The 69,645-nt window shown below is 54.0% G+C and overlaps 1 protein-coding gene and 1 long non-coding RNA gene across 14 annotated transcripts; both read left to right on the forward strand.

The window, feature by feature from the left end:
- The first annotated feature begins 7,513 nt into the window (after nucleotides 1-7,513).
- Nucleotides 7,514-14,234, forward strand: LOC134728582 (uncharacterized). Its single transcript, XR_010109155.1, has 2 exons — nucleotides 7,514-7,597; nucleotides 10,739-14,234. It is a non-coding gene; the product is annotated as an uncharacterized LOC134728582 (long non-coding RNA).
- A 3,827-nt stretch (nucleotides 14,235-18,061) lies between these two features.
- Nucleotides 18,062-56,973, forward strand: CNTFR (ciliary neurotrophic factor receptor). 13 transcript variants are annotated; one of them, XM_055117282.1, is made up of 10 exons: nucleotides 18,114-18,201; nucleotides 27,223-27,333; nucleotides 39,532-39,616; nucleotides 43,658-43,891; nucleotides 50,544-50,661; nucleotides 50,836-51,002; nucleotides 52,109-52,272; nucleotides 55,633-55,813; nucleotides 56,159-56,327; nucleotides 56,417-56,973. In XM_055117282.1, coding segments are annotated over exons 3-10 (1,119 nt in total). In that variant the 5' UTR covers nucleotides 18,114-18,201; nucleotides 27,223-27,333; the 3' UTR covers nucleotides 56,418-56,973. The 13 variants fall into 13 exon arrangements, 12 of the variants coding, with proteins under 12 accessions (XP_034823231.1, XP_054973257.1, XP_034823232.1 ...); XM_057303158.2 differs by lacking the exon at nucleotides 18,114-18,201 and adding an exon at nucleotides 18,273-18,351; XM_003829802.4 differs by lacking the exon at nucleotides 18,114-18,201 and adding an exon at nucleotides 18,700-18,878.
- Nucleotides 56,974-69,645: the final 12,672 nt, after the last annotated feature.

Raw genomic sequence — 69,645 nt, forward strand, 5'->3', positions numbered from 1 at the left:
CAGAGCTTGCAGTGAGCCGAGATTGCGCCACTGCACTCCAGCCTGGGCGACAGAGCGAGACTCCATCTCAAAAAAAAAAAAAAACACCTCAATCCCACATCTCTCTCCAGGTCTCATCCTTGCCTTTTACTTTATTTATTTATTTTTATTTATATTTTTTTTGGAGATGGAGTTTTGCTCTTGTTGCCCAGGCTGGAGTGCAATGGCATACTCTCAGCTCACTGCAACCTCCGCCTCCTGGGTTCAAGCGATTCTCCTGCCTCAGCCTCCGGAGTAGCTGGGACTACAGGCATGCGCCACCATGCCCGGCTAATTTTGCATTTTCAGTAGAGACGGGGTTTCTCCATGTAGGCCAGGCTGGTCTCGAACTCCCGACCTCAGGTGATCCACCCGCTTTGGCCTCCTAAAGTGCTGGGATTACAAGCGTGAGCCACCGCGCCCGGCCACATCCTTGCCTTTTTTTCCCTTTGCTGCTCCTTTTCTGCTTTGCCTTGGCCTTAAACTCTCAGGGTTGGGGGCATGAGAAGAGAAATGAAGGTTGCATCAGTAGCAGGGGGTGCTGCGGGAACTAGAGCAGGATTATGGGCAGTAGTGAACTCTGAAGAATTGAATCAGTTGGATCTCCCATGGATCTTGAGATTTTCTCCAATGTGTCCAGCAGCCTGGGTGTCCAGTCATGAGGAAAGCGGAATGTTGGGGTTCTTCTGGGCTCACATTGTAGTAGAATGGGCCCAGCGATGTAAGGATGTTGCAGTGATACTTAACTGAGACCAGGCAGGAGGGATTGAGAAGGAGAGGGAATTGGAGGACTGAAGCCCTTGATAAGGGCTTAGAGGAGGGGTGAGGTGACCACAGGGCCAGCAGGCAGTTTTCAAAACTGTAAATACTGCATCCTTTGCTTTCAAAGATAGGTTAGCTCTGAGTGATGTGGAGGACCCTGGGGGAGGGGTAGGTGATGGGGATTCAGAGATTAGGAGAGAAAACCTCAGTGGCTGCCGAGCAGGTCTCTCAAATGCACAGGGTCGTGAAGCATCTAAAACACTCCTAAAGGCAATTATGGCTGCAGTGGCAGTGACTCAGGTGTCTTGCTGCCAGCAACTGACTGACTTCCCCCATTCTCCTCGCAGCTAATTCAGGAATTTTGTTCCCTCTCAGCTTCTGCATACCGCTTTTTCTCTGAACATCTTCACTTGTGTGTCTTCTGCCATCAGCAGTTCTCTGAGTATCATTGGATCTCCAGAGCTTTGAGGCCAGGCTACCTTGCAGACTATTGACCTTTGGCTGATGATCTCATCCCATCTGCTGATGGCCAGGGTGGAGGGATCACATATAATAATTATGGTGATCTGTGCTGAAGGTGGCATTGCGAGCTCTGGAGTCCCAGGAGGGTCATTTTCTCTCCATCTTTGGTCTCTACGGGGCCTAGCTGGGGCCTACAGGAGGAATGGCAGGGAGGGGACCAGAGACATGAGCCCTTTGGAGTCAGAAAGGCTGACCAGCTTTACAAGAGAGCACAAGAGTTGTGTCTAGTTCTGTCCACTTTCTCCTTAATTCACTGCAATGTGGCTTCTGCCACCATAAGGTCATGTCTTGGCACAAAAGGTAAGGAAGTAGAGACAGCTCTTTCAAGAAATTGGATTGTGAATGGGTAGAAAGGGGTGATAGATAGCAGGAGAGGAATGTGGAGTACAGAGAGTGTTGGATTTTGTTTTTGTTGTTGTTGTTGTTGTAGTTTTTAATATACTAGCAGAGACTTGAGCATGTTTATAGGCTGACAGACGAAGAAGCCAGTAGGGAAAGAGATGAAGGATGCAGGAGATTGTGGATAACTCAAAGCATGAGGTTCCTGAGCAGGTAAAAGCAAATGGGATCCAGAAGCATGGAGGTAAGGGCCTCCCCAGGGAAGAGGAGGGATGACTTCCTGTAACAGGAGGGATGGAGTTGAGGACAGATATGTATGCAGATAGGTCTGGAGGTGAAGATGGGACATGAGGGAGTTCAGAAGGCCTCTATCTCCTCAAAGCAGTAGTCCAGCTCCATAGCTGAGAGTGGGGCAAGGAAGCTAGAGGGAAGGATGTGTGAGATAGTTGTTGCAGTTGGGAGAGGTGACTAGGGAGAGGTGACTAGGAGAGGTACAGGATGATGACCAGGCAGGGCTAAAAGCCCAGTGTAGGCTGGTGACCATGAACTTGTAGGGTCATTGGTCAGGATGTGTGAGCTCTAGCAGCACCCACAGGATAGGTGAGGACTCAGAAAAAGCACAGTTGCATTCTTCCAGACTGACTTTAAGACAGGTAGGAATGAGGGAAGATGCGTGAGGAGACTAGCAAGAGAGTACATGTAGTGAACGACCAAGGCATCCAAACTGGGCCAGGAGGGAAGTGAGGGAAAAGGGACAGGAGTCAGTGGCCTGGAGATCCCCATGAAGATGGGGTGGAGTGAGATGGACTATCCTAGGACAGGAACGTTGTAGCTATATGGTTTCCTAGGCAGCTGTAACAAAGTGCCACAAACTGGGGGGCTTAGAACAACAGAATTTATTGTCTCACCATTCTGGAGCTGGAAGTCTGAAATCAAGGTGTTGGCAGGGCCACACTCCCTCTGAAATCTGTGGGGGAATCCTTTCTTGCCTCATCCTGGTGATTTGCCAGCATCCTTTGGCATGCTTGACTTATAGGTGCATCATGCCACTCTTCACGTGGCATTTTCCCTGTGTCTCCACCCCATCTTCCCTTTTTGTGTGTCTTTGTATCCAAATTTCTTCTTTTTGTAAGGACACCACTTATATTGGATAAGGGCCCACCCTAATGAACTCATTTTAATTTGACTATCTCTATAAAGGCTGTATTTCTAAATAAAGTCACATTCTGAGGTACTGGGGATGAAGATATCTATAAATGGTTTTGGTTGGGGGGCAATGGGAGTGGAGGGCACAATTTAACCCATAACCACAGCTAAAGGATGGGAAGGTATTAATAGGGTTGAGGGTTTTTGGAGCTGATAGGATTTGTGGGCATGAGAGTGGATGGCTGGAGGGTCTGGAGACAGAGACACGGAAGATGAGCTGGTGAATTGAGGCTGGGAAAGGTGAGGTGGGGAGCATTCTCGTCGGCAATGGAGTCATCCAGGATGGAATGTGTTGAGCATTGTCACTACCTGTCTTAGAGGAGGCATGTCTAGCCACCTTGTGTTTGTTCCCTTGAAATGGGGACATCAGAACACAATATGCCTGGAGGAGTTATGTGCCTCCCATATCCAAGCAGGCACCAAGTTCTGCCCATTTTGCCTTCTAGGTCTCCATCCCCAAAGCCTCTGTTGGTTTGTGCCACTCATTATCGCTCAGCAGTTTCCATACTCATCTCTGTGCTTCACTCCCCTCGGAGCTCTCCCCCAAACCAAGCCACTGGCTATTCCCTTTGTTTAGAATGCTCTTCCCCCCATACTTGCATGGTTATCTCCCTCCCTCCTTTAAGTCTTTGCTAAAATGTCACCTTCATGAGGCCTACTCTGTCCACTTCATTTAAAATTGCAGTCCAGCACTTTCGATCTTCCTTATCCTGCCTTTCCCCCACTCCAGTTTTTCTTAACCTCTATGATATTTACGTTTTTAAAATAATACTTTTGTTTATTGTCTCCTCCTGATGAGAATGTAAGCTCCAAAAGGGAAAGAATATTTGTTTCATTCCCTTATGTAACCTAAGGATCTTGAACATCACTTGGCACATAGTAGATACTCAATAAATATTTAGTGAGTAAATGAATGAATATTGAGCCCCCCCCCCAATATGGGGCCATACTCAGATCTGACCTTGTCATTCTTCTATTCCCTTAGCCTCCATGCCAAGATTAGAGGACAGGATCCAAGTTCATTCACTACATTCACTAGATGTTTGGTTTTTGTTTCTTTTCCTTTTTCTTTCTTTCTTTCTTTTTTTTTTTTTTTGAGATGGAGTTTTGCGCTTGTCACCCAGGCTGGAGTGCGACGGTGGAATCTCAGCTCACTGCAACCTCTGCCTTCCAGGTTCAAGCGATTCTCCTGCCTCAGCCTCTGAGTAGCTGGGATTACAGGCATGTGCCACCACGCCCGGCTAATTTTGTATTTTTAGTAGAGACAGGGTTTCTCCATGTTGGTCAGGCTGGTCTCGAACTCCTGACCTCAGGTGATCTGCCCGCCTCAGCCTCCCAAAGTGCTAGGATTACAGGCCTGAGCCACCGTGCCCAGCCCACTGGGTGGTTTTAAAGGACCCCTTTGCTTGGCCCCTGCCCATGGCTTAGTCCGTCTTTGGCCTGGTCCTCTTGGACCCTAGGCTCTGACCACAGTCACACTTCCCAAGTGCCATAAGATTTTCTGCCTCTGAGTCTTTGTTCTTGTCATTCTGTCTGCTTGGAACTCATCAAGAATGTTTAAAGGACACAGGTGCTGGCCTCTGAGCACTCCCTTGGGACCTAATACCTCCCCACTCCTTACTGTAATACTTGTCTGGTCCAGCTCTCACATTGATAGGTGATGTTCTGGCTACACTCACTTCTGGCTGTGGCCACAAGGTGGCAGCATTTGCAAAGGGATAGCCCATTCCTTTCCAGGGTCTGTGCAGAGGGCCTCAGGAGTCCCAAGACACAGAGACTTGAAATTTGATCCTTAATGGGCTCAGTGACCCCTCAGTTATTCAACAAACAGCTGATGATCATCCACAATGTGACAAATATAGTCACTGGGCTTGGAAACTCCAACCCCAAGAGGGCTATAGCCACATATATAATTTCCCTATGGAGGCTGGGCGCGGTGGCTCACGCCTGTGGTCCCAGCACTTTGGGAGGCCGAGGCGGGCAGATCATTTGTGGTCAGGAGTTTGAGACCAGCCTGGCCAACATGGTGAAACCCTGTCTCTACTAAAAATACAAAAATTAGCCGGTGCTGATGGTGCACGCCTGTAATCCCAGCTACTTGGGAGGCTGAGGCAGGAGAATGGCTTGAACAGAGGAGGTGGAGGTTGCAGTGAGCCAAGATCCAGCCACTGCACTCCAGCCTGAGCAACAGAGTGAGACTCCATTTAAAAAAAAAAAAAAGTTTCCCTATGGTGTGACAAGTACACAGATTAGGCAGGTTTACTGCTGCATGAGTTCAGACAGAGCCCGTATTCCAACTTTTAGAGACACACAAAGATTTAAAGAAGAGAAGGTGATACCTCTGTGGAATCTTGAATAGCTTAGGAGAGAAGTGGGCATGACATTCCAGGTGAAGGGAAGGGATAAGCCAAGGCATAGAAGCAGCATAGAGATGATCACTGGAGCATGAAGTTCAAGGCAGAGAGTAAGGGATGAGGTTCAGAAGTGAGTGGGGGTCAGACAGAGAGGCCTGCAAGCCTGGCCAAAGGTGCTTGGACTCTATCTTGAGGGAGATGGAACGTCACTAAAGGCTTCAAGGTGGGAGTTCTGTGGAATATCAGATTGTGTTTAGAAAGAGAACTCTGGCTACAATGTGGAGAGTGGATTGGGGTACAGGGCAGGAAGAGCAGTGAGAAAGCTGCTGTAGGGATCCAAGGGGTAGTCAGTGAGGCCAAAATTATAAGCAGAGCAGGCCCGGAAGAAGCTCCTCCCAGCCCACAAGGCCATTCAATGCCTGGCACTTTGAAAGGGTTCTTGGCCCTAGGAACTTTCTCCCCCACCATCTGAGCCACCTCAGCCCCTCTGTTCCTGAGATTCCTTTTGGTGCTATCTCAGCTCCTCTGATTATTCTAGCTGGAACCAAGGGCTTTGTCAGTTTCCATATGGAGGCCACTGTGTCCTAGGTAGCTCTATGTTGGTAGATTTGTTAGACTGCAGCTCAGCCTACACCCCAGCCTCTCTCAGTGTGACCCTTTCAAGCACCCCCAGTTAGGAATGTGACTGAAGGATCGCCTCCACCAGGGGGCCAAGATGAGCCCTGCTCACCCCTGTCATCTCCTGCTACTCCTTACCAGAGGCCACTGGCAGGACTGACGTTGAGGGAAAGGCATCCCCTGCAGGCAGAGGAGCATAACCTGAAGAAAGGCCTAGAGGTAGGAAAATGCAAAAGATGTTTGGGGAGGAGGGGCTGGCATCGTTAGCAGGGTCTGGCAGGGAGAGGTCAAGGCCTACAAAACCAGGCTCAGAGCCATACCATACACTACAAAGCAGGGGATACCATAGCCAGGTTTTGAGCAGGGATTGAGAGTCACCTTCATTCATTATCTCATGAATATGCACAGAAACCTGTTGAATTATTCAAATAGAAAGGATGTAAATGTGTATGCAAATTTGGCGCTGCCCTCCCTGTTGCTATGGAAACCAGAGAATAGCAAAGTAAGGGTCCAACACCCTGGGGAGACCAGGCTAGAGAGACTGAGGCCAGGAAACTCCTTTGTCCCTCGCCCACTTTTCCCACTCCTAATGTTTTGATCTCTTTCTTTGCCTAGCCCTGTCTTTGCTTCCTTCTGCCTTGTCCTCTGTCCATCTCTCTGCCTCTCTTGATCTTGCTATCGCTGTCCTCCTCTCTCTCTTCTCCATCTCTCTATCTCTCAATTTTTTTTCTCCCTGTCTCTGTGTTTCTCTGTCTGAGTCTGTCTCCACATTGTCGCTCTGTGACTGAGACAGTTTCTCTCTGATTTCATATCGATTGTCGCTCTGTGACTGAGACAGTTTCTCTCTGATTTCATATCCCTCCCTATCTTGGTCTCTGTGTCTTTAATTCAATGGCTCTCTCATCTGCATTTCCCTGTCTGTGTCCCTGACTCACATCTCTTTCTCTGCATCTTTGTTTTTGTGCCTGACTGTGTCTCTGAGAGTTTCTATTTCTCGGTCTGTCTCCCAGGCTCTCTCTTCTCTCTTTTGCTCTGATTCTATCTCTCTGAACCTTTTGTCTCAATGCTTGTCTTTATCTAACAAGAAGGACAAGAAGCTGCACATCTGTCCTTACCTGATGGGACGTTCCACCCCTTGCCCAGCTGCCCACATGTTCAAGGATTCCTGGCTTCTCTCCCCACATAAAATCCTGTTTCGGGTCTGGCCCCCATCACTGTACTGGCATAGGATCCTCATGACAGGCCCAGGCTGGCTACCAGGACACCAGACTCCTGTCTCAGCCTCTGCCTGCCATGTGCCCCTGCCCAGAGTTTCTCCCTCTCTGGCTCTGTATTCCCAGCACTCTGCTTGAAGCTGGTGGGCACCTTGAGGCAATGGTGTGTTGGGAGTAGGGAAGTGATGGGGAAGTCTTAGTGGCTCACCCATCTGGCTGTCTGCCCAAGAGCTGACGTGAAGGGGCTGGCCAGGGCCCAGGTGTGGCAGCATCTAGGGCTAGTTGAGACCAATCCTGACCCCCAAAGAAGACTCCTTGTTGAGTCACAAAGTTGAGCAGCAGCCTTTCCATAGTCTCTCCATGTTCCTGCCTGCTACAGCCTCAGCCATTCAGTTCCTTGTTTGGAGTCCTCTGTTTGCCCCTCCTTCATTTGGTTTATATTTGATGAGCACCTATTCTATGCCATGCCCCTTGCCTTCACAGGTCCACAATGACATGGAAATGACATCTGGATTTCTTGTGTTCGCCCCACCACCACCACCAAGAAGGAGCTTTTTGGACCAGGTGAAGAACACAGACTCTTCAACCCCTGCAGTTTCTTATCCCTGGTGGTCTTAGCTTAGGGTGCAAGGCTTATGCAGTTGCCAAAGTCATAGATCGAGATGGAGAAGACAGAGACACAGAGATAGAGACAGAGATAGGAAGAGCCAGAGACAAGAGAAACTAGATCTATGGAGGCAATGTGCTTCCATACAGGGTTTGGGATGGGGTATGGGAGGCTCAGAGCAGAACTTGGATGAGGGTGGGCCAGAATGTTTTGAGGTCAGGTAAGCAACTCTGTGTGGAGGTAGAGGGCTACCCCTTTCAGTTCTGGCCTTTGGGCAGGTTGCCTCACCTCCAGGCAGGCACTAGCTATGGGGATCTGGCCTGGGTCCAGGTGTGGGGGCGGCCCAGAACAGTCAGGACAAGTCCCCCCTCCTCCAAGAGGACTGCCAGAGTGAGCCCCCAGCTCTTCTGCCCAGTCAGAAAGGGCCATAGACAGAAGTACTCACCCCAACGATTGTGGTTCACCTATGTTCAGGCTCAGGCATGACCCTGCTGCCATGAATGCCATATTTAAATTTACCTTCCTGGACACCCCTACCCTACCTCACCTAGGCCAATTGTGCCAGAGGGTTGGAGCAGGGTCATGCAGGCAGGGCCAGATACAAGGAGAGCCAAAGAGATCAAGAGAAAGACAATAAAAGACAGAGACAGAGGATAATGTTGATAGAGAAAATGGGGAGAAAGGCCGTGACAGAGGAGACATAGACATCAACTGGGAGGAAGCCAAAGCCAGCAGACAAAGGGGGCTTTAGCACCTGCCAGGGCTAGCACTAAGCACTTGACTGGATTATCTCATTTAACTTAATCTTCACCACAGTCCTAGGAAATAGGCACTGTTATGATCCCATTTTACTTCTGAGGTAATTGAGACCTTAAGTCACTTTTTGAGGCCACAAAGCCAGTAGGTAGTAGAGTAGGTATTTGAACCCCTCTGTCTCTAACCAAAAAGCCAGGGAGAGAGACAGACAGAGACAGAGAGGCAGGCCCAAATCTCCACACCAGCACTTGGGGAATCTAGGAATCCTGAAATCTCTGGACAGATGTGCAGGGGGAGGGCCTTCCCATCAGTCTTACAAAAGTGCAGCTTCTGGTCCTTTTGCAGACAAGGACTGCAACGTAGAGAAAGAGAGACATCCAAGCAAGGAGAGAGCTTCCAGGCCACAGAATTCCTTATCTGACCTTGTCACTTCCTGCTACCCTGGTGTGTAGCCTGTACTGCCCCTGTTACAGATCTGGCCAGCCAACACCTCCCTCTGGTGGGGTCCAGGCTTTGAGATCTATTTTTCTCCACATATTTATTGAGCACCTGCTAGCTGACGGGCACTCCTGCCCTACATCTACCTCCTCCCTTTCTTTTTCACTATTGCAAAATTGTTCCCATTGTCTAACTTCAACTCCCTAGGTTCTGCAAAAAGGGATTATTAAGACTAGAATTTGGGATGCCTCAATATGAAGAGGTTAGCCTGGTATACACTAAGCTTTTCTGAGAGCAGAGAAAAGGTCCCTGAGGGCTGGCTTTGGGTGCCTTCTGGTTGGAGGCCCCTTCTAGTTGGTTTGAGGAGGAGGGTCAGCAGCCCAGCTGCTGGGGGCCTGGGAGAGCTGAGCTGTCAACAGCAGGGAGGATCGGGGTGAGAAGAAAACCAGGAGCTATCCTGGGGGAGCCGCAGAGTCAGCATTATGGTTTCTAATGTCTTAGCCCTGGTTTCAATTACCCCCAGGGTCCCCAGGGTTCCCCAACCACTGCATGCTCCTGAGCTTGAGGAAGGCTCAGAACTCTCCTGGGGAGACCAAAAACCAGGGCTCAGGGATGGAAGTCTAGGGGCCTGGGAGGAGCTTTTTGATTCTTCTGCCTGGCTGAGAGAGGCCCCCAACCCAAGCAGGGCTCCAGGGAACAGCATGGAGGCTGGGGAAGGAGGGGTCTACACTCTACTCACAGGCCCCTGTGGAGGAGTCTACACCAGCCTGTTCCATACCCCTAGCTTTGTCCCCTTGGCCCCACCCCTCTCCTGGCTGCTGAAGACCTGGGCTCTTCCTTGGTCCTACCAGGCTATTTCTGGCCTCATGCAACCCTGATTCTTCCATCCCTAGGACCACTACACCTTCCCTGTCTTCTGGAAGTCCCTCATCTTTCCTCTGTTTTACTTTTATTTTATTTATTTATTTATTTTAGTTTTTTTGAGACAGAGTCTTACTCTGTCACTCAGGCTGGAGTGCAGTGGTGTGATCTTGGCTCACTGCAACCTCTGCCTCCCGGGTTCAAGCGATTCACCCGCCTTAGCTTCCCAAGTAGCTGGGATTACAGGTACCCACCATCACGCCTGGTTAATTTTTGTATTTTTAGTAGAGATGGGGTTTCACCATGTTGGCCAGGCTGGTCTCCAACTCCCAACCTCAGGTGATCTATCTGCCTCAGCCTCCCAAAGTGCTGGGATTATAGGAGTGAGCCATCGCGCCCAGCCCTTTATTTTTATTTTTATTGATTTATTTTTGTTTTATTTATTTATTTATTTTTACTACTCCCCCCGCCCCCAATTTTGTTGTTGTTGTTGAGACACAGTCTCAGTCTGTTGCCCAGGCTGGAGTGCAATAGCGCAATCATGGCTTGTTGCAGCCTCTACTTCCTGGGCTCAAGTGATCCTGCCACCTCAACCTCCTGAGTATCTGGGACTACAGTTGTGTGCTACCACACCCAGCTAATTTTTATATTTTTTGTAGAGACAGGGTCTCAGTATGTTGCCCTGGCTGGTCTCAGACTCCCAGGCTCAAGGTGATCCGCCAGGCTTGGCCTCTCAAAGTGCTGGGATTACAGGTGTGCATCACCATCCCTTTCCTCTCTTTTAATCATGGGTTCCCAGAGTTTTAGTTTCAATCCTCCTCTCCTCTTCCTTTCTTATCACACCCCCTCCCTGTTCTCTGATCTATCTCATCATCCCCTAGCACCATCATAATGCCCAGGTTAGTCTGAGACTCTAAATGCCCAAGCCTCCAGCACATGCTGAGCATAAAGGATGCTGGGAACTGTTGAACAGGGGTTACATACCTAGTTGTCACACCATAGACCCTTCAACTTAATATGTCAAGTCCCTTCTCTCTCCCTAGCTCGGTGAATGGTACCATCATCTCCCAGTCTCTCAAGCCAAAAACATGGGAGTCATCTGTAGTTTTGTACACAATGTTCCCTCTAGGCCTGGCACACAGTAGGCACCAATAAACGTCTGTTGAACTGAATTTAATTCAGTTTTTTCTCTTGGAGTCTCCCTCTGCCTCTGTCTATTTCCCTCAGACATGGTAACGCTGGCATTACGTTTCCAAATCTCTGACTTTTATCTGCCTTTCCAATCACCACAGTTGAGTTTCTGGGGGAAAGTTGGGGCGTTTTATCTTCCCTCTCCCCTACTTCAGAGAATCACAGGCTGGCAGGAAATAGAGCCATGGGAGGCGAAGGGAGGGATCCAATCTTAGGGACACATGGTCCTCAGGCCTTCCTGGAAATCCCAGCTGTTATCCAGGAGCCAGCTCTATAGCAGCAGAGAGCAATGTCAGACTCTGGGTTGGTACTAGGGGGGACAATCCTTTGAGGATAGTTTTCTCCTCCATGAGGAATGGTGGGTAGGTGGGATCAGTGCCCACTGGGGTGGGGAAGCATGAAGGGACTTTGTGCTTCTGAGCAGGGAATTTGTTCATGCAAATTTTTGCAAAATGAAAAATTGTATCTGTGATTTTGCAAACGTATGCCCCTGCTCCCACCTTTGATGCACAGTCCCCTGACTCCTAGTTTCTCCATCTTCCCTATCCCTGCCCCCACCTCCCACTCCCTCTCCCTGTCCCTCTTCTGGATACTCTGCTCCCTTTCTCCCCACCTGCTTCTCTTTCCACACTTAGCCCAAACTTTGGGATCACCCAGCAGGAGGGTGCTTGGGAGAGCAGACACAGGACTAAGTGTCCAGCGAGCCCGTTCTCTGTATATAAAGTGACATGGGAGATCCTCCGGGGGTCATGGGAGCAGATGAAGCAGATGAATCTGATGTCCTGCCCCTTTCCCAAACACTGTCCTCTCTCTGCTTGCCCCAGGTCAGGCTGGAGATCTCTTTCTTACGGGTCACCGCAAATACCTCTCTGTGGCTGCCCCACCTCCAGCCTCCGCCATCCTCACCACCCTCTACCCAGCAGCCTCAATGGTCTTGCTAAAACTCCAATGTGTTTATATTCCTGACTTCTTTATGCCCTTCTATGCCTCAACAGCCTTGGCCCCAAAGGCATTTCAGGATGTGGTGTCTGAGCCACTCAGGTTGCCTCAGCCTGCCTTCCGGTCTCTGCCACCTCACTAGTCACTAAACCTCTTTCCCATCCCTCAAGGCTGCGACCCATTCGTCTAGGCTCCCACCCCTGTGCTCTGGAGCTTCGGTTTACTTCTCACAGGTCAAGGTTGTCCTACTTAATTGCTTGCATCATTAATTCCATCAACATTTATTTAAATCTATTTCAAACGTTGAGCACACCTGTTCTATGCCAGACCCAACTCTACGTGACTGGAGATGGAGGCCACAGGGCTGCCCTCATTGGAGCTCACATGCATCACAGAAGTAACTAGATAATTAGACATCAAACTAACTACTATAAGGAAAAAGAGGATGGCACTGTGAGAGAGGACAAAAGGGCTTAGTATAGGCCTCTCTTAGGTGTCATTTAGGCTGCCACCTCTTGCCTGACGGGGCTGGGGAACCAGACTTGGGACTTTTGCATGAACAAATATATACAGTGCACAGTTTTGTTTGTTTGTTTGTTTGAGACGGAATCTCGCTCTGTCACCCAGGCTGGAGTGCAGTGGCACAATCTTGGCTCACTGCAAGCTCTGCCTCCCGGGTTCACGCCATTCTCTTGCCTCAGCCTCCTGAGTAGCTGGGACTATAGGCACCCACCACTACGCCCAGCTATTTTTTTTTTTTTATTTTTTTTATTTTTAGTAGAGATAGGGTTTCACCGTGTTAGCCAGGATGGTCTCGATCTCCTGACCTCGTGATCCACCCACCTCAGCCTCCCAAAGTGCTGGGATTACAGGCATGAGCCACTGCACCCGGCCTACAGTGTACAATTTTAATGCATGTGTACAGTTGGCCCTCTATATCTGTGAGTTCTGCATCCTCTGATTCAACCAACCACATTAGGAAAAAAAAAAGCAATAAAAATAGAAATACAACAATAAAAAACAATACAAATAAAAACCAAAACAGTATAACAACTATTTACATAACACTTACATTGTATTAGATATTACAAGCAATCTAGAGCTGATTTAAAGTAGATGTGGGGATGTGCTTAGATCATACACAAATATTATGCCATTTATTATATAAGGGACTTAAGCATCCTCAGAGTTGGTATCCTCAGGGGGTCCTGGAACCAATCCCCCACAGATATCAAGGGACAACTGTATACTTGTACCACTCTCCCCCAACAGCGGTAACTACAATTCTGATTTCTGTCACCATACGTTAGTTTTGCCTATTCTTGAGCTTCATATAAATGAAATCATTCATTATGTACTCTTTTTGTGTCTTTTTTCCCCTTTGCTCAACATTTTGTCTGTGAGATTTATTCACATTGTTGTATGTAGCTGGTTGTTTTCCATTGCTGTACTTACATCACGATCTGTTTATCTATTTGTGTTGTTTCCAGTTTGGGGCTATCATTAGTAAAGCTGCTACGAACATTCTTGGTAAACATATTTGATCATTCCTCCTGGGTATATATCTAGGAACGGACTTGCTAGGCCATAGAATAAATATATGCACAGCTTTTGTAGATACTGCCACACAGTGTTTCAAAGTGGTCGTACCAACTTAACATGCACTAGCATTCTATGGAGTTCTAGTTGCTCTATGTCCTTGCAAGGGCAGAGATTTTTGTCTGATTCACTACTTAGATCAATGCCTGGCATACTGTAGGTGCTCAATATATATTTATTGACTGACTTAGGAAGCGGGGAGCCATCAGCATTCTTGAGGTACTGCTCTGGCCAAGGCACTAACTTGCTGTGTGACTCTGAGCAAGTGACTCCCTTTCTCTGGGCTGTTTCTCTGTCTGCAGCATAAGGGTACCAGCACTAGGGGCTTTATTTTTCAGTGCCAGCTGGGTGCTATGAAAGCTAGACACCTGTTCATTCATTTACTTCACTTGTATTGATTAAGGATGCCACCTACTATGTGCTAGGATGGTGAGGATATGATCTGTGACATGCCACTGACAGTGTCCTTCAGGTCAGCCAGGGCCAGGGGTCACTGCCCATCTTGTCCCCAAGTCATCTTCCCGGAGCCCGCTCCTCCTCCCTCTGTCCAGCCCTGACCCTGGGGGGAGGGGGTCTGGTCTGAGACTGAGGATGGAAAATGTGATTAATAATCAAAAAACATCCAAGAGGAAGAGACCAGGAAAACAACTTGAGGAAGGCTCCTCGCCCGGGGGAGGGGGGCCATGTCCTGGGCCTCGGGACAGCTCCGGCCGCCCTCCCGCCGCCCTTTCTGGGAAGCTGCCACAGGAGTGGATAATTTTAGCCAAAAGTGAAAAAAAAAAGTCACCCTAATTATTTATTTTTTAAAAAGATGCCCCCTAGTGTAAATTATGCTTCCCCTGTGGGCTTCCCTCTTCTCTGTTACCCCCCTCCTAATGGTGCCCCTGCTTGGTCAGGCTGGAGGGCCCTGGAGACACTGGGCTGGGGGCAGAGGAGGAATTTCAACATGAAATGTTTTGTTCATTAACAGAGAACATAGGGGGAAATTCCCTTTCTGCCTGGGCCCAGGCGGCCCAAGCAGACACTCAAAAGCTATCGTGAAAAATGGAGTCTAGGCTGCAGAATGGGGTGGGGGTTATGTTGGGGGGCGCACAACAGACATTGTCTCCCCTCTTCTCAGACTCCTGACTTCCAGGGGTTTCCTGAGCCTTAATCTTTCTGCCTTTTGGTGATTTTGTTCCCGATTCCTCAGGTTACTCTCAAAATTTCTTTTTAGCAAACCAGAGGAACTGGGATTAGACTGGAGTTAGAACTTCCACTGGAGGAGGAAGAAAGGATATCAAAGGGCGGGAGGGGAGACCTTGGACCTGAATAATTTAGAATTCTGACAGAATATATTGGAATCAATAGGCAGCAAATCTGAGGGGGACCTGGACAGGAATGAAAGCCCCTCTCTATCAGAGTGAATTTAGAGGGCCCTGGTGAGAAGGGAAGAGGAGATAGTTCCAGGAACTGGGGGTAATTCAAGGTTGGATACTTAGTTTCCCCCATTCTCTACCTTTAGGGGATCTTTGCCCTTTCTGGTGCCAGAGGTTGGAAGGGTCAGGGCACACAGGCAGCCGTCCAGATGATAGGATTCCAGAAGGGGGTGTGCAGGATGAGGATGTTGTGAGTGGGCCCCAGGTACTATCTCAGGATGGTGCTGGGAGCTGTCTCTGGATGCAGGGGTAAGTCGTCCCTAGGGGTCTGGGCTAGACTCTGAGTGGGGGGGTTTTGGGCCCCCCTCCCTGGCTCGGCCCGGCCCGGGGCTCTGTCGGATCGGGTTTCTCGGCGCCTGGAGCCTCCGCGAGGCCGAGCTGTTCCCGGGCCCCGGCCAAGCCGCCCCGGGCGCTGGCACTGTGTGAGGAAGCAGGCGGGGTGAGGGGGAGTGAGGGCGGGGGCTTGAGGGCGTTTACGTAACTGCCTCCTGGAGCCCGCCCCAACCCGCCAAACCCCAGTGTGATTGAGAGCGTGTGTGACTCTGTGTGTGCCTGTGTGACACTCAGTGTGACCGAGTTCATGGCTGTGTGTGTAACTGTGTCTATGTGTGGGTATGGTGTGTGTGACTCAGGGACTCTCCTACTCTTTTGGGACCTCTAGTTCCTAGCCCAAGCTGGGGACCCTGACTCTCAGTGTACCATAGTGAAGTTGAATATACACCTTTTACTGTTTGAGATTGGGTGTGTGACTTTATGTGACCATGTGTTTGGCATTTGTAATACAGAGAGCCTGTGTGTGAGAGTGTGTGTGTTTGTAACTTTGGAGAGCCAGGTGTGTGCTGCAGGGAGAAACTTTCTGATGGTATTGCAAGTTAGAAACCAGCACCGTTTCCTAAAGGAGCACTGGAAAGGTAGACCATAGGGGATGGGGAGGGAGCTCTCCTTCCTCGGAGACATGTCAGTAAGAATAAGGAAGGGTCTTTGCTTGCCCAAAGGCTTGGAATGGCACAATTGATCCCTTGGTGTGTGTGTGGGGTGGTCCAAGTTTAGGTCACCTGCCAGGGTGGAGGGTGGTGTCAGAAATCCTGGCCATAGAGCCCCTTTCATGGTAGAGAACTCCAGGAACTGAAAGTCAATGAGGAACTTCCCCTATTTCCCCAGGCCCAAATGTGAGATCCCCATCACGTGCAGGGCACAAGGGATCTGGCCTGGGGGTGTTACTTCCAGCCACTCCATCATGGGCAAGGTAGATGGTGAAGATTGGAAAGGCAGTGAATTCTTGGAGATGGAGTTGGGGAGAGGATGTCAGTGAAGTGGGGTTTGGCTTAAGGATAAGTGACATGACACAGAAGGGGGCTGGCGCAGAGCTGGGGAGGCCGGGAATAGGGGCGCTTAATAAAGGTGGAGAGGAGGCAGGGCCAGATCCTGCAGGGCTTTGAAGCCCCACCTAAGAAACTCAACTTTGTCCCCAAGGCGGTGGGGAGGGCTCAGCACTGAGGCTTACAAGCTCAAAGGCTACTGTGTAGGTAGGGCATCAGAGGCGGCAGGAGCGGAAACCACTACTAGTCTGTTGACCCAGCTCTGGGGGGAGGAAAATTGGTTGTGAGCCGGGTGGAGGCTGTGTGGAGAGGTGGCAGCACCCGGTGTTCAGTAGGTGGCCGAGGCCTCAGCGCGGAGCAGGAGCAGCAGCCAGAAGGGAACGCACGTCCCGCACCGTCCGCCAGGTGTCGCTTCGGCCCCGGGGAAGCGCTCGAGGCCGCTGGGTCCCGCGCCGGGAGGAGCTGCTGACCTACTGACGCCTGGACAGAGGTCCGACGTGCGCCTCTTCCCTTCCTTTATCCTCTGACATCCACACATCCACTTCCAGGACCCCGGACTCCCAGTGCGGATCTTGTCCCCGCAGCCGTGGACTGCTGCTCTGCCGACAGCAGCCTCTGCGTCCCCGGGGGCCGAGGGGGACGTTGGACCGGGACAGAATTCCCGACTGCTCCCAACCTGGCAGAAAGAGGCTGAGCCAGGGACACCAGGGCACCTGGAGGTCAAGTCCGTTCCCCAAACCACTCGCCAATTTTCACCCCGTCCGCCCCTCCCCGGCCGGATTAGAGCGCCGAGGCCGGTCAGCCCCCTGGGGAGGAGCGGCCCCCGGTGTACCGAACCTTGCCAGGGCCTAGAGCTTCGCCGCAGGGGCAGGGGCAAGTCCTGCTCCCCTCAAGATCCCGTCGCAACGCCCCCTTCCTTCCCCGCGTCCACAGTCTAATCCCGGTCTGCGGCACGGGAAGCAGGAGGCCGGCGGCCCAGAGAGCCCGGGGAGAGGACACCTTGTGTGGGCGGCTGTGCGCTGGCCCTCAGCGGGGCGCAGCTAGTTTGCTGTGTGTCCTGAAGTCCTAGCTGGCCGTCTCTGAGCTCCAGCCCATGCCGACCCCTGCCAGTTGTAGGAAGGGGATTCTGTGGCCACGGAAGTGAAAGTGAAAAGCCCAGGCCGTGGCGGGAAGAAGGATTTTCCTCTGCAGTGGGAGTCCCTGAGGCATTTGTTGGGAAAGGGCCCGGGCGCTCTAGGCAGCCTATTGGGGAAGGATGTGAGGAAACAGCGAGACATTTCCCTCCCTTCTCCTCGCCCTCAGCCCTAGAGCAGCTCCCCGGAGGGGCAGGGCCCAGGATTATGGGCCAAGGGTCAGGTGAAAAATCCAAGGGGTGGAGACGGGGGTGGCTTTCTCGGTCTCTGCCTCTGCCATTGCCACTCCATTGCGCTTTCACGTGGCCTCAGAAGTTGGTCAGGTTGTCTAACCTTACTCTCCTATGTTGCAGCCAGACCGGAGGCCCAGGGACGAGTGCAGTGAACACCCCGGCCCCTCAGAGGCCCAGGCTGCGAAGGGAGTGAGCCTCCTATCGAGGGGTGCGCCTGTGCCCGGCATTGAGAGTGCACCCTCCCTACCCCTTCATTCCAGTGGAGGCTTCTCCCCCGGCTGTGTGTCCTCGGGGCGCGAGGAACATGCGAGTAGTGGTGTTGGTGTCATCGGAGACACTGGAGGCATGGGCCTGGGCTCCCGGCAGGGTCCATCCCCGGTCAAGGAAGCCCCTTTCCCCCGCGCGAGGGGGTGACCGGGAGGGGAGTCGTTGCGGGGGGCAGTAGCAATAGGGGAGAGGCGGAGCCGGCTGGCTTCTTCTGCCCAAAGTGGGGGTTGGGGGTTCTGGCTCGCGTTCCTCTCACGGCGACGCCGGAGGGAGGACCCCGAGAGTTGGCCCGGGGTGTGCCAGGGAGTCGGTGCGAGGCCGTCAGGGCCTGAACGTGCGGGAGTGTGCGCAGGAGAGACCTGGCTAAGGCCGAGAGGGAGAGTGAGTGTGAAGGAGCGATCCCGGGGGTGAGTGCGCGCCCAGCCGCCCTAGGGGAGCGGGCGGAGTGGGTGTGTGTGTGTGTGTGTGCGCGCGCGCGCGCGTTTGCGAGACCCGCGGCCGGGGCTGCGCGTGAAGCACGGGGACCACAGCCGTCTTGAGGGCGCGCCCGAGAAAGGGTGAACGCGAGGGAGCCACGCATGCCAGTGCGGACGAGTGTGCCAGCGGGGGGGCAGAGCGCGTGCCAGTGCTGGGCGAGTGGGAGTGGGGGCTCACAGGCCCGCGCAGGGCGAGCGGACCGCGTGTGCCAGGAGCGAGAGCGTGCCACGGCGGGGGCGCGCGGGGCCCGTGGCGGGGAGGGGTCGTGGCGCGCGGCCGCGGAGGCGCGGGGAGACAAGGCAAGAGGGGGAGGGGAGCGAGGGCGCGCGCGGCCGAGCGGGCGCCCGCGGTCACATGGGCGAGAGAAGGAGGGAGGGAGCGCGCGAGGGAGGGAGGAGGATGGGGGGGTTAAAGCCGCCGAGCGCCGAAGAGCCGGTGCAGAGCGGGCGGCGGCGGCAGCGGCAGCGGAGGCGGCGGCTCCAGCCGGCGCGGCGCGAGGCTCGGCGGTGGGATCCGGCGGGCGGTGCTAGCTCCGCGCTCCCTGCCTCGCTCGCTGCCGGGGGCGGTCGGAAGGCGCAGCGCGAAGCCCGGGTGGCCAGAGGGCGCGGTGAGTACCCTGCGGCGGAGTGCGCGCGGCCGGAACCTCAGACCCGGGCTGACCAGCAGACCGGCGGCCCTCATGCGCGCGGGAAGAGTGAGGGGACACCCGTGGGCCCACGGACGGGGGCGACAGGAAAGTTCACGAGAAACTTTGCCTGCAAACTCGGGGGCGGGGGCGCTGGAGAAGCGGCCCCCTACGTCCGGGCGCTCCGGGGGTTGGGCGTGGTGGTGGTGGTGGGGCCGACTGTGGACTAGAGGGAGGTGGCTCCGGCGGTTTGTCCTAGTGTCCCTGTTCTCCCCACCCCTCAGCTGCACGCGCGGGGTCTGGAAAAATTCCTGGGTTTGGGGGGGTTCGTAGTGGCCTTTGCGCGCCCAAAGGTGGCTTCTTTCTCGGGCAGAAATCTGGACTTCAAAGCGCCCGGGGATGCGAACCGACGGTTGCGCGTCTGCCAGTGCATGTGTGTCCGTGTGAATCCGCGCGCCCGCGCGCGCGTGTGTGTGTGCATGTGTGTGTGTCGGTCGGCGTCCCCATGGTTTTCTCTTCAGTCCGCGTGGATGTATCTCCATGTAGTGGGTCTCCTCCAGTGTGTCTCTTTGTAAGTCTTCCTGGCTTGTGCGAGTCTGCCTATGGTGTATCCCCAAGTGTCTCTTTGTGAGTCTGCTCGTGTGTGTCTCCTCCAGTGCGGCTCAGTGTGAGCCAGTCTGGGTGTCCCTGTGTTGCTCCGAGTAGTGTATCTCCGCGTGCGTGGGGGCTGGGCCGTGGGGAGGTCACCAGACGGACAGCTCTCCCTCTCGGCTCCTCTCCTCTCCCGAGCCTCTCCTCCAGCGTTAGCTCGCTCGCTTGCTCGCTCCCTTGTCCCCCTCCCGCCTCCAGTAGCTTCAGGCGGGCAGGACTATTTCACGCGTTGTTGAAAATTCAGGATTTTCTTTCTTTCCGTCTAGTCTCTCTTTTTGAGAAGCGTCTGTGTGTGTCTGTGTGCCTGGCAGCTTGTCTGCAACATTGGGTGTGTGTCTGCATGCCGCTGTAGGACTGTGTCTCTAACACTAGTTGTTCTGCCTGTAATACTTGGTGAATTTGTGTCTGTGTCACTGGGAGTGTTTGTGTGGCTGTGGTCACTGAGGTGGTGCGAGTGTGAAATGCTGGGTGTGTCTGTGCATCTGTAATTGCTGTGTGTCCGAGGGGCCTGAAACACCAGGTGTATTTTTGTGTATCTAACTCTGGGTGTGATGGTGTGTCATTACACGTGTGGGAATGGGGCTTGAACCATTGCAGATTCCCAGGGATGTAGGGCTAGCAATGACTTGGGGGCTAGAAGGGCCTAGGTGTCTCAAACTATGCCTCTCTGTCTCCACTGTCACAACCCACACAAATCCTCTCAGCTGGTGCCAGGGGCTCCTGGTCAGCATTGGTGAGATGGAGCTAAGGTTCACACTGTCAGGGCTGATACTCCAACTGAGACCCTGAGCCTACACAAAGACTAGGAGTTTAAAGTTCATGCACAGGACTTCTGGGGGCTCTGGAATCCATACTCAGATGCACACTGGGACACTTCAACTCCTTCTAGGGTCTAGGGGCTTACATTCATATGGACTGACACTTACGTTGTGGGGCTCATATCCAGGGATACACTTCAGTCCTGGAGTTTCCACATAGACTCACATTGGAACTCTGCTCACACTGGGACCCACACTGGGACTGTAGGCTCATGCTTAGATTCACGGTCTTACCCTTTAGCTTAGATCTACATTGAGACCTAGAGCTCACACCCAGAATCTCACTGGGGTCCTAGGGCTCACACTGGGGCTCACACAAAGACCCTCGTGCTCACTCCGATTCACACTTATATTCTGGGACTCCGAGTTAGTCAGACTCGCATGGGGAACATGGGGCTCACATTTGAACTCAAGGACTCGCTGAGGACACTGGGGTTCATAGTCAGATTCACATTTCCAAGCTGGGGATCACATTGACTCACACGGGGACCCTGGAGCTCACTCAGATTCACACTAGGACCTTTGGGTTCACACTTAGATTCATATGGGGACTTTGGGGGTCAGACCTCCATGGGTAACCTAGAGCTCACACATAGACTCATACCAGGATCTTGGTAGGACTCACTTGAAGTCCTGTGACTCACTCAGATTCATATTGGGATCTCAGAGCTCACACTCAGACTCACAGTAGGATTCTGATGTTCACACTTAGACTTACAAGGGCACTTTGGGACTCACACTCAGACTTAAAAAGGGATACCAGTGCTCACACTAGGACTCCATATAAGTCACCTTAGCTCATACTCAGAAGCCCTTATGACCAGGGTCTCACACTCAGACTTACACTAGAACTCTAATGCTTATGCTGACTTGTACAGGAATGCTGGGACTCACAGGCTCTCTCACTTCAGTCCTGGAGCTCACATTCAGACCCACTGGGGTTTACAGTCAGATGCGTGCTGAGACCTGGGCTCATACTCAAACCCGTACTTGCATCTTGGAGTTCACACTTAGATGGACATTAGACCGTGACACTTAGATTAAACTCACACTGTCATCCTGGGCTCACATTCAGATCCACACTAAGATTGTGGCATTCACAATCCCAGTGGAACTTAGGACTCATGGTCAGATATGCCCATGCTTTCCTTTGGTTTGTGGTGAGTATCGGGGCACTTGAAGTGAAGAACAGAGACTGCTACAGGATCTGTCCCCTCCAAAGGTGAGGAGGAGAGAGGACACACATTTGGTCACGTCCCTCACAATGGGCTGTGGGCTAATGGAGGGGAGTGGTGGTAAAGGCTAACCCAGTCAGATTTCCCTGCTTTCCTTCCATAAGGAGACTAGACTCTTGGCAGGAAGATCTGAGTGGATTGTTGGTACAGGAGTGATGTGAACCTTTAGATTTCTCCGTGTGCCATGTCAATGCACACCCATCCCCCTTGAATAGTTTTGGACATCCCTGGTAGAGAAGGGCCAGGTGGGGGAAATAAGACTCCTGTCTTCCCAAGACATCTCCCCCGCCCCATACACACACACATCTCAATCATTCTTAGGATGGGAGGGGTGTGAAGATTGGAGGGAGCAGACCTTGGCTCCTGCGACTGCTTCAGGGTGTTGAATCTGTGATTGTAGGAGAGATAACAGCCTCAGATCTGTGGGGAGAAAGTAGCTGGAGGAGGAGACGGGATCCCACCCTCTCTTCTCTTCTCTGCCCTGGCTGGGGAGGGGTAGGGACCATGTTTTGTTGTGCGTGTCTCACAGTGTCTCTGGGATTGCCTGTTGAGCCCTTATCCTGGCTCCAGGGCATGCCTAGGCTTCCCCACTCTGTTCCCCAAAAGAGCAGTAGCCCTGGGGGGCCTAGGATGCAGCCAGCCCTGGGATTCTAACTCCCGTGGAGACCCTGCCCTGGACTTTGCGTGCTCTGCTGCTATGAACATCAGTGGGTGGGGCTGCCTGAGATATGCTGTCTTCCCCCATGGGAGCCCACACAGTAGGGACATGGCCCTGCGGTCCCTCCCAATGCTGAGATGGCTGGGCTGTAACTGCTCCCCGTCCTGAAGGGGACACACACTCTCCAGCCGGGGTGGGAGGCTTGGAGGCAAGACACCCCTGCTCTCTGCGCCCTCATGGCGAGTTGAAGTGTAAATGAATCGGAAACATATGGAGTGGATTTTCTTTGAAATGCAGATGGGTTGGGGGGGGACCATGTGTGCTTGGTTTGGGGGGTCCTGGAGAGCAAGGAGCCTGAGAAGTGAGAACTGACCCCTCCTCCAGACCCACCATTGGGTGGGGGTAGTGGGGGAGACCTCAGCTTTGTAAACTCCTGTGGCCCTGGGTGACCAAACCCACAAGGGCTCTCAGCTTCCTGTGGGGAGGGGCTGGGAAGGCAAGTGGTCCCTGGGGATGGAGAGCACTGAGGTCATCAGTCCCTTTTACCTCTGCAGAGGGCAAAGAGAGTCCCAAAGCACAGAGCTGTGCCCGGTTGGGGGTCACCAGAGCTAGGCGCTCTGGGGGCCAAGGGGTGGAAGGAGGAGCTGGAGCAGGCGTTGAGGAAGAGTTAGACCCTGCTGCTGTGGGCAGCCAGCTCCCAAAAGCTAAGACTAGAGCTACAGTAGCAGGAACTGAAATTAAACTATGGTAGTGACTTGTGTTCAGCTCGAGGGCCCGTCTTGGGTTTAGGAGCAAACTGAAGAGTCCTTAGCCTGTAGGAGGACAGGTTTCTCCAGACCCCAGGGTAGTCAGTGTGCCCCACCATATATCCTACCTGTACTTTCCCCACGTGACACTCAGGAAGGTTGCACAGTAGTTGCCTCTGAGCTCTACGTGACTCAAGGACTGGGTCTCCCTTGCTCACCCTGTACCTGCCTGCCCTTGGCACAGACCTCGTACACCAGAGGAAGGCATTCTTGTGTGAACAGTAATACATCTTTTTCTGTCTCATTGGACCGAATGCTCCCTGTGGGCACGACCATGTGCCTGGCTCCCTGTACAGTGCCTGGCAGGCAATAGGTGCTCAATAAATGTTGAGGCATGAATCACTGAGTGGGACAGATCATGAGGAGAAGGAAGCTGCTGGGATTTGTGGTTTGAGACCCAGCATCCCCTGTCCTACACCCCTGTTTGGCTCAAAGGAAGACTGGTTTGCAGGCTAGAGTAGAGGAAGGACTTTCCTTCACTCAGGGAAGGAGTGCAGAGGATAGGCTCCTTCCTTAGAAAGGTCTGGACCAGAGGAGGCTGGGGCAGAGCAATCACCCCGATTCTGTGGCAGAGGTCAGAGGTCATCCTGCCCCTTCCCAGCCTCAGGATTTTGTAGAAAGTAAGGTCCTTTTTTCCCTATGTGGTGGTGAACACGTCCCTTACCCTCTAGGTGTGAGTTTCTTGGACAAGAAGAAATTCCCTCGGGGGAATGGACCCCATCTCTGACCCTCTAGCTGAAGGAATGGACCCCATCTCTGACCTTCCAAGGCTGGGCTCTGAGGCTGTGTAGCTGTTGTGGGCACCACAGACTGTCTGTATTGGTTATTAATGCCTGTCTGAGAACACGGGGTTCGGATCCTAAAAATACTCTGTCCAGCCAGAGCCCAGGAGTTGCTGGCGTGGGCCAGTGTGGCAGTGGCTGCATCTTGGTCAGATAGAGACAGAGAGGAAGAAACACACATCCAACGCCAGGAAAGACTGGGAGAGTGTGTGAATATGGGGAAACTGAGGCAGCATAGGTGAGAGATGCACAAGAAACAGAGCCTTTGTTTTATGTGGAGCAAAGATTTATAAAATTACTGGTGCCAGTTAGTCAAATTATGGCAACATTTAGGGTAATCTGTTATCCTAAATAACTGCAGAGAATTTCCTTCTAAGAGAGTCTGGAGATACATCTGATGTCAGACATAAAAACCAAGTAGTCAGTAGGATCCATTTCAAGACCAGCTTCAGGATGTTCCAAAATAAGAGTGTGGCAAAAAACACAAAGTGTTCCCAACTACCCTTTTCTGAGCCACTGCCCTCCTCCCTACCTCTTCAGAGCCCCTGCTCTCAGCCAGAGTCCCAATGAGGGGCTTAAGACTCCCTTTTATAGCCTCCCCCAACTTCTAAATCCCAGGCCTTTGCGTAGCCCCTCTCTCCAGAAGGGAGCTGCACAGTGGTTCCAAAAAGGCAGAGGAGCCCAGAGTCAGAGGGAAGATGCCATGTGACCTCGGCCCATGAGCTGACCCTTGTGGGCCCCTCCGTGAAATTGCGGGATTGGGGGCTGGGCCCTGGCCCAGGCCCGGAGAGAAGGCGGTTTTGGCACCCATCCAGGCCCCTGACGTCAATGACTTTCCAAATAATGGAATCAATATTGGGGGCTGGGGGCAAGCGTGAACCAGGCCCCAACGATTAGAAACAGATCAGCACAACCCCGCAGCTGATTCTGATAGAGCTGCCTTGGAGAGCTTGGGTGGGAGGCCTGGAAGGAGGTGGACTTGTGGGGGTGGGGTTGGGGGGTGCTCAGGAATTGGCAGGCGGAGCCACCTGGTGTCCAGAGCTTGAGGGTATACAAGTGGGCAGAGATTCGGGCTGTCTGGGATTGGAATGATGGGGTGAGGACCCCTGTCCTGGTCCCTTCCTCCTGTGAGCCTACAGGGTTCTGAGGCTGGGTAAAGTTTGTGGATGGAGACTTAGCCAGCTAGTGATAAAGAGTGGGCAAGGGGATTTCATCTCTCTGCATCCCAGATGTGGGCCCCTAGGCCATATTAGAGGTCACAGGTTATACCCATGCAGTGGAAAAGTTCTGAGTGAGACCTAAGTAAGATGACTTTTTGCTTGGAAGCAAAGGGCATTAATCCAAGATAGGGAGGTGGGTATCCCTCCTCAAATTGGGAGTATGGCCTCCTCCACCAGCTCACATTCTCTCAGCCTCCTAGAGGACAGCAGGTGAGGATGGAGGGGACCATAGGGTTTATGGGGGGCTGGCCTGGCAGCAGCTGACAAAAAACAGGAAGAAGGGCTGGGGGAGCGGCTGTAATTATGGGGCATTTATTATTAATCAGATGAAATTGCTGGAAGCAGCTGGTGTAATGTGCGTAGCTATACAGACTCTGCATGCTCCCCCCACAATACGCACACACACATACGCACGCCACACACAGCCTGAGCCTTGCTTGCTTTCACAGTCTGTTTCTTGTGAAGGTCAGATGGGTCTATACGTGTCTATCTGCATACTGGAGTGTATCTGTCCGTGTTTTTTCATGTCAGCCTGTACCCTCCTCTACTCCTATTGTCTCCTTTTCCAGCTATCTCTCTCATTCTTTGGCCTAATGTGTCCCTCTCTGTCTCTGGCTTCCCCTCAGTCTTCCTCCCTTTGAGCCTGTCTTGGTGTGGCTGTATCTGTCACCATCAACCACCCTGTCTCTAACACATTATTTTAGTTTCTGGCTATCTCTCCCTGGGTGGTGATGTCTCTGCATCTCTGGGCAGGATTGGAAGACGTGGAATCCCTTTCTCATGGTATGTGTTTAGGCACCTAATCATACCTTTGGCAGATATATCTGGGACCTGTTTTCAAGGGAGCAGTTGGACCCTGAGGATCTCCTGGGGTCTTATAGAAGGTGAGGGGTCTTTTGAACGGCTAGAGTCCATAGAAGCAACAGTGGCTTTCAAGATATCCCTGAGTTCAAGGCCAGCTCCTTTACCAACTATCAGTTGTATGACTTTGGCCAAGCTGCTTCTGCTCTCTGAGCCTCAGTTTCAGGATGTGTAAAACAGAAACAGGATTACCTCCAAAGCTTGTGTGTTTTGTTTTTTTTTTTGCCATAGGGTTTCACTTGGTCACCCAGGCTGGAGAGTGCAGTGGCTCAATCTTGGCTGAGTGCAACCTTCGCCTCCCACGCTCAAGTGACCCTCCCACCTCAGCCTCAGGAGTAGCTGGAACCACAGGCACGTGCCACCACGCCTGGCTAATTTTTTGTATTTTTGGTAGAGATGGGGTTTCACTATGTTGCCCAGGCTAGTCTCGAACTCCTAAGCTCAGGTGATCCACCTGCTTCAGCCTCCCAAAGTGCTGGGATTACAGGTGTGAGCCACCATGCCTGGCCTTGAAGCTCGTTTTGATGATTCAGTACCAAAATGTAAATTAAGTACTTATCACAGTGTCTGGGTAACCAAGGACCCTGAACAAGTGATACCTGCTGTTATTATTCTTGGGAAAGACATTGTGCAGGTGGGTGAGAGACCTGCACAGGCAAATTGGTATAGCAGCAAGGTTTTGGAACTAGATACGGACTCAAATCTAGACTCTGGAACTGATCAGCTCTGTGGTATTGGGCAAGGCCTCCTTGAAGCTCAATCTCCTTGGTTATCAAGTGTGAAGAACAATAAAACCTACCTCATGGAGAAATCATGAAGATTAAGTAAGATAATGCATATAAAGTGCCAAACACAGTTCCTGGCATATAATAGATGCTCAATAAATCATAGTGGTGATAAGGAAGGGGGTGTTACGATGGTGGTTATTTACACCGTGCCTGTGACCCTGTGCCTCTAGGATTGTGCATGTGAGGATGCAAGTGATATGGAGGTGCCTGTGTGTCTGCAAACTGATTGTATAAGAATTGTGGATTGTCTGTGGGTGTGTATCTGTGTGTTGTATCAGGCCACTGCCTTCTGGCAACCTTTGTCCCTGTGGTTCAGAACCTGAAGTCAGCAAGGGGTGCTGGGAGGGGTCTGTATTACTCTCAACTTTTCTTCTTCCAGACGTTTAGCTGCTGCCTGCCTCAGTCTCCCCTTCTCACAGTGGGGCTGTGAGTATGGAATGGCCTCTGAGTTGGACTAAGGCCTGTGGCTCCTCTGTGACCTCTGATTTGTGCCCTTTGCCCTTCTAGACTCTAGCCTTGTCACCTCATCTTGCCCCCTTGGTTTTGGAAGTCCTGAAGAGTTGGTCTGGAGGAGGAGGAGGACATTGATGTGCTTGGTGTGTGGCCAGTGGTGAAGAGGTAGGTGCTGGGGCCCACGTGGGGCAGATCAATCTCAGGGAATCAGGCAGGTGTAGTGGGGCTGTACGTCTAGGGGACATGAGTGGAGGAGGACCTGAGATTCCTTCCTCTCTTCCCCTGTCCTTTCTTTTTCCAGAGGTTTTGGGCTCAGCCTGGCTGAGGCTTTTCATGCTCTCATAATAGGCCTAGAAAGGGAAGAGACTTACCTGTGGTCACACAGGCAAGGGCAACACCAGGTTAGGAAACTGGGTTCTATACTAAGGGGGTGCTGAGTCCCAGATATGGGAGTATGTTTCTGTTTCAGTATCCTCAGATTTCGTCTCTGCCCCCCAGACATCTCTCTTACTTGATTGGAGGAGCAGCTAGGCTTTAAAAAGATGGGATGGCAGGTCAGAAAGTCCAGAATCTTCTGAGGCCAGCTGTGGGGCCGAGCCTGACTCTCCCTGTCTCTCATTCAGGCCAGGCAAGGCCCCTGGATTGGCAGCTTGGGGGTGGGGGCATCCAAGGAATCGAGGCACTGGAGCGGAACGGAAGGGCCTATTGTCCAAAACCCGCCAGAGGCCCACAAAGGCCGGCCGGGCTTTTCATCTCAGCTCCCAAACAGACTGGCCATTTTCCCGGCTGGGGGCTGAGGGGGGACTAACCCTTCACAACTAGGACCAGGTTGTTGTTGAGGGTGGAGTGGGGTACCCCAGGCTGACACATAAAAGGGGCTTAAGATGGAGCTGGGGCCCAGGAGAGGAGGAAGGGAGGCCTGAGAAGGCTGTAGAGAGTTAAGCTTTTCACCCCACTGTTCCCAGAGGACCCAAGGACATGGGGTGTGTATCTGATAGAAGTTCAGACTAGGATGGGGCTAGGAGATGGATTTACAGAATAAAAGATAATATTTATGGGAGGTACCTTGGGAGGAGTCTGATGGCTTATTTGGAAAGTGTGCTACTGGGCTGAGAGGGCACATAATCCTCCGCAAACTGGGAACACCTTAGGGAGCCGGGACAGGAGCTGGAGAAGAGAAGGATAGTGGTCGGGGAAAGAATGGGCTCCCTGCAGCAAGAAGAACTGAGGCCAGACAGCAGGAAGGACTTCCTGCCAGTGAACAGTAGCTCAGATGCCCTGACCCTCTTCCTGGGGATCTCAGAGGATTGCCTCAGCGAGCAGGGGAGCTGGAGAACACCCCAGGGGCTCAGGCTGAGGCAGCTTCTGTGGGGGCCAAGGAGGAGGAGGCCAGAGAGGGAGGACTTGGCAGTTCTATTCACCCTCCCCCAGCAGCACCTCCAGCACCACTTTAAAAACAGCTTTTTAATTTAACAAAGTGGATGAAAAACCGTTTTTGGAAATAAAGAATATCTGCTGTCTCCCAGGCTAGCACTCAGCCCTTGCAGAGAGCCTCTCTCTGGGCTTCTCCCTGCTGCCCATGGTTCCTTTCCTCCCTGTCTCTTTTTGTTTGTTTGTTTCTGCTCCTCAGCCCCCCAGCTTCCTTTGGCCTCCCATCACCCTCTCTCTCTCCATCACCCTCTCTCTGTCCATCTCAGCCTCCGTGGGAGCCTCGCCCTCAGTGTCTTATCTCAATGGTATCTCTGCATTTCCTTCTGTCTCTCCTCTCCCAGTCTCTCTCTTCTAGGGCCCATCTCTCTTTCCTGATTTGTCTCTGTCTCCCAGCCTGTCTCAATCTCTGTCTCTCCACCCCCCTCCTTCTCCCCCAACCCCAGCTCTAAATGGGTCTATTTAAAACGCCCGACGCTGCCAAGTCAGAAAAGCGTCTCCTGATAAAGCGCATTAGGCGGAGGGAGGGAGGAGGGGGAGGAGGGAGCGGCGGGCGGACGGATTGATCCAAGCCCGTAACCCCATTAATCAGGCAGCGTGGATCCCCCTCCCTCCCCCGTTCCAGCCCCTTTTGAGCTAAAAGCCCCTTAAATATTTATCACCCCTCCCCCACAGGGGCGAAGGGAGGAGGGTATGGCCCTTGGTGTGAGTATCCCCAGCTGTCTGGTGCCCCCGACCCCATGCGGATGTGCATTTGCACGTGTGCGTGTGCTCATGTATATGTGTACGGGTGTGCACACCTGACAAGCCCAGGGTCTAGCGAGCAACCTGCCCGTCACCCTCTGGGCAGCCTGGTCCCTCCCTGGAGACCCTAGGAGTCTGGCCCTGCTCCTGTCCCTCCTAAAGGCGGATCTGGGGTCCTCATCCCAAATGCAGAAAGTAACTGGAGGACGGGTGGCATTGCACTATCATTCCCAGAGGGCAGGATGGTGAGCCTGGGGTTCAGTTTCCAGATTCCCCCAAATTCCCAGCACTGGAAGTAACTTGGGGAATAGAGTTGGGGCCCCGTGCTCCTAAAGTAAGGCAACTTGGAAGGCTGGCTGAAGTTCCTGCTTTATCCTCACAGGGCAGAATAGGACCTGGAATAGGACCTGGGGGTAGGCTGGGAGCCTCCCGTGCCCTAAAAAATGTGGGAAAGTGAGCTGGGCCTTGAGGCGTGGCGGTCACCCCGGGAGGAGGAAGGTAGCCGGGAGCTGGGGCCGGGTCCCACATCTCTCACCACTTGCTGATAGCCCCAGGCAGCAGAGGTCAGCCCTGAGACCAGCAGTGGTCTGCCCGAGTTGGCCTGCGGCAACTTCTCCTTGGGAGGGGAAAGGAGGCCCCGGCCACCCCTGGGTGTGGAGAGGGGCCGGGACCGGAGCGGGGAGGGTCCCTTCTGCTTCCCCTCCCCCAGCATCAAGTGCCACATCTCCTCCTGACTCAGACAATTAGATTCAAAGGATGACCTCACTGCATGCCGTCCCTCACTCTCCCTCCGCTAGCTCGCTTGCTCGCTTGCTCGTTCGCTTGCAGCGCGCTCCTTCCTCCCCTCCTCCCGGCCCGCTTGCCCGGTCGCTCACTCGGGGCTCGGCCCTCGTCGCTCACCGCGCGGCCCGGCCCCTCGCCCACCCGCCCGCCGGGACCGCTGTGGGGGCTGCTTCTGCCTCCCGGGTCGTTCCGGCTGCCCGGGCCCCAGCCCCGCAGACCCGATGCCCGCAGGCGGGCAGGCGGACCCACGGAGCGCCGGAGGCACCGACGGGGCGCCTGCGTGGGGACCCAGGTCAGTGGCCACAGGGCCGGAGGACTTGTCACCCCCGCCGCCGCGACGCCCCCGCCCCGCGCCCGCCCGCCAGCCCGCCCAGCCCGCCTCGGCGCTTCCCGCTCCTTTCTCGGCTCCCGCCCCCCGCGGCTGCTCGGCGCGCTCCCCCTGCCAAGCTGTCTCTCTTCTCTTCTCTTCTCTTTTTCTCTCCCCCCAGCCCCCCTGCCTCTGCAGCCGGTGGGAGGGACTGGGACTTCCTGAGGTCCCAGGGATGGGGCTGGGGCCCATTGGCTGCAATCGGACCAGGCCTCTGAGAGGGGAGGGGGCTCTGGCTGTGTCCATTGGCCTGGGGGAGGGGACCACCGCCTGAGTGGAAGGGGGGCTACAGAGAGAGAGGCCCAGCGTGTGGGGGTGACATCTAGACAGAGGGGATGAGCTCCTGATATCTTTCTTTTCTCACATCCTGTGGGCCTCTTGCCTGATTTCATTTGATCCCCAAAGCCTGGCTTCATTTGTCCACACCTCCTAGCTAACTTTAGTCCCCACTGCCTGATTTCATTTGGCTCCCACCACCTACCTTCTTTGGGGCCCTGTCACCTGGTTTCCTTACACCCTGCTGCCTGGTTTCTTTTGTCCCCACTGCCCCCTTCCCCGAAGTCCCTATCACCTGGCTTTATGGCATTACCCCTGCCTGGTTTCCTTAGGTCCTGCCTGTCTTCCGTGGAGTCACGTCAGGCTCCTTTTAGGATGGAGGCATCAGGGCCCCAGCTACACCTGGAGTGGCAAGTGGCAAGGATGTCTGCAGCATTGCCGATCTTTCCTGGGCTGGGGCCTGGCCAGCACAGCCTGGATTCCATTCTGACTGGACAGCGACTCCGCGTCTACTCCTTCAGTGATGGGGGCGGGGCTGCAGGGTCCAAGGACACCTTAGGACTCTCCTCCTCAGTGGTTAGTTAGAGGAGCACCCGCTGGCTCTGCCTGCTCCCCTCCTGATGCTGGGCATCTGCCCTACCTCTCTGTGGGCTGACAGTGATGCCAGGGCTTTGGTGGGGGCTGGGGGGCTGGAGTGGAGGTCTCATCTCCTTCCTTTCTCCTGCCCTACCTCTCTGTGGGCTGACAGTGATGCCAGGGCTTTGGTGGGGGCTGGGGGACTGGAGTGGAGGTCTCATCTCCTTCCCTTCTCCTGCCCTTTCTGCAGCCAGGCCAGACATCTGGGTGCCTGCTAGACAGTTATGGGCACATAGAGGTTTTGAAGAGGCCTTGGGATCACACAGCAGATAGCTAGGCTGACAGCTGCTGCCGATCCGCATCGTGGGGAAGAGAGGGTGATGAGGGAAGGCAGCAAGGGCCTGGGAAGTCGGCTGATTTCTGGGCCTTTCTGGCTCTTGCTGATTCCAGTGCCACCATCTGTCTCCCCCAGGTACTTCCTTCACCTCTCCTGTCTGGAATGGATCTCCTTTCATTCCCTAATGCTGTTGAAAGCAGGGTTTGGGGAAGAAGGAGCTGCCTGGGGAATAATCATTTATTTTCTCACTTTTTAGGGACCAACGAAGTATTTCCTTTCCTTTTCTTTCCTGCCCTAGGCATCCCTAGGCTTTCTGTCCCTCCCCTCAGGCACGGCTAGGCAACCTGAGGTGCTGGCACAGTGTGGCTGTTCAGGGTGTGTATGTGGGTGTTTCCCATTGCCGGTGTCGGGGCGTGAGAGGCCGAGGGTGACTGGGGGCCCTGAGCTTCTGGAAGTGTACAATGGTGTCTCTGTGGAAGGTTGACTGTTCGGAGTGTGTGATGGTATCCATATGTGAGACCATGGCTGTGTGAGGGAGTCTGTGTGTGTGAGTGTGACTGTAATGTGTGCACGCACACCAGCGTGTACCGGGCTGTGGGAGTGGGTGTCCATGTGGGAGGCCCTGATGTGTGGCCACGATGGTAGGCTCTGAATGCCAGTGTCTGCGAGAGGCTGCCTGGGTGTGTCTGTGAAGCTCTGGCCCTGTGTGTCTGAGGAGGCGGGGGCTTTGAGAGCTCTGCCGGGTGTAGTGAGAGCCCAAGTGTGTGCTCTGTCTCGGGGTGAAGTGAGCGTTGGGTGCTCTGTGGCCTGAGTGGCTGGTGTGTGTGTGAGCACGTGTGTGCGCGTACTCACGCCTGTGTTTACCCATCAGCAACAGATTGCTGTGGCTTCCCCACTGTGAGGAGGGGAGGAAAGGGGAGGAAGGATGGCTCGGTCTTGCCCAGCAGACCAGGAGGCTCCTCAGAAGTAGCGTGCATGGTGCATATGCACATTAGGGGGCAGAGAGAACAGAACACAGAAGACATTCGAAGCTTCTTTTCCCCCCACCCAACTCTGGCTCTGTCAGAACGACCATCTTCAGGTTTTTTTTGTTATAAGCCGATGCATCACATGCACTGCTGCCCCCACCCCCCGGGGTGTGTGTGTGTGTGTGGGGGTGGGTGGGTGTGTGTGTGAGCTTGCATGCATGGGCCTCTGTGTATGGATTCAAGGGTGTGTCTGCACCATAGCAGTGATGGGGCCAGGGGTGGGTGTGGTAGGAGATGCTGAGGCAAATAGGTCTTTGTCCTAATCTCCAACTCTGGAAAGCCATTCTATCCATCCTTGTCTCCACGGAGGGCCCTGCCTTGCAGCCTCCTTCCTGTCCCCGGCGTCCGCTTCGGGCCTTTCCTTACCCCACCCCCCTGCTAAGGGAAGTCTCAGTCAACCCTATTGCTCTGCCCATCCCCTGCCTTTCGTTGAGTTCTTCCAGCTGTCTAACGTGCTGCAGCGTTCTGTCCCTACAAGAGGAGCAGTACCCCGCTCCCCCACAGACTTAGCCTGACTGGTGTGTTTGCCTTTCCTGGGTGGAGGGGGCTTCCTGATTCTTCTGGAAGCCAGAAGAGACTGGACTGGGGTTGGGGGCTGGGGGATTTGGCACCAGTACCTCAGGTTCTGTGAAACTCTCCAGAGCCTATGTGTCCAAAGGGAGGATACGAACTTATCTGCCTCTTCCTCCTCTCCATTCAAGAGGCAGGGGGCTGGACCAGATGACTTTTGAGGGTGAAAGCCCAGGCCTTCTGCATCTAGAGGGCTACTTAAGCACAGGCCTGCATGTATGTGCATATACAAGCCCATGCCCAGGTCACTAGGCAGCATGCGGGGCCCCAAGTGGGCCTCCACATGTGGGCACAGGCTGGTGACAGATTCCTATCTCCCCAGGATGCCTCCCCAGCTGCCCAGCCAGGCCCATCATGGGAGGGCCCCAGGCTCCCCCAACAACACGCCCGCACACACGTGCAGCAGGGCACGCACATGCTGATCTCAGGGTCCCCACGGTGCAAGAGGCTGGGAATGGGGGTTTTGAGCACTCAGAGTCCAGGCCGCTGCCAAAATCCATCGGAATCTTGTCCCCTCCAGGCCCCCATCTCCGGCTGTGGAGGTCACAACAGCAGGTGCGGATACCAACCCCCCCCAACTCACTCAATTGGGCCGCCTCCTTTTCCACAGCCTCAGCCAGCGTCGAGAGCTGGGGGACCACTCCCCCTGCCTCCCTCCTGGCCCCTTCCTACTGGTGCTTGGCTTATTCTGCCCCCTTCTAAGGAGGAGGACAGGGCCTAAGCTTGGGTAGGGTCATTTCCCCTGAGGACTGAGGCTTGCCCCTGGCGTGGGTGGGGACATGGTAGCCCAGGAGGAGGTAAAGCTTGAATCCTGAACCCAAGCACAGCTTGGAGCCCTATGCCACTTGAGGTGGGGTCACTGAGAGAGCTGAGAGGAGAGGCAGGTCTGGATTCAGAGAGGACCTAGAGATTCAGAGAAGGGGCTAGAGATCAGAGATTCGGAGACAGGAGGGAGAAACACCATAGGGAGTGGGAACCTGCCCGCCCATGGCTAGCCGGCCCCAGCCCACGAGCTGGCCCCTGACCTAGGCCCGCCCTTCCCTGGTGAGGGGCCTGCCGGGCCAGCTGCCAGGGGCCAGGCCTCCCTCCTCGGCCTGGTTCCCCCACCCCCCAAGCCTCTGGACCGCTCAGGCCTCTGCCCCCGCCCCCACCGCCCACGCTGTCCAGGCTGCCTAGGCCTGGTGGGATCTGGGGGCCTCCCAGCCTCAGCCCCTCCTCCCTGTCCTGGAGCTTCTCGCCTGCCCTGACTGTCTCTTCCAGGCTCCCCCTTCAGCCAGTACTGTTCCTCCCTGCCCACCATGTCCTTGTCCCTGTCTTTGCCCCCGCTCTGTCTCTCATTTCCTTCTCCATCTCCAAGTCTATGTATCTCTGTTTCTCTGCTCCAACCTAATTCCTCTGCAGGTCTGAGGCTTCTAGAGTCCCCAGGCGTTTGAATCAGTGAGTCCATGCTGTGTCCTGCATTCTTGCCTCATTCCTGAGATGGGCCCTCTAGGCTGCTGTGGGGAGAGGTGAAGGAGATGAGGCTCCAGGATACAAGGTGCCTTTTCCCCTCACTGTGGGATTCTGGAGTCTGGGCTATGGGAGTCAGAGCGGGGACTGGAAGCTGTGGGGAGTCCCCTCCGCTCTGTGCTGGGCCGGATGCCCTTCATCAGATGGATGTTCTGAACCCACCCTGATGCCTGGCAATGGGGGGACTCCATCCGGTGACCTTCTTTGGATTTCAATTCCCTGCCTCGGAGTTGGAGTAGTAACCTTGCTTTGAGGTCACTTGCCTTGAGGCCCCCCTGATCATTCATTGTCCAGGCCAGACTGAGCCTACCTGACCCTCGGCGTGCCCACAGCAACCCAAACCCTGAAGTGCGCAACACACTATTACAGATCAACCCGCACACACAATTACAGCTGAGACGCAGTTAGTGGTGCTCATTATCCCCCACCCTGACCTGATGGCGGCAGGGCTTCCCCAGGGTTGGCCTTCTACAATCTAAACTGCTGTAATTCTGCAGGGATAAATAGAGGCTTTCCAAAACTCACACCTCCTTCCCCCAGGTTCTGCCCTCAGCTGGGCATGGGGTGAGGGGAGGGGTACAGGTCAACCGGAACATTGCTGGGACTGGCAAGACGGTTCTTGGGTCTTGGGTCCTAAGCCAGATTCTTAAACTGGGTAACAGGGGTTCCTGACCTGGAGCCTGTCGCTGTGTCTGTTTGTTACCGACGGCGGCTGTCAGACTCCAGGGCTGCCAGTATTGCTGTGGACTAGTATCATTCTGTGAGACTGTTACTGAGTCTATCAATATCGCTGTGTCACTGTGTTGATGTCACCGTCAGTGTGACTCGATGTGACTGAGTCTCACTGCATCTTTGATTCTGAGGTTACCGTCACTGTGACTGTGTCAGTGTCAACTGGTATCATTGCCGCGTTTGTTGGTGTCAATGTATGTGACTCTCTGTCACTCACTGCATTATTGTCATCGTGGTGACTGTCAACATCCCTGTGTGTCATTGTCAACGGTACAACTGTGTCATTTTCAATGGGTGTTGTTATCATTGTGTAATGGTATCTTTATGCCACAGTGGGACAATGGCAGTAAGTTGAGGCCCCAGAATTTGACTCTTAATGTGTTACCTGTGTGGGAGTAATGATGACACTAGGGTTCTGTTCTGGGAGAGGTGCAGGGACCCTTGTGCTGACAAGGGGCTCAGGGGCTTTTGGGCGCTGGGCTCCTTCCTTGCTTATGGGGTACCCCCTCTGTTCCCTCCTCATTCTGGGGCTGACCTCTTTGAGGGGCTGAGAGGAATCCTGGGCTAATTTGCAGAGCCCTTATCTGGGGCTCTATGGGATTTATCCTGCAAATCTATCTCAGAGCCATGGGGTGTGGACTTGGAAAATTCCCAGGAAAGATGCTCTTTGCCCTGGGATGGGTGGCCTGGAGTGAGCCAGGGCAGGATGGAGGTGTGTCCTGGATGCCTCTGGCTTCAGCCTCCCAAACTGGGCATTGGGCCCAGTTGGGAGTCTGAGGAAAGGGGGAAGTGAAACTGGCCTGGGGCTTTCTGGATCTGCAGGGGCAGGGCAGGGGCAGGGGCAGGGGCAGGGATGGGGTTTTACCCTTGTACCCTAGGGGTTGGGGTCCTAGATCCCCAGCAAGAATCCTTCCAGCCTCCAGGAAGGCCCTGTTCTTGCCTCACATTGCATTGACCACCATCCCATCCTCCATTGTGCTAAAGGAGCTGGGCAGGCCACGGAGATGCTCTAGGGTGGGCAGAGACCCTGCCAAGGGTCTCCTCTCTTCTCTCTGGATCTGTCTCTCCCTCTGCCCTTGAGTCTCTGCCCATCTCCTATATGCCCCATCTTTTCCCCTGCGTCTCTTCTATTTCTTCCTATCTCAGCCTCTCCTTGTCCCTCTGGGTCTCCACTCAGAGCTCCTCCTCTCTCCCTCCCTCTTGTTTCCCCTCCCTGAGTCTCTCCCTTTTCTGGGTGCCCCCAACCCTGCAGTGTCTGTCTTGGCACCCCACCCCCACTCTGCAGCACTCACTCTCAGCAGCGCCCGTCTCCCGTGGCTGCAGCCCCGTTGGCCCAGGGCCCGGCCCTTACAGTAACTCATCGGGCTGATGGAGGCGACTTTGATGAAGAAGCCACCCCTCCCCCCGCGGGGGCCTGAGTGTGTGTGTGTGTATGCGCACGCGTGCACGCATGCACGTGGGAGTGTGTGCTTGTGTGGACCAGGAGGGAGCTGGGAGTAGAGGCCACCCATTCCTCCTCTCCCTGAACACTCCCATCCTTGGATCTAACCTCAGCCGCTCCGCCTGCTCTTCTGCCTGCCCATGCCCTGGTTCCTGCTCCCATGTGGTGGGCAGTGGGCCTGGCACTGAGGCGGAGGATCTTCCTGGCTGTGAGGAGAAAGACATGGACAGATGGCAGAGGCAGTGGGGGAGGGTGTGAGGGCGACTGGCTAGGGCTGAGGTCGGGGAACCAGGTAGGCCTCTGGCTGCTGGTCTCGTTTTCTCTCTCTTACACAAGCTCTGAATTCAGGCAGTCCTGGGTTCATTTCCTGGCTGCACAGCTTGCTGGCTGTGTAACTTTGGCCATTGTCTTAACCTCCTAGGCCTGAGGAGTAGCTGAAGAGTGGTGAGGGGCTGAGGGTCAGAAGGAGCCAGGCCAAGTGGTAGCTAAGGCGCCAGGAGTCACTGATGCACAAAGGGTAGCTGGGGCCACTTAGGACACAGAGAGATTTACTGTGCCAGGGAGGGGCAGTCAGGGCACCTGTGGCTGTGACAGGGAGGAAAGGAAAAGCAGGCTCAGAGGAGGGGACTTTCCTGGAGAGGGTCAAGGGTAGCAAAAGGCAGGCAGGAGCCCTCTCCCACAGGAAGCCCCAGGAAGTCCATTGCTCTCCAGCCTCTCCGCAGCTGCTTCAGGCTGATACCCACATTTGTCTCTGTTATGCTATGTCTGCACTGTCTGGAGCTGAGTCTCTGGCACTTTCTCGGGGTGTATCTGGCACTGCGTCTCTGTCAGTTTCTCTGGCTGTGTGTCTGGCTGTTTCTCTGGCAGTCTTTCTAACGGTGTCTCTGGCAGTGTGTCTGACTGTGTGTCTGACAGTGTCTCTGGCAGTGTTTGGAGTGGTGTGGATACTTCCTGACTGAGCATCTGGCTGTGGCTCTGGCTCTTCTCTCAAGCTGTTTTTCTGGGTGTACGCCTGTTTGCGTCTATCAGTTTCTCTGGTATTTCTCTGCTTGTGTGTCAGACAGTTTCTCTGGCACTGTTTCTGACAGTGTCTTAGCTCTCTGGCTTTGTCGCCGATGGCTTCACTGCCTGTGCTCCTTGCTCGTCCTTCGGCAGTGTATCTGCCTGGGTCTAGCTGAGTCCTTTACAGTGTTTCTGGTGGGTCCTTTGATTGTGTCGCTGTTCTCTGACCACCTCTCTGGCTGGTTATCTGGTTTCATCTACCTGTCTCTTTGGCTTTGTCTGATGGTCCTGCTAACAGTCTCTGGTGTATCTTCCACTGTGTGTGGAGCTGTTTCTTTGGGGTTCTGTCTGGTGGTTTGGGGCAGTGTCCCCGGCCAGCATCTTTGCTGTGTGGCTGGCTGGAATCTCGGAGAGTGGCCCTGGTTGAGTGTCTGGTAGCATCCCTCAGTATTTCTCTGGATCTTTGCTTCTGTGTGGTTGATAGTTCTCTCTCTTCAGACTGAAGGTCAAGGGGTTTGTTACATTTGCAGCCCATTCTGTAGGAAATAATTATTTCCCTGCCATCAAGTGTAGGTGTGTGCTGGGGGAGGGGGAGAGAATAGTTGGACTCATCTCAGGAAGCAGGACACCAGGTTGGGGGGCACTGGATCCATCCTGGCTTCTGGGGCCATGTCCTGAGTGCATCCTGTGTACTTGCATGGGTGCATGTGGACACTGATGCACGTCTACTGGGCTGGGGGTCCCAGGCTCCTAGGGGCACATGGCTGGGGTCAAGGGTGGGCCGGGGTCCCTGACAAGGACTTACATATTAAAATCCTTCATTTTCTCTTGATCATTGGTGTACAATTACAGAAAAGCCACATCTGACCTGGGTCATGTCCCACTGCCCTGACTCGACTGCTCTGAGCTTCTCAGGGCCCAGTGGCAAGGCTCGCCGCAGGGGTGTCGGGGACAGATGATGGATCTGAGGAGCTCCCGAGCATCCAGGTTTCAGGCTCTCTCCCCAGGAGCACAGCAGGGGGCCTGCCATTCAAAGCAATCTGGAGAAGTACAGACCTCCAATTGAGTTAAAACATTACCCTTTCAGTTTATGATGTTTATAGCTAATTAGCTAACCTCACCAGTAAACTTTTTTTTTTTTTTAGAAAAATGGCCCTGGCATTACCAATATTCTGTAACTCATTTGCAGTTGACAACATTGTGTAGCCACTAGTCTTATCGAACAGCAAACCACCATAGGTTGCCTTCTACCATCTTAGCAAACCTTTGCCTGCAGATGCCAATAATGTTGCTTTCTGTTGCCTGAAAGAAGATCTTGAGCCCCATTAAGAAGGGCATTTTGGGGTCAAGATGCTCTCACCTTAAACCAGGCTTCCTAAGCTCCCTGCCTGCATGATTCCCACCTCCTACTCCGTGTCAGTCGGGTTGGGTGAAAGCAGAGAGGGTGAGGGCCTCTCCAGGGCCCTAGGGCTGGGATTTCCCAGTCTTGCCTGAGAACAGGAGGGGCTCCCCAGGACAGTCCTGCCTGAGCTGATGCTGTCCCCTCCCCCACCCCGGTTTCTCCCAACAGATGGCTGCTCCTGTCCCATGGGCCTGCTGTGCTGTGCTTGCTGCCGCCGCCGCAGTTGTCTACGCCCAGAGACACAGTCCACAGGGTGAGTGCTCACGGGAGCCGCCTGCTGACCCCCCTCTCAGAGCTGGGCATGAACCCTCACTGGCATAGCTGCATCCTGACACCACCCAAGAGTCACACACTGGCATTGTCACACATGACCACCCAGAGGGACATGGAGTCATGTGACACTGATATGCACAGTCCTCCACACTCACACTAGGGTGGTCGAATGCTGACGGTGTCTCTGGCTTGAGATGATCTGTCTTCTTACTAGGGTGGCATAGGGTACAGGCAGGTGGGATGGGAGTTGACGGGGGAGGCTGGGGCGGGACCTGTATATTGTATCTGGGTGAAAGGGGATCTCTCGGAGATTTGTGGGGTGCAGTTGGAGGCACCGATTGGAGACAGTGGGCAAGACTGCAGGTCACCTTCTACCCTCAGCTTCATCCCAGACGGAGGATGGGGACAGAGAAGGTGGACTGAGAATGAGATGAGGGGACAGGCTAATATGCGGGAGAGAGCCAGTGCACTAAGGAAGGGACAGGTTAATCAGCTGGAATGGCCACACGGGGGAGGGACAGCTCAGGGCTCGGCCATTGGCAGCCTCCCTGCCCTCCCTTTACCTATTTCTCCAGTGAGGGGCAAGGCCTGCCCACAGCCCACAGGACAAGGAGCGGTGTTAACAGAGGCCCTCTTAACTTGGCCACCTGCCCCTCTACTGCACTTGAGGCAGCACCTCAAACAGCAACATCAGCCCGAGGTCTGAACTCAAAACTCACCTTGAACCAGGCTTCCTAAGCTCCCTGCCTGCATGATTCCCACCTCCTACTCCGTGTCAGTCGGGTTGGGTGAAAGCAGAGAGGGTGAGGGCCTCTCCAGGGACCAGGCATGGAGCAGACCCTGGTGGCTGGGCTCTGCCACCCTCAAGGCTGTGGGTAGTGAGTCGAGGCTTATATGGCCTCTTCTTTATGAGATCAACAGTGAGACCCGGAGAGATCCTGGCCAGCCCCAGGGGCATTGACTGGGCATCCCTAGGGCCTGCCAGTGGTCTCTACCTTGTGTCCCCATGGTCCTGGACATAAGGCCACCTCTCTGAGAGTGTGAAACTGTGTTCTTGTGAGGGTGAGAGTGTGTCCCTGTTTGAGTGCATTTCTCTGTGTGGCTGTATCCTTGTGGACTGTTCCTCACGTGTGACATTGTCTATGTCACCTTGCCTGTCTGCATGCCCTTTGTGGGGCTGCATCCTTGTGTTTGAGACTGTACCCCACATGTAATTGTGTCTCTCTGTTTCTCTTTGTGTGTTTGTATTAAACTGTCTCCCTGTGTCCCTGGGCATAACTGCTGTGCCTTCAGGTGTACATGTGATCTCGTATCAGGTGTTACCATTCCTGAAGTGAGACAGTGTCCCTGTGTGACTGTGAACTTGTGTGTGACTGTGGCCTTGTGGATGACTGTCCTGTATGTCCTTCTTCTTTAGGGGTGACTGCCCTTGTTCCTGTGTGTGTGGCAAAGTGAAGTTGCTTTAGGATGCCCGGGGGGACTGTTTCTGGCATGTGGTCCCCCTGTGAGCCTGTGTGTGCAGGTGTGAGGGAGCCGTCAGCTCTGTCCCTCTGTGTTCTCCATGTCCATGACCTCATCCCGTCTCTGTCTCTCATCCTGGCTTCTAACAACCTTTTCACAGCTGATTCCTTTGGAGCATTTGTCACCGCGTCAGGGCCAAGAACCCCATCCTCCCCCTGCTGCTTGATTTAATTTCTGAAATGGACAGCACATCAGTAGGGGCACCCACGGGGCGGGAGCAGAGCTGTCCAGAGACAAAAGATTAAATCACTGCCATCTTTGGAGCAGTTGCATGGTTGCGTGTATTGCCATTGTTGTGTTATTGTAGCAGTTGTGACACTGTGTGCTTGTCATGTCCTCTTACCCCTCCACCTCTCCATTGTGGCCTGTGGTTGTCTTCTGCCATTGTGTTGTGATTTTTTCGTTCTGCCCTGCCTTTACATCATCGGTCTGTCATTATTGTCAGGTTGTGTTTCTACTTTTTTTGTGCAGCAGACAAGGTGTGGTGGGGAGGTGTTATCCCATAGCCATTGTATGTAATGTGCTGTTCGGTCGCTGTGTCCTCATGTGGTGGCTGTACCTGCTCCCCAGGATTAAGGGCCACACTGGGTCCACGTTAGCGTTGAGCTGCCTGGTCAGTGTTGATGTGTTGCTGCTGGGACCATGATGGCCACGCCCCCTCCCCAAAGGTCAGTTTTCAGCCTCCTCCTCAGGCAGCTGGATGCAAAGTCTCTGCTAGGGGGTGCAGAGAGAGGGGCTTGGCGTGTTTCCTGGAAGCTCCAGGTTTTTGGAAGGGAGGCTGGAGGGGGGCTCAGTGGCTGGAGCTGGTGGACTGTTGGGGGGGCTCAGTGGCCGGAGTCTTGGACACTGGGCCTCTGGTCAGGGGGAGGCCCCTGTTTAGTGTCTGGTCCAGCCTCACAGCTGTGGCCTCCAAGGCCCCCAGCCACCGCCCTTCCGCCCGTTCATCCTCTGTCTGGCTGGTCCCAGGCTCCACAGACGAGTGGTCAGGGCTGGCTGGGTCTCCTGCTTCCTTCTTCTCTGACAGGGACAGAGAGGCTCAGAGAGGGGCAGGATAGAGATAGGCAGCGAGGGAGAGAGAGCCGGAGTCACAGAGAGACCCTGGCACAGCGAGGACGACAGAGGCAGCAAACCGGGACAGATGTTCCAGCGCAGAGCAAAGCAGGGCTGAGGAGGGGGCTGCAATGGGAGGAGGGCGTGGCCAGTGGGTCCAAGGGGGATCCCTACACCCCTGCAGTCTTGGTGGTGTTAACAAGTCTAATTAAGAGGCCACTGGCCCAACTTAATTGGCTCGTTAACAGGAATTGCCTCTGAAAATCCCCCAGCTCAGCAGGGTGGCTCTCTGGAGGGGAGATGTAAGCGAGTGTTAACGAGGGATCCCGCAGCCCCCCACCCCAACTGCTGCCCTCTCCCCCTTCCCTTCTCCTCTCCCACCCTCACTCCACAGATCTGGCCAAGACCTGGGAAGTGTCTGTCTCTCAGGCTCAGGGGATAGGATGAGAAGGGGGTGTCCTGAGATTCCCATCTCCCTATCTCTGTGTGCCTGCATCTTAAATCTGCCTCTCTGCCCTGATCGCTTCCCCCACTTCGCGCTGCCTATCGACAGGTGCTCGCCTCCACCCTTCCATTTCCAGTCTCCTGGGCTCTGTCCATCACGCCTGGGTTGCTGAAGGCAGGGCTGGGGTTTGCTTTTGGCTCTGACAGGCCGCTCCTGGGGGTAGGAGAGGAATGGTCAGAGTGCTGGCTCCATCCCAGCAGCACCGCACCCCCCAAGCCCCCAACCTGCCCTAAGTAGTTCCTGCCTTGTGAACCTGACAGCTGCCAGGAGTTCCCTAGGGTTCCCTGCTGCCCATTCTCCCTTCTTCTGCTGCTGCCTGAGCCCTGGATGGCTGAGGGGCGGGTTGTTGTGGGGTGGCAGGCTGGGAAGGCAGAGGAAAGGGAGAGAGACAGGAAGAGAGATCGGGGAGGTGGGGATAGAGACAGGACAGAAAGAGACAAGGATGGGGGAAGAGAAAGAGATAGGGAGACAGAAAAAGGAGTCCAGGAGTGGGGCCCTTCAATGCCAGCTTGCCTGGGTAATAATGGACGTCAGTAACTGGGCTGGGCCTGTGGGTGGCAAGAGATCAGGGTCATGGGGGTCAGGAAACTTTAAAAAACCCAGGGACTGGAGAGGAACTGGGTTTTCTCTGAGAACTGACCCCTCTCAGCACTATGCAAACTCTCTGTCACATGCAAACACACACACAGAAGATCGCCCATTCACATACCTAGCCCCTGTACATGCTCACTCACATTCACATTTGGAGACATTCATATACCCACACACTTGCACAGGCATAGAGGAGCTTTGAACACTCTCCATCTCCCCAAACATTGACACAGACACCGAGCCTCTCGTCCTCACTCATCCATCCTCACAGGCTCTTGTCTGAGCACGCTCGCCTGCGGGTGCTGGGCAGGGCTGTGACCTGTGACTTTTGCCCTGTGCCCCCACCCCCCACAGAGGCACCCCATGTGCAGTACGAGCGCCTGGGCTCTGACGTGACACTGCCATGTGGGACAGCAAACTGGGATGCTGCGGTGACGTGGAGGGTAAATGGGACAGACCTGGCCCCTGACCTGCTCAACGGCTCTCAGCTGGTGCTCCGTGGCCTGGAACTGGGCCACAGTGGTCTCTACGCCTGCTTCCACCGTGACTCCTGGCACCTGCGCCACCAAGTCCTGCTGCATGTGGGCTGTAAGTGTTGCCCCCACCCCTCATCCAGCCTCCCTCCTTCCTTGAGACCCAGACTCCTAGCCCAGATCAAGTCCCCTTCCTGTTAGGGGGATACGGAGAGGGGAGAGCTGCAGCCTGACCCTTGCCCTCTGATTTTGTCCTGGCCCGCTCTTCTGGCCTCTGAGCCCAGTCTTGCCCACTGAGTCCAGACCCCTAGACAATTTGCCCACACATCCCACCCCCGTGGAGGTCTTGGGTATCCTAAAACCCTATTCCCTCTGACAACATAGGCAGAGAGCTGGTAAGGCATGGCTCACCTGGGACATGAGTGGGGAGAGACCCTCAGGTCACGGATCTGAGCTAGAGGAGCCTCACTGTGTCTGCTTCCACAAGGGCTAGTCAGAGGGCCTCAGGGAGGGAAGTGGGATATGTGGTTATACAGGTATAGGCAAGGCGCTCCAGGAGGCTCCAGGGAAGGAGGAAGGCATCCTGGAGTGGGAAGTGAATGGAGACTTGGGAAGCGAATGGTGATTTAGAAGACGCATTGAAACATCATTTCTGGCAGAGAGCTGGGTGTGACCTTAGGCCTCAGCGGCTGGGAGGGCATGTAAAGGCCACTTGGGCTGGTGTTGATGTGGAGAGGGAGCTGAAGGAAGGGACGGGGGGCAGATCATGATCCTGGAAGCTGGGCAGTGACATCTTCTGGGTCATGTTCTTAAAAGATCACTCTGAGTGGAGGGAGGCAGGTTGGATGGAGAAAAACCAAGGTAGGAAGGAGACTGTTACTGGATGCAGGAGAGAGGATGAGGACCTGGGACCAGGGCATGGAGCTGGGGAAGCTGAGAAGGCACAGTTGGACGTCGAAGAATTGGTGATGGATTGGAGGTGGGAAGGACAGGAGAGTAGAAGGTGGGAGGAGTCAAGACAGCTGGAGGAACCCATGACTGCAACAGGAAGAAAACGGAAGGAAAAGATAATGTGTGCTGTTTGAACAGTGTCTTAGTTTGGGTTTCCCTAGAATCAGATCCCAAGATGAGAATTCTTATGCAAGTAGTTTATTTGGCAGGTGAAGGAAATACCGCGAAGGAATGGGAAAGTGACACACAAAAAGGAAGTTAGATTAGTCAATAAAGAGTGAGTTATCCAGACATTGCCTCTTGGCGACTGATGTTAACCACCAAGATGCAGATGCATCTTGTGCAGATGCAGAACGTGCACCTGAGTTGCCCTGCCTGAGGGTGAGGGAGCTGGGATGTGTATACACTAGCTCCTGCCCGTCAGTGATTGAGAGATTCACCTGGGGTGGGAGGGAGGCTCTTTGATTCCCCAGCACTTTTGCCCTGATGTCCCAGCAGGCAAAGCAAAAGAAAGCTCTTAGGCGAATAACTGCAGAATTTGGGAGTGAGAAGTATTAATAGTATGGGCAAGGGATCGGCGGCTCCCTAGACATCTGCTGCAGACCTGTTCAGTGGGATCCTTGGAGGACAACCGGGAGTTGATGGCTGGTAACCAGTGGGTCTGAGCGTCTGGGATTCGGGGAGAGGCCTCTGCTGGAGATGGATATTTGTGGGGGGTTGTCAGCATTAAGGCCATGGGAGGATGTGAGATGGCTAAGGGAGAGATGGTGGAGTGAAGAGAGAAGAGGACCCAGAATTGAGCCCTAAAGACCATCAGCATTTAAAGAGGTCGATGGAGGGAAATGAGCCACAAAAAGAAATAAGGAGCCAGCAAGAAGGTAGAGGGAAGACCAGGTGAGTGTGATTTGGAAGAGGGATCTTGAGAAGTCAGAATGACAAGGCCATCACCATTGCTGAGGGTGAGGTGGGCAGGCATCCAGATCCCAGCTGGAGGTACCCACCAACAGAGTGAATACTCTGAACATAGTTCCATTTCTTCATTTCTTTTCTCCTGAGCCAATGATTCAAGCTCCTCTGCCCTCATTTTATTTGGGTATGGTTCACCCCACTGCCCAAAAGTCATCTCCTTATTCCCTAGAAGCTACCTAGCAGATGTTTAAGGGATCTGGGAGCAGACACTTGCCTCGCTGTCAGAAGACTGGTGTAGAACACTGTGTAAAATGTTAGGCTGAAGGGTTGTTCAGGGTCTTCCACAAAAACACTGACCCACCAGTAGGGCTTAAAGAGGTGTGAAAATGTATTTTGGTGGGAATGTACCTTTCCCCATGGGAAGGCCTTTTTTTGGTTATTGTTTAATGTGTCTAAACTGAAGAGATGGCGTTCAAAACCCAACATTTTAGTTGCAAGCCATGGGTGGAGTGACCCCTGTTGGCCAGCTTGAGAAATGCAGGACCAGCCTAACAATTCTCCTTGGCCCACTATGGGGTCCATCAGAAGTGGAGCACTCAGCCTAGCCCCAGGCCCTTTCAGAGGGAAAAGGGACATTTACTGAGTGCCATGGAAAAAGGATGAACCCAACTTGGCATCGGTCACCCACATCCCTGTCTTCTCAGTTTGGGCCCAGAAGTCCTCAGGATGGACAAGACTGACTGTGATGGCTGGGCCTTGATGACCCTGGACCCCCATTCTTGATGATGTGATCTTGAGAGGTCGTTGGAGGGGAATTGGGTCTTGAAGTAATGTCCATAGTCTATACCCACGGGACATGCCCACAGCTGCCCTGTTGTGACCAGGGCCCAGACCTTTTATATAGAGTGCTCACTGCCCTCCAGGCCCTGCTGCCAGATGAAGGCTGGCCATGAGTTGGCTGTAGCATTAGTTTCAGGTACTTATCTCTCATTGCATTATTTCCTTCTAAAGACCTGGTCAGAGGAACAGGGGATATTAATCATTATCGTCTCAGTCACTTTATATTAGTAACAAGAGACTGGCTTTGGCAACACTCAGTATCAAATTATCCTTCCTGCCAGCTCTCAGAGAACAGGACAGAGTTACCCCTGATTTGTGGGTCATTCAAACCAAAAATTATTTAATATTTATCCCAAACACATGCAATTTGTTTCTATTTACAAGGGAACTTGGTCTTAACAGTATTCTGTTGGAAGTCTCCTTAACCAGGCTAATCCCTGAACTGCTTTCTCCTGATCCACCTTCTTGCTCTCAGGTGGATCCTCACGAGCAGAGCCCTAAGGACTCCTCTCCTCCCTAGGATGATGGAAGGACCCCCCACATTAGGAAGCAGGATCACAGTGTTGCTTTTAGTAGCATCTTTTTATTTACAAGACACTGCTGATTCTGTATCGTTCTGATCTTAAGCTAAAACAAACCAGAGATTAAAATGATTTTTAAATGGACAGTTCCTTCTCCAGTTTTTTAAAACTTTTATTTGATTGGTTAGGATGGAAGCTCTGGGTCCCCTGGTTCAGCACTGCTTTCCCTGCAGCCCTGTTTGGCTGGAAAGGAAAGAGTGAGGAGAGGGCTATGGTCAAAGAAGACGTCTGGGGAGAAATCACAAGTGGGAGGTCGCCGGGGCATTTGGGAGTCCAGAAGTTGGAATGCCTCGAGGGATGCCACGAGATAAGGCTGAGCCAGGCCTGAGCCTTGAGTGCCAGGCAGGAGGTGGCGTGTGGGTGGGGCGTGGGTAGGGCTGGAGTGGAAGGGTCACCCTGCCCCACCCTGCCTGATCTGGCCTGGCCTAGGGTGTGGGCAGCTTGCCCCTCCTCCTCTCTGGGACGGCGGGCAGGCCTCATGCGTGCCGGGGGCTCCAGCCCAGGCGGGCTGGCGAGATGAGAGGAAAAACATGCGGTTTGGTGGGCTGGACATGGAAAAACAAGCCAATTAGGAGGAAAACAAACAAACCCTGGGCCAGTGGGGGCACACGCACGCATACACACGCGCACACGGCCCCGCGTGGGACCCAGGGACACCCTGCCACAGGCTGACAGTCACTTGGGTGTCTCAAGACCCCCCACAAGGGGCAACCCAGATGCCGTGTATGCCCAGAGCCTGATACTGTGACCTGTGTGCATAAGAGCTTTTGCTCAGACACTCTCTTTAACATGCACTCACACGGTGTTCAGTTCATACGTGTGAACATGCTGGGAATTCTGGGCACCCTCCCACATGCACAGTTTGCAAAATACATTCAGCCTCACTAAGCTCCATCACATATGCACTGCCTCATGTATGAGCTCTAGCTGTCACTGTGTTCAGACACAATGGCACACTTACAGGCACTCTAACAGAGTACCTTGGCCACACAGCCTTGCACATAGAGACAGTCTCGAGATTGAACAGCCTCACCCTGAGTCACGTGCAAACACAGTCATCCAGTCCCACACAGCCTCCCATCCTACAGTTACACAACGACCCAGAGTCTCACAGTCACACACATGGAGCCTCACAGTTACACACAGCCTTGCAATCACAGCGTCTTAAAAACAGCTTTTCCTCCAACTCACAACACACTCACAACAGGCATCCTGATCTCACACTGTCCTACAATCTCACAGCACCCCCACCTCCGCCCACCCGGCCCCTCAGCTGGGCTCCAGCTGCAGCAAGTCACTCCTTTTCTTCCTTTTGTTTTTCTTTCCTCCTTTTCCCTCTGAGAAACCTGGTCCCTGTCAGGAAACCCAAGCCCTTCCCTGCTCAGGGCCCAGGGCCAGGCAGGAGTAGCCAGATGACAGACAAAGCCCCCAGTCAGCCCCCCAACCCCCACCCCACCATGACCTCCCCAGTCAGGGAGAGGAACTGGCGTGAGGGGGAGGTTGGAAGGGGACGCGGTCTGAGGGGGGAGGACAGTCGGGGAGTGGGGGAGCCTGGTCAGTGGGGAGGCTGGCCAGGGGTGGGGGCCTGTGAGTCCAGTGCCGTGGCCCGCTCTGCCCTCCGAGGAGTCCGGGGCAGCAGGGAGCTGACTCTGCACACTCCGATCCCCACCCCACCCCCAGCGCCCTTCCCCTTCCTGGGGGTAAGGGGGGCGGTGGCAGGAGCGGGGAGTGGAGGCTTCTCGGCCGACCTCGGAATGTCCTTTCCTCCTGGGGTGGCTGCCAACTCTGGCTTGGCCAACAGGCCCCCAGAAGGCACTTCCTGTGTCCTTGGCCGCCCCCCACCCCACCCCCAGGCAGAGTTCTGCACCCATGGGCAGACAGGGAAGAGACACTAAAGGCACACAGGATGAACATGGAACGACATGAGATGGACGCAGGGCCCGGAAGGCTTCCCAAGGGAGGCGCACAGTGGAAGGCAGAATGCAGGTTGGCCCTGTGGGGTCTCAGCTGGACCCCGCTTTCCCTGACAGGCCTGGGGAATGGAGCTGCCTCCGCCCACAGCATTGCCCCCTCCACCTGGTGCCCTGGAGTTCTCCTGATGCCTCTCTGCCCCCTCATCTCTTCTGCTGCAAAGCTAGATCTGGATCCTGGGGGTTCTGCCCCAGGCCCCTCCCAGCATCACACATACTGGACACGCACACGCAATCACACAGAGTCACTCACAGTCACGTGCACACTGTGGATGGAAGCCCACTGTTCCCCTGTGTCACCATGGCCACTCTACAAGCATAGACATGCACTCCCCTTCACTGTCCCTGGCTTATTGCGCTGCCCCCCTCCCATTTCCTGTCCACCTGTCAGGCTGGGGGCGGGGGAGGGGGGAGGCACAGGAGGGAGGTGTCAGTGTCCCTGGAGCCGCAGACGGACATTCCTTGCTCGGGTCAGATCACATAAGCTGCCTCCTTCCAGGAACCTGAGCCGCCTGTCCTCACGCCTTACCCAATGCCTGAGGGTGGGACAGCTGGGCTAAGTGCTCACGGCAGCAAAAAAGAGTGCGGGCTAGACAGCAGAAAGGACTTCCCAAGTGTGTGTGTATAGGGTTACCCCTGTCCTGGGGTTTAGCTCTGGCTTACTGTCTGACCTTGAGAGGTCCTTATCCCTCTCTGGGCCTTCCTATTCCAGAGTGAGGGCAGCTGCTTACCATGTAAAGGGCTTCTTAAAGGGTCTGCGATGGAGATGCTGGGGGCTGGCACTAAGGTGAGGTACACACAAAGGGAACAGCAGCTTCCTTTCAACAGGCACTTGTACACACACACAATCATACACAGACATGCAGATTCACACACATCCGCATAGCTGCTCCTACGGATCCCTGGTCACTCATTCATGTCACATAGAGACATGCATGTAGCACGTATACCCCTGCATGCAGACATCTACAAACATAGATATGCATACAAACAGCTGCCCAGTGCTGTTCCTGTGTAGCCACCAGGCCTGTCCTCGTGTCTCCGTCTCTACTGAGGGAAGTCTGGGGTGTCTCTTCTCTAGGAAGTGCACCCGATACTCCAGCAGTCGGAGGACCCATTCAAGACTCCCCTCGTCTCTGCAGCACAGTCTTCCTCTGGGAGTGGACACAAAGTGGCAGGAGATGTGGGGCTGGGGCCGATTCCCCCAGACATCACCTCCATCCTGTGATTGATGAGTTGAGGCCCGCAGCCCCCTGCTCCCCACGGTTCCTGCCTCCATTGAGCAGGTGGAGGGGGGGTTCCGTGTCCGCACAGCCCTTGTTTTTCTTTAATTAAACATCTGGCTGTCTGTGGCCTGGGAAGCCTCAGACCCTCGCTGACAGCCTCCCCGCCACAACTTTGGCATCAATGATGGGTTGAGGGGGGAGAGCTGGGGCTCTGGGGCCCACCTGTCCCCATACAGTGCAGGGGACTGGGAGCTCCAAGAATGCCCTGACCATACTGTCCTCACCCCCAGTGCCGCCGCGGGAGCCTGTGCTCAGCTGCCGCTCCAACACTTACCCCAAGGGCTTCTACTGCAGCTGGCATCTGCCCACCCCCACCTACATTCCCAACACCTTCAATGTGACTGTGCTGTGAGTAACTGCGCCTGTGACCCGGGTCCAGCCCTGACCTCTGACCTCTCCCCCATCCCACCACCATGCCCTCCGTCCATACCCCAGCCCTGCCTTGGGCTTGACCTTTCCTCAACCTCTGCCCCACCTGGCCCTTGATGTTCGTAACAGTGCCTGGGTCTCACCTCTCCCCAGGCATGGCTCCAAAATTATGGTCTGTGAGAAGGACCCAGCCCTCAAGAACCGCTGCCACATTCGCTACATGCACCTGTTCTCCACCATCAAGTACAAGGTCTCCATAAGTGTCAGCAATGCCCTGGGCCACAATGCCACAGCTATCACCTTTGACGAGTTCACCATTGGTACGTGTGGCGGTTGGGGGGACCTGCTGCCTACTCCAGTGGGAATGTAAGTGGATGTGTGCCATTGGTGGGGATGTCCACATGCATGCACATGTATACATGGCATGTACATGCCTCTGCACAGGTATGTACAGTGCACATATATGTGCACATATATGCATGACATATATACCTGTGAACGTGTAAGTGAATGTCCTTTACCTGAAGGGCAGAGAGACCTGTCCAGCAGCTCTTTCGATCATTTTTCTGGCTCCCAGAACATGCAGCAGGGGGAAGGGGGGGCAGGCTGGGCCAGACCCTTGTGCAGCTGCAGCCTCCACCGCACCCCCCCCAACTCTAATGGCTTCCTTACGGCCTGTGATGAATGAGGTGTCAGAACAGGAGACAGGACTGGGACAGATACTGCCCTCCCCCTGACCCCCCCCATCCCAGCCAGACCCTCTACCTGCCCCTGCCCTATTCCAGGCAGGCTCTCTGCCTGCTATTCCCCTGCCCCAACCAGACCTTCTGCCTGCCCCTGTCTTCTCCCCAGACCCCATGGCTGGATCCCTAGACAGAGTATTTCTACATAAGCTGGGCCCTTAGGCGCTCCCATCAGATCCCCAGCCTACCTCCAGATCTGCAACACCTGTGGACTGTCTTTTACCCTTGACCCAGGTCTTAGTTTGGAACTGGACAAGTTGAAGTGAAAAACCAGGCTTGGGGGACTGTGTGATGCTGGTGTAGGAGGGGGTAGTCCAGGTGACAGTGGGGGTGACAGTGGTAACTATGGAGGCATCATATTGTCTTAGTTACTGGGATGCGGGTCAGTATGAGGATAGGGTTGGGATGATGGGATGATGAGATGAAATTTGGAATGTTGATATTAAGAGTTGGTGACAGTGACTGTAGTGACAGTCATTGGTGATGATGGGGATGTCAGACTTGGAACTAATGAGATAGTTGTCTATGGTAGTTTTCAGAATTGACAACAGAGAAGAGGCACGCTGACTATGATGTTGATGACAATGGTTGGCAATATGAGAGGGTCAACATGGTGGCTGGAGTTGACAAAGTGGGTTGTTGCCAGAGATTAGTGTCGTAATGAAGCTATGTCTCCTGAACAGTGAAGCCTGATCCTCCAGAAAATGTGGTAGCCCGGCCAGTGCCCAGCAACCCTCGCCGGCTGGAGGTGACGTGGCAGACCCCCTCGACCTGGCCTGACCCTGAGTCTTTTCCTCTCAAGTTCTTTCTGCGCTACCGACCCCTCATCCTGGACCAGTGGCAGCATGTGAGTGCCCTGCCCGGCCAAGATCCTGGGTGCCTGAGTTAGAATCATGTGCAGTGAGTGGCACCCATATCCCACGTGGCAGCAGCTCCATTGTGAGACCTGATGCATCAGGCTCTCTGCGGGGAAAAGGGACAGGTGGGCCTGGGAGAATGGATGGAGCTGAGGCAGGTGTCCTTAGGGGTTCCCAGTGACCCCTGTTAGTGCAGCGGGAACACATAAGTCTTTCTGTGGCTCCCCGGGGTCGTGGAGAGAAATGCAGGGAGGGAGATGGTGAGGGAGGGAGATGGCGGGGGAGGGAGATGGCGGGGGAGGGAGATGGCGGGGGAGGGAGATGGCGGGCAGGACAGGCAAGGCTCCCTTTCCTTACCTCGCTCTCAGCCCTGACCAGGCATCTCCTTCTTTACACTCTGGCCCAGGCTCTGGGCTTGTGCTGGCCCCAAGGGACAGGAACGTGCCTGTCCTCAAGGGCTCACAGATGGGCCCAAGGGGTCAGGATCAGGCAGTGGGGTCAAGCCTGGTCCAGCATGTGAGTTTAGGCCCTGACTGGCATCAGGACTCCAAAGTCAGACCCAGCTTAGGGGTCAGCTTGAGGCTGTGAGTCAGAAGGTAGCCTGGCTGGGAACCAAGCAGTGGACAAGGGGTCAGACTATGGTCTGGATCAAGCTACAATAGAGAGCTCTGGGGAACAGCCAGAGGTCTGGGGCAGACTTGGGGTTCTCTTGCTTTGAAAGCCCTGGGCCCATAGGGTCGTGGGCACTCTGTGTGGCCCATGAGGCCTGTGGGCTAGGAGTGGGGTTGAGAGGGTGCTCCATGGGACAACCCAGGCTGGTTCCTGGGGGTCAACTTGTACCCCCACCTCATCTACCAGGCTCTAACTCCAGCTCCTCGTGCCCCTATCCAGTCCGGCCTTTAAAGTGTGTAATTCGATTCCTGGGTGCCTGTCCCCCACAAAGTCTGCTCATGCACTCACATGTTCCCTGACAGAGTCCGGAGTCCCTCCCGCCTGGCCAGCTGCCCGCGCCTAATGCATTGCTAATAACCAGGGTCTAGTTTCACAAGCCCCCCCTCCCCCGCTAACGAGCTACAGGCAGCAGCCCCGCGCGCGTCGCAGCGCACACGCCTTGCAGTGGACCTGGCACACCGCCCACCACACACACGGGAACATGCACACACACGCGTCTCCCAGCGGGACCCGTACACCATACGTGTGTGTGACTAACATGCCAAGACCATGCGCAAAACTGACCCCCACACTGAGGTGGGAGAAGCAAAGTGTGCAGGCTCCGTGGCGAGAACATGCGTGGCCTGTAGTGCATCCTAGCCCCATTCTGTGTCTCACTGGCACTGGGGTTGGTTAGATTTATGGTTCTTTTCAGCTGAAGTTTTGCTCTGAACAGAGTCTATTCTCCCCAGTCCTTGACCTTGGGGAGAGGCAGGTGTATGACTGGGAGGGGGCGAGAAGGGCAGAACAGAGAAAAACATCATTTGGATTTTCAGGAGGAAAATACAGACCAGGAATTGCAAAAGAATGGGCCCTGGGCAGGGGCTGTCTCAGCATGGACAAGAGGGAGGCAAGTACTGGGACCCAGCATGGGTTCCCTGCAGCTCCTGCGCTGGCCTGGAGGGCGTGTCTGGCATCTGCTCCAGCAGACCACGGAGGACTCCCAGGGGAGGCCGATGTCAGTGACTAGGGAGTTCCTGCCAATTGAGAAGCCTTTCTCTTGAGAGGGAGGATGAAGGGATCACTGATAACCTAGCAAGAAGGATCTGGTCTAGGATATGTGGCCCCGAGGAGAGCACTGACCTCCTGGGGGCCACATTCCTGGAGGTATGGTGCCCACCATGAGCCCACAATGAGGCGGCAATTTGATCTGTTCCCCGTGGCTCCCTCCCTGTGGGGAGAGACTGACCTGGAGATCTGCCGTCTAATCCTGGCAGGAGGGAGACAGAGCTGAAGGAGCCGTGGCTACTCAGCCAGAGGGTATCTTTGCCGAGCAGAAAGGGACTGGGGTGCCAGAGGTGGAACTGGGACCCTGGCTCCAGGAGAAGAGGGTCTTTGGGACCCTCCGATCTTCCAGGGCTGAGATTAGGATTTACTGAGCCCAGGGTCTGGGCCCAAAAGGTGTCTCACCATGACCCTGACCTTTACCACCGTATCAGGGCCACAGGCTGAGCAGGAACTGGAGGGGCTTCCTGCCCCGCTTGGACCCACCGCACATGCCCAGACACATACACACACGTGTGCATGCACTCACAGCCTGTCAGGTCAGATAGCCCAGACCCCAGTTTTCTGGGGGGAAGATTGGAACAGGGACCAAAAAAGCCCTGAAGCCAGACGTGGCCCAGAGCGGCCCCCTCCTCCGCCCCTGCCGGCTGCCCCTGTTTACGAGGCGGCTTAATGAGGCAGCGGGTGCCGCTGAGATGAACCAGAGCCCAGCCTGGGCCTGGAAGGGGCGCCGGACAGGCAGGCCGGCCTGGAGGGTTGGGGGAGACCAGCAGGATGGGGCCAGCGGGGCGAGAGTGGGGTGGCGATGCCTCCAGGAGGAAATGGAGCAGCTGTCCTGCGCCCTGCAGCTCCAGGGGCTGTCCCCCACCCCTTTCCGCCCCAGCAGGGTGATAACCACACTGAGGCCTTCCTAAGGGGAGGCTCAGCTGGGGCCAGGCTGGTAGGTGCCTTGGGCATCTGGGAACCTAGGCTGTGACCAGAAGCCATGGTAATGACAGCGCTAGCTGAAGTGTGTTTGGTGCTGTCCTCATGCCTTGGTCCTCATTGTAACCCTAAGAGATGGATACTCTCATGAATGCCGTTTTACAAATGAGGATGGCAAGGCATGAGGATGTTAAGTAACTTGGTCACCTCAGTACTAAGGGATGGGGCCAAATTTGGAACTCAGGTAGCCTAGCTCCAGTCAGTGTGTCAACCTCCCCTCTCTGTGGCTTCCTGGTGGGAGAGGAGGACAGCATTACCATCTCCTCTCACCCCCTGCCCTTGCCACCTCCAGGCTGGGACTGTGGTCGGGATTCAGCCGGGCTAGGGGCTGTGAGAGAGCAGGGGCAACAGCAGAGTTGTAGGCACAGGGCCAAGACCTCCTTATTCTCCCCTGGGGTGTTTCGGGTCTCCTTAAAGATGTCATTACTCTCCTTCAGGGACAACTCCCCTCCTGTGGGGTCTCCTCCCTAAGATGTCCCCAGTCTCTGGCAAGAATATTCTCCATGTCCTCCTTCTCCTCAGGGAAGTCCTCACTGCCCCCAGAGCCCTTTACTCTCCTCTCCCCAGAGGCATGCTCACTTCCTCTGGAGGGACCTCACCCTCCTGGCCCCCAGGTGTGTCCTTACCCCCACCCCATGGTCTGGCTGCAGGTGGAGCTGTCCGACGGCACAGCACACACCATCACAGATGCCTACGCCGGGAAGGAGTACATTATCCAGGTGGCAGCCAAGGACAATGAGATCGGGACATGGAGTGACTGGAGCGTGGCTGCCCACGCTACGCCCTGGACTGAGGAACCGCGACACCTCACCACGGAGGCCCAGGCTGCGGGTGAGCTTGCTCCCGCCCCTACCTCCTGGCTTTGCTGTCCTGGAGGCCTGTGGTAGAACCTGTGGTCTGGTTCTACCCTGCTGCCTCCAGCCTCTGCTCCTGGGGGTAGCCACACTTCTGCCTGTCTGTCCAACTCCTGCCATTCCTGGTCCTTGCTATCTGGACATCCTTGGTAGGGGTCATTGGGTGGAGGGGTTATCTGTGAGCCTTGGGAAACAGGATCTGCCTGATGGGGGAGGCAGTACCAGTCTGATGCAGGAAGCAGAATGGTATGTCTCATGAGCCCCCAGATCTGGATGGGACCCCAGCCCTGGCCTTGCCCTGAGTTTCCCCCATGTTCCCCAGAGACCACGACCAGCACCACCAGCTCCCTGGCACCCCCACCTACCACGAAGATCTGTGACCCTGGGGAGCTGGGCAGCGGCGGGGGACCCTCGGCACCCTTCTTGGTCAGCGTCCCCATCACTCTGGCCCTGGCTGCCGCTGCCGCCACTGCCAGCAGTCTCTTGATCTGGTAGGTTGAGTGAGGCTGGGTGGCAGAGGGAGCCTGAGGGAACCCCCACTCCAGCCCCCTCCCTGACAGGCCCCTGCCTGTCTCTACAGAGCCCGGCACCCCATGAGGACATGCAGAGCACCTGCAGAGGAGCAGGAGGCCGGAGCTGAGCCTGCAGACCCCGGTTTCTATTTTGCACACGGGCAGGAGGACCTTTTGCATTCTCTTCAGACACAATTTGTGGAGACCCCGGCGGGCCCGGGCCTGCCGGCCCCCAGCCCTGCCGCACCAAGCTGGCCCTCCTTCCTCCCTCAGGGGAGGTGAGCCATGCAGCTAACCCACCCACCAAAGACCCCCTCACCCTGGCCCCTTGGGCTGGACCCTCCAATGCCAGCGACTCCCAGGAGCCCTTGGGGGACGTGAGGGGAGCCTCTCACATCCGATTTCTCCTCCTGCCCCAGCCTCCTGTCTATCCCAGGGTCTCTGTTGCCACCATCAGATTATAAGCTCCTGATGCTGGGGGGGCCCAGCCATCCCCCTCCCCCCAGCACCCACACTTTTCAGTCCCCTCCCCTCTGCCCTGTTTTGTATACCCCTCCCCTGACCCTGCTCCTATCCCACAGTATTTAATGCCCTGTCAGTCCCTTCTAGTCTGACTCAATGGTAACTTGCTGTATTTGAATTTTTTATAGATGTATATACAGGGTGGGGGGGGTGGGCGGTTCTCATTAAACATCACCATTTCATGAGTCCTTGGAACAGACCCACTTTGGGAGGGTACCCCTCTTCCAAGGACCCCACCCCATCCAGGGCTGGCGGAGGAAAGAAACTGTAGTTGGGCAAGGTGGGGAGAGGTGTTCAGCTTTCAGGCCAGTGTAGCTGGTAACAGTGTTGTCTACTTCTTGGGGGGTAGGGCTTTCCTGGAGCACAGAGTTGCAGCCAGGGAAAAACTGTGGGAAATAAGGGATCCCACAGGGGTATCCAGTCAGTCCTGGAGGCTGCCGAAGTCCTGGCTGGGGCAGAAGCCTTTCAAGGGTCACCTCTAGAACTGCTTTCCATGAGTGCCCAGGCCTGAGCCCAGTGCACAGGGCTAGGGATGATGGCAGAAGGGGAGGGGCAGGCTTCATCCTTGGGGCCAGGGGGTGTGCGTGATCCCTGCCATCCAAGAGACAGTCCAGGGGTGCTAGAAGGTCAGGCCTAGGGCTCAGCCAGGCCACAAGGGCTCAGAGCACAGAGTGTCCTGGGCCTGGGCAGGCAGGGGGGCTGCCTGAAGGAGGAGGCTGCTTGGAGTGTGACCAGGGACGGGGCCTGGGCTTCAGGACTGGAATGACAGAGTACAAGGCTTACTCCCAGGGCTGGGTTATAGTCAGGACTCAGTGTGGAGCTGGAGGGGGTGGGGCTTTGGCTTTACAGGATGGTCAGTCTTTGGTCCGGCCTCAGATACTGCCCACACCCTTCCAGTCCCCAAAGTGGGGCTCCGGGATCCCTCTGACTTCTCCTCAGAGGAGGACACTTGGCTGTCCCAGGCCTGCTTAGGTCCAGACCCCACTTATAGAAGCCGCCTTACTGAGCATAAGCAGGCATTTCTCAGCTGGGAATGCCCAGGGCTGGGGCTAGGTAGGCAGGCCATGTGACCTGGGGGCGGGGGTGAAAGGGGAGGTCGGAGCTCCAACCTGGGGAGCCAGGTTTTGGCCTTTCTCTGGGTTCCTGGAGTAAGAAGAGGGGGGTGGAGTCAAAGTCAGGTCCACACCCACACCCACCTGTGCACAGATGTGTCCTCCTGATACATTCGCCATGGCAGGCACTGAGCACTACACCTCTACAGAGCCACCTGCCACCCTGATGCCATCACACTTTCTCCCAGTTCAAACCCTTCACCTCAGACTAGGCTCCGGAAATGGATACCCCTTGCTGCGATCGCCAGGCCTCCCTGGGATCGTGCCCTGGGAGGGGGATTGGCAGTGCCTCAAGCACCGATGAGTCTGGCCTGCACAAGACACAGTCCCAGAGGTGGGGCCTGGTGAGGGGCTTCACAGTAAAATGGCCGTCTCTTCTCCAGGTTAGAAGAGAGAGGGGTATTCTAGGTGGGAGACCCCTGAAAGCAAAGGCCTGGCGTCAAGGTGAAGCCTGTGGCTTTTCAAGCTGAACAGCCCCAGCTGTGGAAGCACAGGGCTCTTCATTCACAGGAAGAGGCTCCCAGGATGGATATCCTGAGAGGTGGCTGTGGACCTGCTCTGTACCCTGAACCCTGAGTTCTGCCTGGGGGTCTGGTCCCTGTGAGGTGTGGCTCAGCCTGAACCTAGGCTCCAGGTCCAGCATGAGTAGAGATAACAGGGGGTCACCAACGGTCTCCCCCAGAACATTCCTGGGATGTGTCAGAACTTCTACCCTTCATCTTTGGGGTGGGTGGGATGAAGTGAGGAGTCTCTGGCCTGAGCTGCCTTTCTGCCTTGAGAGCCCTGGTCAGCCCTGACCTACCCACCGCCCACCGAGCTTGGGCATCAGCAATCTGGCCTCCATTAGCAACATGGGAAAGCAATTACGTGGGGCCTCAGGAGGAGGGGGCAGAAGGAGGGGAGGGGGCCTGCCGGAGCTTCAGAGGCCAATGGAGGGGAGGACTGGGGCCTCTATCTCTCTGCCCCCAGCCCTAAGAGAGAACCTGCTCTGCCTCAAGCCCAGGGTGGCTGGAGGGGCAGCGTCATTGCCTCTGACTAGACAACTGGCCTGGGCCTGTGGGTGGTCACCTTCCTTGTGGGTCTTGGGCCCTTGGCCTCACAGAGGCTGTTTGCCTTGGAGGGTCTCAGTTGCTGACTGTTGCCTCTCTGTAGTACTGTCCCTTCACATCCAGTTCCCATGGTGGTTCTGGGGAGCCAGGCATAAGTGCAGACATCAGTCATTGGAGTTAAAACAGAATCTGGAGAATTAAAACAACCCTGAGGCGTGGGGGGAAGGGGAGGCTGGGATCCCAGACCCCAGGTGCATTGCACAGGGGCCCAGCCTTCCAGCTCCCTACTTCTCTTTGCTCCCTGATGATACACTGTGGCTGGGCCCCGCTCTGTGTCCTGGCTTATCAGCCCCCTGCCCACTTGATCTCTCTTCCAGTGTGGCTCTGCTCCATTCTTACAACTCTAGACCTGTCTCTGTGCACCCCGCCCCTCTCTTCTTGCTGAACCCATTCTCATTTCTATGTTTGTCTCTTTTTTTTTTTTGAGACGGAGTCTCACTCTGTCTCCCAGGCTGGAGTGCAATGGTGAGATCTAGGCTCACTGCAACCGCTGCCTGCCAGGTTCAAGCGATTCTCCTGCCTCAGCCTCCCGGGTAGCTGGGATTACAGGCGCCCGCCACCATGCCCGGCTAATTTTTGTATTTTTAGTAGAGACGGGGTTTTGCCATGTTGGCCAGACTGGTCCAAACTCCTGACCTCAGGTGATCCGCCCACCTTGGCCTCCCAAAGTGCTGAGATTACAGGCGTGAGCCACTGCGCCCAGCCTATATTTATCTCTTTCTGTCCCATTCCTATCTCTGAATCTGTCTTTGTCCTGGTTCCTATCTGCATTTCTTTCTGTATGTCTCTGTTCCATCCCTGTCTCTCTGTATGTCTCCATCTTGTGTCTCTTCTCCTGTCTCTTCTTCCCTCGTTTCTATATTCATCCCTCTCCATGCTTGTCTTCGCATCTGTTCTTCCTTGTCTGTCTTCCCTTTTTCTGCCTTCTCCCTCTCCCTCTGTCTCTTGTGTCTCCATCCCCATCTCTGTCTCTCTGTTTCTCTCTACATCTCTGTCTCATGTGTCTCCATCCCCATCTCTGTCTCTCTGTTTCTCTCTACATCTCTGTCTCGTGTGTCTCCATCCCCATTTCTGTGTCTCTCTGTATATATCTCTATCCATGCCTCCACCTCTGTCTCCCTCTTCCCTGACTCTATCAGTCCTTCTCTTTTTTGCCTCCCTCTGTGTTCCCACCCCTATCCAGACCCCCAGCCTGTGGCCGCAGCTTCTCTCCGGCCTGCGCCAGGGACTGTCCTGGCTTCTGCTGCCCCCTCTCGGCCGCCTGCCTGCCCTTCATTCCTGCTCCTAGGCTGGCAGCTGTCAGCACAGACATCCCACATCTGGTGCGTTCCCAGCAGCCAGCCAGGAGAGAGGGTGACACTAGGCAGGAATCCTTCCTGGGCAGCCTCCGGCCCTGAGAACTCCCCGGAGCCTGTGAGCTCACTGCCTGTGTAGGAGGGAACTCCGAGAAAGTTCATTCTCACGTGGAGGGAACAGAATCCCCGGCTCCAGTCCCAGTCCTGCATCCTGCACCTGCCTGTCTTCAGGTCCTGAGGCCCACAGCCCAGAGCCACAGGACCCTGGGAAGGCGGTGCCTGCCTGGAGATGCAGGGCTAAGGTCCTGGGGGCAGGAGTGATTGGAATGTAGTCTCCCTACCTTGCTTCTTCTCAGAGGAGGGGGAGAGGAAGGAGGTCTGAGGAAGGGCATCAGATGAAGCCAGTTTGGGGAGAGGCTGGAAGGGACCTGACAGTGCCACTCTGATGGGAAAGCCAATCTGAGGGTGAGTGGGTCTGAGAGGGCCCACGCGACAGGGTGAGCCTGAGCCAGAGCGGGTCTGGGACATGCATCAGAAGAGCTTTCGTTTGAAAGGGCCAGCCTGAGGGGTAAGCTGACCCAGGGGTGTCTGAAAGGGCCTGGTCTGGTGGGTCCAGTCTGAGGGGAGACTGAGCTGAAGGCACATGGATCCAAAGACTAGAACCGCCAACTAGTTCTAGTCTGCCTGAACTTTCCCAGTTTTAGCATTGAATATCTCAAGTCTCTGGAAACCCCTCAGTCCCAGGCAAACTGGGACGTCGATCACCCTGTTTGGGAAGGCCTTGCCTGACAGCACCAGTCTGAGTGGGGAGGCTGGTCTGAAGGACGTCTGATGGGGGGAGGCTGGTCTGGAGGATGTCTGATGGGGGAGGCTGGTCTGGGGGATGTCCGATGGGGGAGGCTGGTCCGGAGGATGTCTGATGGGGGAGGCTGGTCTGGGGGATGTCCGATGGGGGAGGCTGGTCCGGAGGATGTCTGATGGGGGAGGCTGGTCTGGGGGATGTCCGATGGGGGAGACTGGTCTGGAGGATGTCTGATGGGGGAGGCTGGTCTGGGGGATGTCCGATGGGGGAGACTGGTCTGGAGGATGTCTGAGGGGCCTGGTCTCATAGTTCCAGTTTGAGGGAAGAGCCTGTTTTAGGCCAGAAGGCAAGAAGGAGGTAGAAGGGGTCCTTCCAGAGGGGCAGTGGCTTGGGGAATGGCCACCAGGGGGCAGGACAGGTTCTCGGGAAATTCAGAAGCAACCGACCCAGAGAAGGAGCCGGACTGTGGGGCTGTGTGCAAAGTATGCGCACAACAGCATGTGTCACTGAGCCGTCACGTGCAAATGGCAGTGATGGTATGCAGCTGTGCACCATGTTTGTTTTAGTGTGGCTAGGTGACCAGGGATGCATATGTGCTACATTCGTGTGTGATGGCGTGTGCCTGGTGTGGCCATGGCTGCTTTACCTGCGGCCGTCAGGACGACAGCAGGAACACCTTGGGCATTACCAGGACAAGGGGGCACTGGGAGAGTAGCACTCAGAGGAAGGTCTCTGGGAGGGGCTGAGGTTGGGGAGGAGAAATGGGAACCAGGCTTCCCTACTACACCTGCCCCGCCCACCATTAGTATCCCTGAGATTCCAGACCCAAGAGCTAAGTGCTTTGGTCACAGCAAGGGCAGCCCCTGCCTGGACCCTGCCTGCCCACCACTCCAGCCTCTCCCCGGCTTCTCCAGCTGGCACTCCTCCAGCTGGACTCCTCCTGTTCCCCAGTAATTGTTCCCATCCTCTCCTACATCCATGCCTTGCTTCATGCTGTGCGTCTGCCCAGATGCCCTCCTGAGAAGCATTTGAGTTCCCTCTGACTCTGTCTCCATGAAATGCTTCCTGCTTATTCCCTCTCTTCCTTGGACTGAAACCCACTGTGCGCTGAGGCCTAATTCTATGGGCCCTTGTCTCATCCCAGGAACTTGAAAGTGCTGGGGGCTGGGGCTGCCAGAGGGGCCGGTCCAAGGGGAGAGGTATGGACAAAGCAAGGTGGGGACCTCTGAGTTGATGAGACAAAGTAACACCGTCACAGAAGCCCCCCACCCCACCTCCCTCTAATAAAATGAACACAAGCCAAAACAAACAAAAACAACAACGCTACTGCAAACTCACTAAGTCCAAGCAAACAAGGAAATCCTTTTTATAAACCTTAAAATGTGACATGCAAAGAAACAACAGAAGATTCTGGTGCAGTGAGTGAGTAGTATGTCTCCTAACCCCATTCCCAAAAAGGTGAGTCCATGAAACACAATATCCTGTCATCTAAGAGAAGTGGACTATTGGGTGCGTAGGCAGGCTTAGGAAAAGTCTGGGAAAAAGCCTTTGTAAGGAGAAGACCTTGTGTTTCTCCATGAGACCTCAGTAGAAGCAAGGAGAGCTGCCATGGCTTGGTGTCTTCCAGGGGATGGGACAGGGGTTGGCGGGGACAAACCAGTGCCTACAGGAATGGGTTATGCCCCACCCACCAGTTGGAACAAGATGTCTAACAGGGCCTCAGAGGAGGGACAGCACTTAGGCCCCATCAAGGGCAGCAGGCAGCCCTAGCCAGGCACCCTCAGGTCATAGACGTCACGGGGGCAGAGGTGGGCACAGTTTGAAAGCAACAGCCAGCATGCAAACCATAGGCTCCAGGGGAGACAAATGGGCCCAGACAAGATGGGAAGGGGCTCCAGGGCCTGCACACCAGGGCAAGGAGAGGTTGGCTAAACATGGGCCATGGCAGAGAGGAGTAAGAGGAAAGGAAATGGCATAGCCTTTAGATACCAAGACCACAGCCAAAATGGAGGCAGGAAGGAGAGACGATGGAAGAAAGGAAAGGAGGAGGGAGAGAAGGAAGGGAGCAAGAAAGATGATGAAAAAAAAACAACAACAGATGAAGACCCCGATCTAGAAGAAAACACACCCAAAGGAATAAAAGCAGAGTCCTGGCAAATCCTTCCTTTTATAGAAGGCCTTTTTAATAGCATGAAATCAGGAGAACAAAGAACTCAGGCAAGATGATAAAACAATGAATTAGATGAAAGGGATATTAGAGAAGCAAGTAAAAGAGGACTGAAATCTTATTTTTAAAGATGTAATAAACTAGAAACAGAGAAACAATCAATATTAATATAATAGATATTAATAGGCTTTAACCATTAAATAGTGGTTAAAAATCAAAGTAATAGGAAAGGCTTGAGATATTAAGAGTAAATGTTGTGGGAAAAGATAAAGCTACTAAAGCAATTGGAGAGAAGGTAATAGGACAAAGACAAGCTACCATAAGCTCAACTATTAACAGCCCTAAAGTAGGGGTTCCAAAAATGGAACTTAAAATGATATTAAGGTACGAAATACAGAAATCTTCCCCTGAAATGAAAGAACTGAATATTCAGATTGAAAGGGGCATACTGTATACCAGAAAAGTTGACACAGAGTAATTGATATTAAGACACATTGATTTGGCTGGGTGAGGTGGCTCACATCTGTAATGCCACCACTTTGGGAGACTTAGGCGGGAGGATCACTTGAGCACAGGAGTTGGAGGCCACCCTGGGCAACATAGTGAGACCCTTCCCTCTAAAAAAGAAAAAAGATACATTGGTTTAGTTACCAAACTTTGGGGCTAAAGTAAGAATACTTAAGGCACCTAGACAGAAGAAGCAAGTCATTTATTTACAAGGGGGGATATTCAGTCTGGTCTCAGATTTCTCCAAGGTAGCATTTGACAAGTGAAGACAATGAAGCAATATCTACAGAGTTGTGAGGGTAAAAAAGTGTCACCCTAAACCGTAACCAACAGAGTGGGTGATCTCAATCATAAATTTGGGGGATGGTGTACTCATGAACCTTTCCAGAAAAGACAAAATCCATTCAGCCAAGAGATTAGTCAAGTTCAGGAGCTGAGGAAGGGAAATTCATGGTAAAGAACTGGTGGTGACATTAATTCCATGTAGGAATTAACCTTAATTCAATTTAAGCTAAGATTACACTGTGGGAATTTAAGTTGCAAAACACTGTAAATACAGTTGACCTTGGAACAACACGAGTTTGAACTGTGCAGGTCCACTTATTCACAGATTAAGTAAAATCAATAAAAGTTACACCAAGAGTGCCTGCCTCTCCTGCCTCCCTCTCCCTCTTCTGCCTCTGCCACCCCTGAGGCAGCAAGACCAACCCCTCCTTTTCCTCCTCCTCCTCAGCCTCCTCAACATGAAGACGAGGATGAAGACCTTTATGATGATCCACTTCCACTTAATGAATAGTAAATATTAATAAATTATTTCTTCCTTATCATTTTCTTAATATTTTCTTTTCTCTAGCTTTATTTTAAGAATACAGTATATAATATATATAACATACAAAATATGTGCAAGTCAATTGTTTATGTTATTAATAAGGCTTCTCGTCAACAGTGGGCTATTAGTAATGTCAGGGGAGTCGAAAGTTATATGCATAGTCTGGAATGGAGAGGTGAGGTAGCAAGGAAAGCAGAAGTGCTAATCACATCTTCGTTCATAGCTAAGTCAATAAAGGGATAAAACTAGAATATAATGGTAAAATCCTACTCCAACCTCCTTTTTTTTTTTTTTTTTTGAGGCAGGGTCTTGCTCTGTTGTTCTGGCTGGAGTGACATGGTGCTATCACAGCTCACTGCAGCCTCGACCTCCTGGTCTCAAGCAATCCTCCCACCTCAGCCTTCTAGTAGCTGGGACCACAGGCATGTGCCACCATGCCTGGCTAATTTTTAAGTTTTTGTAAAGACAGGGTCTCTCCATGTTGCCCAGACTGGTCTCGAACTCCTGGGCTCAAGTGATCCTGCTGCCTAGGTCTCCTAAAGTGTTGGGATTACAGGTGTGAGCCATTGCGCCTGGCCCAGTCTCTTAATTGAAATGGCTCTTGAGAGAGGTCTTTTAGGAATGACTATTCTTTTAAGGTGAAGAAATATTTCAGCTATTCCATTTTCGCTTCAGTTTCTTTTTTTCTCTATTAAACTCAAGTAAACGTACATTTTCTACTTTTGGTTAAAAAAATAGTTTCTTTTTCTTTTTTTTTTTGAGACGGAGTCTCGCTCTGTCTCCCAGGCTGGAGTGCAGTGGCGTGATCTCGGCTCACTGCAAGCTCCGCCTCCTGGGTTCATGCCATTCTCCTGCCTCATCCTCCCAAGTAACTGGGACTACAGGTGCCCGCCACCACGCCTGGCTAATTTTTTTGTATTTTTAGTAGAGACAGGGTTTCACCGTGTTAGCCAGGATGGTCTCGATCTCCTGACCTCGTGATCCACCCGTCTCGGCCTCCCAAAGTGCTGGGATTACAGTCGTGAGCCGCCGCGCCCGGCCTAAAAAAAATAGTTTCTATAGTATATCCCATTAGGACTATGAGAACAGTCCCATTCTTAGATATTTTTTCTACCTGACTGGCTCTCTCTCTAACCTCTCTCCTCAATTTTATGTATTATGTATATGGTTACAAAATGTAATACTGATCATTTCTGGGTGGTGAGGTTTTGAGTGCTTTGTTGCATTTTTCTTTGTATTCGTTTGTCTATTTTAGAAAACATTTATCATTTATCTATCTGTCTGCCTGTCTAAGGCAAATCATTTAACTTCTATGAGCCTCCAATTCCTTATCTTCAGCCTGGTAATAATTGGAGGGCATTTTAAAGACTGTGAGATAATATGCCACTCCCCTCGTGGTAGGCTGAATAATGGCCCCCAAGATGTCCACATCCTAATTCCCAGAACCTGTGAATGTTACCTTATATGGCAAAAGAGACTTTGCAGATGTGGTTAAGGATCTTGAGATGAGAAGACTATCCTGGATTATCTGAGGTGTGGTGATATAATCACAATGATTCCGACAGGAGAGAGGGAGGCAGGAGGAGTCAGGGAAGACAGCAGTGGAATGATGGAAGCAGAGACTGGAGTGCTGTGCTTTGAGGATGGAGTACTGGTCCACAAGCCAAGGAATGCAGGCAGCCATTAGATACTGAAAAGGCAAGGAAATGCATTCTCCTCTTGGAGCCTACAGAAGGAACCAGCTCTGCCAACACGCTGACTTTAGCCCACAAAAACTGATTTCAGACCTCTGAACAGTCAATTGTAAGAAAATAAATCTGTGTGGTTTTTTGTTTTTCTGTTTTCGTTTTTGAGACTGAGTCTCTCTCTGTCACCCTGGCTGGAGTGCAGTGGCACGATCTCAGCTCACTGCAACCTCCGCCTCCTAGGTTCAAGCAATTCTCCTGACTCAGCCTCCCAAGTAGCTGGGACTACAGGTGCCCGGCTAATTTTTGTATTGAAGCCACTACATTTATGGTAATTTGCTACAGCAGCAAAAGGAAACTAATGTTTACACCTGTTTCCTTGGCCCAAGGTGACCTCCCCATCCATCCCCTTCATCCAGCCAACTCCTACGTGTTCAACATTTTACTCACGTTTCCCTGACATCTGCCCTCCACTGCTGCCCAGAATGGGGCTGGGCTGTGCATCCCCCAACGTAGCACATGCCAGTCTGTGTGATAGTTCCTCATGGACAGGTCTCTCTTCCTCCCCGGCTGTGCATATGTGAGGATAGGGCTGGGGCCCAACAGAGGACTCAGCTCAGTAACTGTTAATGCCTAGATGAATCAAGGAGGGCTGGCTGAGAGGTTGGCACCTGATAATTACCCAAGACCCTCCTTTCTTGGCGCCAGGATCTCTCCCTTCCCTATGTTTACCTGGCTTTCTCTCCCACCAGTCTGTCCTCCTCCATATACACACATTCTTCCAATCTCTGGAAAATTGATCTGTGTCTATCTCTGACTTCTCTGACTTCTTCCTTTAGTCATTGGTCTAGAACACATTTGTTGACACCTACTAGTGACTCCGGGTAGATTTATCTTTGCGTGTGTGTGTGTGTGTGTGTGAGAAAGAAAGAGAGGGAGAGATGGAGGCCTGTGAATCTCTTCCTGTGTTTTCCCGGCCATGTGATATGTGTGTAGTTGGTGTAATCATGTGTGTTTCTGTGTGGATGTGTTTTTATGTGCAGGCCTGTGTCTGTGGGTAGGCTTGTCTGTACATACATCTTTGCTCGTATGTATGTGTCTCTGCTTTGTGGGTTGTGTGTATGCATGTTTGTCAGTGTGTGTCTGCATATGCAGGGAAGGACACCTTTTGATTTCTGCCCTCAAGGGGCTGGACTGCCTGCTGCAGGAGCTGGTGTGCCAGGATGACTGACAAGGATGTTAACTGAGTTTTGCTCCAGTCACAATCTTCCCTTTACTGTCTCATGCAGAAGGTCGGGTCAGGCTTTTTTTTTTCCTCCTTGTCTCTTGTAGGGAGGATCTCAGGCCCAAAGCTGAAGTCAACCACAGCCATCTTCCTGACCCTGACCTTCTGGAAACCTAAACTTCTTGAGAGGACTATACTAAGGCGAAGGGAGAGGAGGTGAAGCAATCCAGATCCCCCGACACACACACTAAAAGACTGAGTCTGTGGTTGCATGGGCAGGGGGGACCCACTAATACTCCCTAATTGTACCCCAGGAGTGGGAGTAGGGTGGGCTTAGGAAGGGAGGCTCCTGGACATTGATCTTCCAACAGGGGCATCTCGGCAGAGCCCATGGGGATCACAGCATAAAATACCCAGGCCCTCTGTAAGCTGGGGAAGATGAGGTGAGGAGAGGGCCCAATCATGACCTATCTACTCGCTCCAGGGACTAGAACCCTGAGGGAGGCATTTATATTTAGTTTTGTTTTACCATTTTAACCCTTTTTCTTTTTTGAGACAGGGTCTCGCTCTGTTGCCCAGGATGGAGTGCAGTGGTGCAATCATGGCTCACTGCAGCCTCAACCTCCTGGACTCAAGCAATCCTCCCACCTCAGCCTCCTGAGTAGCTGGGACTACAGGCATGTGTTGGAAAAAAGGCTTACGGGGTGCCTGCATAGACTAGCCATAAAAATATGGGACAATAAGTTGTGGAAAGCCACAAAAGGCCTCTCAGGAGGAAAGCCTCCTAATTGCCATCATGTTGCCCTGCTCAGAGCGAGACACACTCTCTTATTTGTAAACACTGTTCAAGGAGAAAGACATTCCTTTGAAACACTGGAAGGTGGACAGATGTGCAGGCTCCTAGTTAAGCCACTCCCACTAGCTACTCTCTGATAAGTTAAAGATATGCTGTTTGAGCACAAAGGAGATTCATTTAAACCGCTATTACTATAGATTACGTCTATGACGCATTGCCTCCCTTTCACTGTTTCGCCCTGAACATCTGCTTCTCAGATCTAAGCGATCGTACTCAACAGTGTGGAGACCAGAGTGCTGAGCCTTTTGCAGCCTCCATTTTGCAGCTGGCCCCCGGGGCTCCCCACCTTTCAACTCTTAACTTGTCTCTTCTCAATCCTTTGTCGCCACCAGACTTCAGGTACCCTACGGGTGGTGTTGAGGCTGGTCCCCAACAGGCATGCACCACCATGTCCGGCTAAGTTTTAAATTTTCTGTAGAGATGGGGTCTCCCTGTGTTGCCTAGGCTGGTCTCAAACTCCTGGGCTCAAGCAATCCTCTTGCCTCGGCCTCCAAAAGTGCTGGGATTACAGGTGTGAGCCACCATGCCCAGCCACCATTTTAACCATTATTATGTGTACAGTTCTATGGCATTAAACACATTCACGTTACTGCACAACCGTATATTTAGTTTTTATAAAATAGACATCACTGATTTTGCACACCTTAGCACGCCTACCACTGGGCAGTGTCACTAGAAAAACACATATGGGGAGTGGGGCTGGGACTGTGGAGAGGCAGAGGACATCCCCTGCCCATGCAGGGCAGAGCGGGAGGAAGGATGGGCGGGAAGACCCGCAATGGTGCAGGTGCTCCTGAGCTCAGGAGAGGGTTGGGTGGGCGCTGGGGCTACAGGGGAGGTGGAACCACACAGTCGGTGCTTTGAAAGCCAGGCTGAGGTTCAGGAGCTTTTGCTCAGAATCAGGGGTTCAGGGAGCTGGAGAGACCTGGTGAGCTTTGTGTGTTGGAAAGACTGCTCTGGGGGCTGTGCAGAGTAGGGCTAGGAGGGAAGAGAATGTGGGACCCATGGTGGCTGAGAAAATGAGCAGGCCTAAGGAAGGTTCTTTGAATGAATGATAGGAAAGGCCTGAGAGCCAGCTCTTGCTGTGTCCGGACAGGAGAGGACTAGGCCCAGGGCAGTGAGAATGGGGCTTTTAGAGCACACAGTCGCCATGTCTTGATGAGTGAGTGGTTGGGAGGGAAGGGAAAA

This window comes from Pan paniscus, chromosome 11 (assembly GCF_029289425.2).
Source record: "Pan paniscus chromosome 11, NHGRI_mPanPan1-v2.0_pri, whole genome shotgun sequence".
Classification (NCBI taxonomy): Eukaryota; Metazoa; Chordata; class Mammalia; order Primates; family Hominidae; genus Pan; species Pan paniscus.

What these genes read in the sequence shown, in the direction of transcription:
- CNTFR (XM_034967335.3), top strand. Translation starts at nt 30,345, where the DNA reads ATGCCCGCAGGCGGGCAGGCGGACCCACGGAGCGCCGGAGGCACCGAC. An exon ending in TAGGACTCTCCTCCTCAGTG is followed by an intron (nt 31,343 to 39,531) that starts GTTAGTTAGAGG and finishes TTCTCCCAACAG; the next exon opens with ATGGCTGCTCCTGTCCCATG. An exon ending in TCCTGGACCAGTGGCAGCAT is followed by an intron (nt 52,273 to 55,632) that starts GTGAGTGCCCTG and finishes GTCTGGCTGCAG; the next exon opens with GTGGAGCTGTCCGACGGCAC.